The sequence below is a fragment of the Brassica napus genome, chromosome C9, assembly GCF_020379485.1.
Source record: "Brassica napus cultivar Da-Ae chromosome C9, Da-Ae, whole genome shotgun sequence".
NCBI lineage: Eukaryota > Viridiplantae > Streptophyta > Magnoliopsida > Brassicales > Brassicaceae > Brassica > Brassica napus.
Window position 1 is genome coordinate 55,979,708 of NC_063452.1, and position 67,575 is coordinate 56,047,282.

At 36.7% G+C, this 67,575-nt stretch overlaps 12 protein-coding genes and 1 pseudogene across 16 annotated transcripts in view; 9 read left to right on the forward strand and 4 right to left on the reverse strand.

The window, feature by feature from the left end:
• Positions 1-10,946: 10,946 nt before the first annotated feature.
• Positions 10,947-12,934, forward strand: LOC106392400 (NAC domain-containing protein 87). Its single transcript, XM_013833215.3, has 3 exons — positions 10,947-11,348; positions 11,593-11,873; positions 12,115-12,934. Exons 1-3 carry the CDS (start codon positions 11,147-11,149, stop codon positions 12,640-12,642), a joined length of 1,011 nt encoding a protein of 336 aa, XP_013688669.2. The 5' UTR covers positions 10,947-11,146; the 3' UTR covers positions 12,643-12,934.
• A 4,570-nt stretch (positions 12,935-17,504) lies between these two features.
• On the forward strand, positions 17,505-18,919 carry LOC106394009 (the record flags this gene model as incomplete). Its single annotated transcript, XM_013834634.3, has 2 exons — positions 17,505-17,912; positions 17,996-18,919. Coding segments are annotated over 2 exons (1,179 nt in total), but the record flags the coding sequence as incomplete, so codon positions are not given.
• A 635-nt stretch (positions 18,920-19,554) lies between these two features.
• On the reverse strand, positions 19,555-21,330 carry BNAC09G54200D. The gene is made up of 6 exons (XM_013835282.3): positions 21,084-21,330; positions 20,929-20,979; positions 20,665-20,716; positions 20,196-20,254; positions 19,984-20,029; positions 19,555-19,853 (listed from the first exon to the last, which is right to left on the reverse strand). The coding sequence occupies exons 1-6, from the start codon at positions 21,150-21,152 to the stop codon at positions 19,729-19,731; spliced, it is 402 nt and encodes a 133-aa protein (XP_013690736.2). The 5' UTR covers positions 21,153-21,330; the 3' UTR covers positions 19,555-19,728.
• A 3,788-nt stretch (positions 21,331-25,118) lies between these two features.
• LOC106391347 (myb-related protein 1-like) lies at positions 25,119-27,457 on the forward strand. 4 transcript variants are annotated; one of them, XM_013831970.3, is made up of 7 exons: positions 25,119-25,381; positions 25,463-25,678; positions 25,758-25,834; positions 25,970-26,027; positions 26,113-26,197; positions 26,278-26,347; positions 26,617-27,457. In XM_013831970.3, exons 2-7 carry the CDS (start codon positions 25,471-25,473, stop codon positions 27,298-27,300), a joined length of 1,182 nt encoding a protein of 393 aa, XP_013687424.2. In that variant the 5' UTR covers positions 25,119-25,381; positions 25,463-25,470; the 3' UTR covers positions 27,301-27,457. The 4 variants fall into 4 exon arrangements, with proteins under 4 accessions (XP_013687424.2, XP_013687426.2, XP_013687427.2 ...); XM_013831972.3 differs by having other exon boundaries at positions 26,623-27,457; XM_013831973.3 differs by having other exon boundaries at positions 26,635-27,457.
• On the forward strand, positions 27,404-33,100 carry LOC106453611. The gene is made up of 4 exons (XM_048768143.1): positions 27,404-27,418; positions 27,522-27,653; positions 27,920-29,488; positions 29,717-33,100. The coding sequence occupies exons 1-4, from the start codon at positions 27,404-27,406 to the stop codon at positions 33,098-33,100; spliced, it is 5,100 nt and encodes a 1,699-aa protein (XP_048624100.1).
• Positions 33,101-43,168: 10,068 nt separating this feature from the next.
• LOC106391346 (CCR4-NOT transcription complex subunit 3) lies at positions 43,169-48,556 on the forward strand. 2 transcript variants are annotated; one of them, XM_013831967.3, is made up of 17 exons: positions 43,177-43,390; positions 43,643-43,648; positions 43,722-43,853; positions 43,940-44,077; positions 44,486-44,536; positions 44,694-44,783; positions 44,872-45,018; positions 45,142-45,246; positions 45,402-45,461; positions 45,535-46,161; positions 46,432-46,587; positions 46,674-46,803; positions 47,074-47,195; positions 47,456-47,722; positions 47,816-47,950; positions 48,053-48,237; positions 48,328-48,556. In XM_013831967.3, the coding sequence occupies exons 1-17, from the start codon at positions 43,298-43,300 to the stop codon at positions 48,392-48,394; spliced, it is 2,511 nt and encodes an 836-aa protein (XP_013687421.2). In that variant the 5' UTR covers positions 43,177-43,297; the 3' UTR covers positions 48,395-48,556. The 2 variants fall into 2 exon arrangements, with proteins under 2 accessions (XP_013687422.2, XP_013687421.2); XM_013831968.3 differs by lacking the exon at positions 43,643-43,648 and having other exon boundaries at positions 43,169-43,390.
• A 177-nt stretch (positions 48,557-48,733) lies between these two features.
• LOC106394007 (glucan endo-1,3-beta-glucosidase 8-like) lies at positions 48,734-50,713 on the forward strand. The gene is made up of 2 exons (XM_013834631.3): positions 48,734-49,463; positions 49,594-50,713. The coding sequence occupies exons 1-2, from the start codon at positions 49,123-49,125 to the stop codon at positions 50,711-50,713; spliced, it is 1,461 nt and encodes a 486-aa protein (XP_013690085.2). The 5' UTR covers positions 48,734-49,122.
• Positions 50,714-50,771: 58 nt separating this feature from the next.
• Positions 50,772-51,812, reverse strand: LOC125593080 (NADPH-dependent aldehyde reductase-like protein, chloroplastic). Its single transcript, XM_048769058.1, has 2 exons — positions 51,351-51,812; positions 50,772-51,284 (listed from the first exon to the last, which is right to left on the reverse strand). The coding sequence occupies exons 1-2, from the start codon at positions 51,725-51,727 to the stop codon at positions 50,873-50,875; spliced, it is 789 nt and encodes a 262-aa protein (XP_048625015.1). The 5' UTR covers positions 51,728-51,812; the 3' UTR covers positions 50,772-50,872.
• A 947-nt stretch (positions 51,813-52,759) lies between these two features.
• LOC106391345 (ADP-glucose phosphorylase) lies at positions 52,760-54,404 on the reverse strand. The gene is made up of 3 exons (XM_013831966.3): positions 53,723-54,404; positions 53,301-53,591; positions 52,760-53,227 (listed from the first exon to the last, which is right to left on the reverse strand). Exons 1-3 carry the CDS (start codon positions 54,227-54,229, stop codon positions 52,970-52,972), a joined length of 1,056 nt encoding a protein of 351 aa, XP_013687420.2. The 5' UTR covers positions 54,230-54,404; the 3' UTR covers positions 52,760-52,969.
• A 411-nt stretch (positions 54,405-54,815) lies between these two features.
• On the forward strand, positions 54,816-59,117 carry LOC106391343 (casein kinase 1-like protein HD16). The gene is made up of 14 exons (XM_013831965.3): positions 54,816-55,127; positions 55,699-56,099; positions 56,192-56,317; positions 56,394-56,537; positions 56,627-56,682; positions 56,764-56,835; positions 56,926-57,020; positions 57,115-57,181; positions 57,265-57,394; positions 57,486-57,835; positions 57,911-58,085; positions 58,157-58,247; positions 58,348-58,694; positions 58,800-59,117. Exons 2-14 carry the CDS (start codon positions 55,740-55,742, stop codon positions 58,857-58,859), a joined length of 2,073 nt encoding a protein of 690 aa, XP_013687419.1. The 5' UTR covers positions 54,816-55,127; positions 55,699-55,739; the 3' UTR covers positions 58,860-59,117.
• Positions 59,118-59,370: 253 nt separating this feature from the next.
• LOC106391342 lies at positions 59,371-60,530 on the forward strand (annotated as a pseudogene).
• On the reverse strand, positions 60,363-62,845 carry LOC106391341 (glutamate dehydrogenase 1). Its single transcript, XM_013831963.3, has 9 exons — positions 62,493-62,845; positions 62,148-62,261; positions 61,832-62,053; positions 61,674-61,748; positions 61,484-61,600; positions 61,144-61,394; positions 60,979-61,054; positions 60,811-60,897; positions 60,363-60,740 (listed from the first exon to the last, which is right to left on the reverse strand). The coding sequence occupies exons 1-9, from the start codon at positions 62,598-62,600 to the stop codon at positions 60,555-60,557; spliced, it is 1,236 nt and encodes a 411-aa protein (XP_013687417.1). The 5' UTR covers positions 62,601-62,845; the 3' UTR covers positions 60,363-60,554.
• Positions 62,846-67,223: 4,378 nt separating this feature from the next.
• LOC106391340 overlaps positions 67,224-67,575 on the forward strand; it is a 733-nt gene continuing 381 nt past the window's right edge. The window contains exon 1 of the mRNA XM_013831962.3: positions 67,224-67,575. This exon is cut by the window's right edge and continues 25 nt beyond it. Coding sequence (XP_013687416.1) covers positions 67,448-67,575 — 128 coding nt within the window. The 5' untranslated portion in view covers positions 67,224-67,447.

Consider the following 67,575-nt stretch of genomic DNA (forward strand, 5'->3'; position numbering starts at 1 on the left):
TACACCGACTTTACGAAGAAACGGTTTCGTCGTTAATTTACGAGAAAATAAAGCTGATTTTACTTTTCCACGTAATTTCCTCGTAAACTCGACGTAATTTTACGAGGATTACTTTTCCTCGTTCATTTCCGTCGTTAAGCTTGTGTTTTCTTGTAGTATTGATTGTATATATCATCCTGTATCTGCATCCATATCTAGTTAAATATATATGTGCATATATCATGTATTGCAGACTATCTGACCTACTCACACTATCTAGATTTTTCGATTCATATCAAAACGGGTAATGAATCGAAAGTCTGGTTATACATATACTACTTTTAATATTTACGGATAGGCTGGAAAAAATATTCGTAAATTTTTTATTCGATTCGTTACCCGTTTTGATTCGAACCAAAAAATTCAGATATCCGTAACACTACGAAGCAAATCAAATACTAAAATGTAATATATGTAAAAGACGAAGTAAATCAAAAATACTAATACTTTTAGGAATGTATATTCGATTCGATCCGTTATATGCATATATATATATATATATACACATATATTTAAAGAGGTATATATAAGTTATATATATATTATAGTTTATATAACTTTTTCAATATTTTCATGTGTTAAATTTATTATATTAGGTATTATAATTTAAAAAGTTATATAATAATTTATTTTTATAATGAAATATTATTATTTTTATATTATTTTTAGATTTTTCATTTAATTTAAAATTTAAAATTTTATTTACGAATCAAATCGGAAATCCATGAAAATTCTAAAATTTTCCAGATATTTGAGACACCAAATATCCGGGTGGCTACGGATCAATCGACATTAATCTCTCTAAATACATGGATATTCGATCTGTGTTCACCCCTATTTACGGATACAATTTAATTTTATTTATATGAAAGAAAATTCACTAATGTCTAGGTTTAATTTATTTTTAATTAATAGTATTTTAAGAAATTTATCTTTCATGTGTTATTTTGAATATAAATGTCATTTAATATTGATTAAAAGTATCTTTATATATTTACCAACCACTTTTATATACTTTACATACACATATATGTGAATATTGACGTGAACACTTGTATAACTAAATATTCACCACAACTAGAGTATATAATTCTCTTAGAAGTTGAAATATATTTTTTAATGCTTCTTTCACTATCGACCAAATTGTAGTGAAATGATTTGTCTTCATAATTTTTTTTTTTTAACTATTATATGTTTAGAAACTAATAACTATAATATGAAATCATTGGTTCGACATCAGAACTATCTAAAATTTATATAGAATGAAACCAAACAAATAATAATAATTTTTGGTTATCACAGAAAAAACCAAGGACATCAACAATTTGAACCAAACAAACCAAAATAAATATTGATTGAAAATTATAGAAATATTTTAAGAGATTAAAAACCAAAAATAAACAACCAAAAACTGAACAGATATCGAGATTAAACAGATTTAATGTCTCCTTATTAAAAAAATAACAAAACTAATAATCACATTCCGCGCAAGATATCGAGATTAAACAGATTTAATGTTTCCTTATTAAAAAAATAACAAAACTAATAATCACATTCCGCGCAAGGCGCAGATTATTACCTAGTATATATATATACTAGGTGATTTTCCCGTGTTCATGCACAAGTATAAATATTTATAAAATAAACATACATGGTTTATTTTAAATAGCATTATGTTATTTTAATTAGACGTATAATTTTGGATATATAATATCTCGACTGTTTGGTTATTATTTGGATATATTAGATAGCATTTACTTTTTTTTATTCAACTAAAATATTTTTATTATACATATTAAAATTTTGATTACTTTTTTTTGTTTTCATGTAGTTTGATTTTTGTCTTAGATTTGTATAATTTAATATATGTTGTTTTGAGAATCAAACAGTAAAAGTAAACTAAAGTGTTGATTGATTCAAAGTTTCATAAATAAATATAACAATGATACTTAATTGTAATAGTTGGTTAATATATTTATAATATTATTTGAGAATTTCGTATTAATTTAGTAATATTTTGAGTCGTCTATAATTTATATGTATAAGAATATAACTACAAATAAAAATATATAATTTTTTTATTTAATGTTTGACTTTGTATAAAAAAAATTGGATTGGTCTAGTTACTCATTTGGGGGCAGCGGTGGGCACTTCGATTATTTTATCGGTTCAGTTCGGGTTCGGTTCGGTTTTGTTAGTTCGGTTCTAGTATTTTTCCAACTGAAATAAACCATAGTTAGTTTGATTTGGTTTGGTTCGGTTCGGTTTGTGTTCGGTTCGGTTTATTTTCGGTTCGATTTATTTCGGTTCGGTTGTGTTTGTGTTTTTGATCAGTTTAATTAGGTTCTTCTTATTTTAATTTTTCTAAGAAAAATTATGTTTTAAAACATAAATTATGTAAACATAAACTATGTGAAGTGAATTCAATATAAATCTGAAACAAAAACATTTAAAAAGTCACAAAAAGTATACAAAAATTAAAACAAATGAAAGTTAACTAAAAAAAAACAATATCATTAATAATGTCTCTTATATCATTATTAAAAAGCTTGTAATAAATCATCTTTCATGTGACGATGTGGAGAAAAACTTTTGTTTTTAAATAAATTTTGCTTTAGGTTTTAGGTTTAGATTTAACATCCACGTTTACATATATAAGATATAAAGATACAAACTTTTCTATTTTTTTAATTCAAATATTTTAATGATTACATATTCGGTTAGAAGAATATATGTTAATGAATGAAAAATGGAAAATACGTGGTTTGGTATTATTTTAGTATATTGGTGTTATTAATATTTTTAATTTAAATAATTACAAAACACATCGGTTTCTCGGTTTGGTTCGGTTTAAAACTGAACCATTCGGGTTGGAGAAATCTTCAACCGAATGGTTTGAAATAGAATTTGATTCGGTTCGAATCGGTTTCGGTTCGGTTGGTTCGGTTTGACTCGGTTCGGTTCGGTTTTTTTGCCCACCCCTATTTGGGGGTATATTGTGTTACATATATTCCGTCAAATTTAGTATAGCTATTTCTATCTAATTCAACCAAATCATATTTATTGTATTCATTGCATTAGTTTGGTTTTCATCTTAGATGTGTATATATATTTATGAATTGACTATTTGTAATTTGTAAAATATCCCCAAGACTATGTTAATTTTATAGGATTTATTAGTTTGGTATATGTTAATTTTCAAAAATAAAATTATAAAAATAAAGTGATGATAGGTAAAAAATTGCATTAAAACATAACTGATACATTCTAAAAAGGAAGATTAATTCTTTACTCTAATATCAATATTACTTTTCTAAACTTTCATTTTTATGAAATCACATTAAATATAAAAAATATTTTCGTTTTAAGTTTTATAAATATTTTCTTTATCATATATTCATAGCTACTTGCCAAGATCCAGCCCAAAACATGGAGAGCTCTCGAATTGATGGAAACCATTAATAGCAATCACCGTACCATCACTATCTCCACCATCTCTGAAGATACCATCATAGAGAACCATGGCAAGGTTGTATAATTTTACTTGTCATCACGTTCATGTATTTCAGGAGCACAGTGAGAACATTCTTCCAAGCAGTGAAGGTGATGTAGGATTGGCAGCATCATCGGACCCGTCTGTTTTGGGAGACAAGGTCGATTAGGAATGTGCTGCAGCAAATCCTCCAGAGATTTCAGACGCTCAGAACAACCGCAAGCGCTACCGTGAGTGATTGGAAATATCTATTATATTCCTATCAGCCCGTCAACGTTTTTTCTATGCATTTTTAAAAACTGCTATTGTCTTTGTTTTCCATCATAAACTTTGGATATTTTTTCCCTTGCATGTTTTCTCTGTTCGGAGATTTTATTTCTATTTTGGATTATTAATGAAACGTCGACGGGTTCTAACTCATAAAAAATTTGTCAGTGGTGTATTTTTTTGGTTTACCTATTTCTGACATTTTTTTTGTCCACCATAAACTATTTTTAACAAAGTCGAATAAAACTTTAAAAATAAATAATTTTGCAACCGTATAATTTTATAAATTTTTCTAGAGTTATTAATTTTTTTTTAAAAATAGTTTATTACAGTTCTATATTTTTGAAATTAATTTAGGTAAAATAAGAAAATAATTTAATTTATTCTTTGATAAATTGTTTAATTTTTTGAATTCAAATTTTATATTTTGTTCCTTACACTATTTGTTTTATATACTAACAACTACCTAAGTAAATACTAAACAACTTCATAAACTTTATCTTTTGAACATGAAAGCGCTAATAACGCTAATGGTCGATCAAATCATTACGAAAATAATGCATATGAATTTGCCGGTTATTCTTATATCAACTTAATCAAACTGTGTGACTTCCAAATGTTATGTTCATCACCATTATATACAACACGGAAAAACAAAAGTGGAAAAAAATAAACGACAAAATTCTGTACTCAAAACTACACAACGATCAATAACTTATTCGGTTCCGCGCTTGCGCGGAGGCTATATGTGACAACCCGCCCCGTGGGAATTACCTGTCCCGTGGGCTCCAGGCTCAAAACTACACAACGATCAATAACTTATTCGGTTCCGCGCTTGCGCGGTGCGCTGCAGCGCTGTGAGCCTGGGGCTCATGGGGCGGGTTGTCACACTATACCCCTAGTAACAATAACATCAATCCTAACTTCTTGTACGTGCAACATATATTTGTGGTCTGTCTCAAACTACGAAACAAACAATTTAGGTTTATATTTTATTTCAACTATCGAGCTAATATTTATAAGGCCATCAGTTTGATCCAAAAGTCCATATAATAATGCTCTTAGCTTCTAAGCTTTCCAATTTACCCATAAATTATATATATTTACACACACAGAAGAATTAGTGGTGGTGGCCACGACTTTGAGCATGTTGAATGACATCATATCCATCATCATATTGTCATTGTTATGTTACACACTTACATGTGCGAATATTCACATTAAACCAACTATATATATAGGAGCATATTCACAATATTAATATGTGTTCCAAAAATGATACCACTATTTTCACCGGTGAGATGTGCATACAGTAGCGTACTTTTAAAATTAAAAAATTAGAAAACCATTAACTATACTAGATCATTCTTTTTTGTTAAAGGCTTAAAGCTAGATCAATTAGTTTAGGGTTGACAAAAAAAATCAATTAATATTTGTATTGTTTTGTCGGAGTTCTCATTTTGATAAGGTAAATATGTTAAAAATCGTAATATCGAGTCCAATAACTACTTTATTTACGTTCTCCAATCCCCAGCACCAATACATGTGAGACTTTCTAAACCGAACAACAATACATTCATAATATATTTTAGGATCATAAGCATCGTAATAAATGTGTTCACGTTAAACTGGACACATATCCCGTATAAAAGCATTGTAATAAAAGTGTTCACACTAAAATGGACATATGTCACATGTAGAGAGCTTCTCAGCCAAACTTACATAAATATGTTCACACTATGTATTTTACGTTTTTTTAATATAAAACTCACATGCATGGTTTCTTTTTACGTTATTTTTACTGTTTACGAATAGAGCTGGACAAATTATTCATAAATTTTGATTCGATTTGTTATTCGTTTTGATTCGAACCGAAAAATCTGGATATATGTTACTATACGAAGCAAATCAAATACTAAAATGCAATATCCATATCAAAAAAACAAATCACAAATATCAATATTTATAGGAACGGATATCCAATTTGATTTGTTATATGCATATATATATACATATATTTAAAGAATTATATATAAGTTATATATTATAGTTTATATAAATTTTACAATATTTTTGTTTTAAAATAATTTCATTTTAAGAATTTTATTTTTCATGTATTATTTTGAAAAAATGTTATTTAATATTAATTAACAGTATCTTTATATATTTATCAACCATCTTTATATACTTTTACATACAGATACATGTGCACATTGACGTGAACACCTTTTAACTAAGTATTTACCAAAACTGAAATATCTAATATTTTTGGAAGTTAAAATATATTTTTTACTAATGTTTCTTTTATTATCGACCAAATTGTAATAAAATGATTTGTCTTAATAATTTTTTTATTTTTCTAACTATTATCCGTTTAGAAACTATAATATGAAATCATTCGTTCGACATCACGACTATCTAAGATTCATAATATGAAAACAAACAAATAATAGTATTTTTTCATTATCATAGGAAAAAAAAACAAAAAACATATTTTAACCGAACAAACCAAATAAATATTGATTTAAAACTATAGTTATATTTTAGGGGATTAAAAACCAAAAAACAACCTAAAACCGAACTGATATCTAGATTAAACAGATTAATGTTTTCTTATTAAAAAATAACGAAACTAGTAATCATATTTCGCGCAAATTGCGGATTATTACCTAGTTTGTATAAATAAATCATAAACATAGCGAAGGAAAATAAATAAATGGTAAAGTACAAAAGAAAATTGACGCTTACACAAGAAGGCGAGAGCGTTGTATGACATAATCACTGGCCGCACATCTCAACGGCTTATGGTGGGTCCACGTGGCCCATTAAAATCCGTTGAAAGCGAGAGTGATGACGTCAAAGAGCCCTCATCCAATGATGTGGCTCCTTCTTCGCTTTGCAGTCTCTTCTTCTGGAGAAAAATTCAACTCCTTCTACATCCGCAAACATTATAAAATTATTCCTCCGCAGTCCACAGGGTGGTCCACACGGCCGAAAATTTTAAAGTAAAACAACATGATCAAAACTAAATTTACAAGGAAACAGTATACATATTGCTATAATGTTTAGTCCCTGATTTTATTCCTTTTTTTTTGTCAACGATTTTGGAGACGATTGACCGAGACTGTAACTTTATTTTTGTTGCCGTAAAATTTAATATATATATTTATTTGCTGTATATTTTATTGTTGTAACTTTCTAAAATACTAACTTTTTGTTTTGAAAATAAAGCTTTCTACCACCATATTTTAATTTTGCATAGATTTTTTTTGATGTAAACTTTTTAAAGAAAGAAAAGTTCGATTGGTTGATATATATAACTCTGAACTAAATTTTAGCTGTCCAGAGCATTTACGGTCGCAACTAATCATCCCATTTATTCTATATCTTATGGTCCACATAATGTTATTTTAGACCATTTTAATCTGAATTGTTATTCTTATCCAATTTCCTTAATATAGCATCCTCCACGTATGATAAACGCGTTTAAGTGAGATAATTACGGGAAAAGGAATTAAGACAAAAACAAGTTAAGGTTAAGACAAATATCGATTCAGAGTATATACCGTAAATATTATGTTGGAATTTACGAACATTTTGGCACAAATCACTTTTGTAAATCAATTTTTAACTCCAGGTAATTAATCTGGATTAGAAATCTATCTTCAGGAAGAAAGCAAAAGAATCATAAACTCTTTTTATAATATGACAACTGTATAAAAGCACAATTTACAACAGCTTGTGATATGCCACATTAAATATGTACACTATATGCTACATTCAATCAATAAATGTCAATACTAATAAATACAGTGGTATATGTTTAAGTTCGTTGGTCAATAAAATGAACAGATCACTGAAATTAAACTAAGACTAACTATACTACTACTTCATACTACGGCGATTCAATAAATTTGTGTATATATTCTTTTTGAAATGCTGGAATCAAGTCGGTGGTATGTTAAAGCGTAACTGACTAAAACGACTTTCCAATTAAATCTGAGTCGGCAATGCGTAGATTATTACAAAATTCATAATGAAACTATTGGTCTTGTCTTAATAATTCCCAGAAGATGACAGGCTGGAAAAAAATCTATGGATTTTAATTATCATTATACGCGTACAAAAAATTATAAAACAATATTCAATTATTATTCTTAAGAAAAACAATAACTATTCCTTTTGTAGTCGTGACTAGGGCGGTCAAATAAACCGAATCCGAAAATCTGAACCGAATCCGATTCGATAAAAATGAATCCGAACCCGACATAAATACCGAATGGATCTTGTTTTTTGGTGTTTTGGGTTATGGGTATTATCCGAACCAAACCCGAACCTAAATAGATATCTGATAGAACCCGAAACATTCAAAATCACAAAAAGAACTTCTACCAAATATGATCTTAATTCTTTCTTAATATGTATCCAAAATACTTTAAGATATTATTGAACTTCAAAAATAATTATATGTTACATGAAGGTTGACGGTGGAATGTAGCGGTTGAAGCCTGAAATTTTTAGATTTTGGTTTTGTTTTCATTGAATAATGTTTCTCATTTTATGAGAACTTAGTTTTTGTTTTATGATTTCATATATGTAGTTTTCTTTCTATTACTAACTATGTTTATCTTTCGCTTGATTTTGAATGATCACGTTTGATGTTTTTTCTAATTTTTGAATCGATTTTACTTATGTTTTGGCCATTAAAATATGTACAAATCATGTATTTTAAATCCGAAGAACCGATTTCATTTATGTTTTAGTTACAAAATAGGTACAAATCAGGTATTTTTAAACCGAAGAACCGATTGGAATCCGAACCCGAAAGTACAATGAGTTATACCTGTTCTTTGAAGATTTACTAACTCCGATCCGAATCCGATAGAACCCGAACCGGTCCCGAACTGAATTTTTATATAACCCGAATGTAGCTGATTTTAATAAATCTGAAAAACCAAAACCCGAATAGATAAAACCGAAACCCGACTGGGACTCCGAATGTCCATGCCTAGTCGTGACTGAGTTCGGAGTTCATAAATTCACAGTAAATTGTATTTGGTTATATAAATAATTGTATCATATCGATGGAAGACAAAAATGTACAGTTAATCTGGTTGGAGATTTTGTGTCATATGTTTCAATTATATAGGAAAATTGGTCGAAGTACGAGTTTTCTCCAAGAGAACGACGTGTGAAATTTTTTTTCATTATCATACAAAAATTATTTTGTTTTCTTTTATCAAAAGAAACAACAGACTGTGACGTAGCCATATTTACTGAGTCAGCGTTCGATGGGCCAGATTCATCCAAACAGAGAACATAAGAATATATTGTAACATTAATAAATCAAATGTATGAGTTTATAATATTGAGCTCGTAAATTAAATCAACTATACTGATTGTACAGTTGAATTGGTCGGGAGCAGTTCACGCAACATTACAAAATGTCAGACGAAATATTTTTTTTTTGTTTTTTTGTCAACTTTATTAATGAGCCAGAACGGACCGGCCCAGTTGGTCCATCAGCCTTACCGTAAGAGGCGCGGATCGAACCCGAAATGCCTGAGAAATTGACGTGGTACGCAGACCACCTGTCCTAGAAGCTCCCAGCTCAGACGAAATATTTAAATACATAGAATACACAATCTTGCATTTTTTCAGTTTGATGATAAATATATATGACCTCATTTATGTTATGTTCTTGATGACGTCGATACATATGACATATGTAATTAGTATTACAAGAGTATAGTAGTCTTTATATTATTATTGATTAGTTTGAAATTAAATGTTATATTCTAACGGATTTGCAAAATATATTCAAATCTCAACTTCGTGGTTAGACATTCCTCATACGATCTTCAGTCAACAAACTAGGTGTCTTGACAAGTCCATATTTTTCACCGACGTAAGAAATTATTAGGTTAATCCCAATTTACAAAAGCCATATAATCTAACGTTTTATTGTTTGGTTATAATTGAACATTATTCTTTGGGCTGTGTACTATGCTTCTTTTTGATTTACACGCATTAAACTGAATTGAAAATCATAAAATCACACTACTACTAATTGATTAATTAATTACTTATACCAAACAATATATTTTGCTTTCTTCGGCTTCACTAGAAAGGCTAAAACAAACACCACAGAAAAAGGTCACAGCCTTTTGAAGTAGAAGCAAGTAAATACTATCCCATTAAACTATTATAAAGTTCTCTCATATACACGAAACATATATAAGCGTATTTCTCGACATTAAAACGATAAATTAAAGGATGCTTATATAAAACTTTACAATCAATATGAAACTCAGTAGATAGTTAAATACAAAAAGAGGAGATTGCATACTTTTATTTTTATGTAGGACGTTAATCAAATTAAATTAATGCGATCTTCAATCATGGGTCCTCATATAAAAGTTACAAATTATAACAAGTTTTACTAAATTTTCCACAGGTTTTTTTTTGTTTGATATCAATTTATTTTTATGGCGTTCTTTCCTACGGTTTTTGTTTTCCTAAGCCATTGACAACAATAAAGAAATAATTAATTATATATGGAATACATTTTAATCGAATTTAAAGTAAGGTATAAATATTTTTAATCTCTATTTTTTCAACGTACTGTCAATTTCGGATTTTGAGCTATGATATTATGATCGATATTAATACATTTAAAATTACATATTTAAGAAAATAATAATCTAATTATTGTCTATATGAAGCTTGTTCAACAATTCAAGAGGTCGCTTGGAGCCTACGTATCTCTCTAAATCACCAAAAAGAAGGAAAAAATGAAGAAAAAGCTATAATGGTTTTATTACTCCCTCCGGATTTGAATATATGATGTTTAAGGTTGTGCACACATATTAAGAGAAATTAAATACTTACTTATATCAAATACTTTTTGGTTTTACTTTTAGTTAGTTTAAAGATTTATTTGAATCCCAATAAAATTCAACCACTTATATTTTTTACATTTTATTTTAAAAGCAAAATGCATTAATGAAAAGTAGAACATCATACATTTGTATACAAGAAAAAAAAACTAAAACATCATATATTCAAATCCGGAGGGAGTATTATTTTATTTGCAAAGCTCCTCCAATTCCTCTATATAAGCCATTTCCACTCTTTCAATACTTTTAATTTCTCTACCTTTAACTGCCCAAAAGATTCTCCAGCTACCTTTCTCAAATCGTTTTCTTTCTTCATCTCCTTCTTGCTTCTATCTATATATCAAGAAAATTTTCTGGGCTCTTTTTTTTTTCTTATTTTCTTGTTCTTGAATCGTTAAACTATAAAAGTATACAAATACATATAATAGATACACTGTTACATAGTCATATGGCGATTGTGGTGGAAGAAGGCGTGGTGTTGAATCATGGAGGTGAAGAGCTTGTTGATATGCCACCTGGATTCAGGTTTCATCCAACAGATGAAGAGCTCATAACGTGCTATCTCAAAGAGAAGGTCTTAGACAGCCGTTTCACGGCTGTGGCTATGGGAGAGGCCGATCTCAACAAGTGCGAGCCCTGGGATTTGCAAAGTAAGTTTTGCATTCAAACAAAATTTTCCAAAAAAATTCAATTCGTCTTTGACCATTTGCAAAAGAGTATTCACACATAAACACACAAGGCTAGCTTCTTGGTTAAGATTATCAATTCTTGAATCAAAATTTTCACACGAGGCTAACTTTGTTTTTTCTTGAACTTTCACTTTATAACCAAACAAATTTCAATCTTCTTGACCAAGATTCTGATTTTTAATTCTTTTTTTTTGTGTGGGCATAGAGAGGGCAAAGATGGGGGAGAAAGAATTATACTTCTTCTGTCAAAGGGACAGGAAGTACCCGACCGGGCTAAGGACGAACCGTGCTACCGAGTCCGGGTATTGGAAAGCGACCGGGAAGGACAAGGCGATCTTCAAAGGCAAAGGTTGTCTCGTTGGGATGAAGAAAACACTTGTGTTTTATAGAGGAAGAGCTCCACGAGGTGAAAAGACTAATTGGGTCATGCATGAATATCGTCTTGAAGGCAAATATTCTTATCACAATCTCCCCAAATCCGCAAGGGTAAGTTGATATATATTACCAATCTGCACATTCTCAAATGTTTTTGAAATCTACAAATGAGAAAAGTCTAGTTTAATTATTAATATTCATTTTCTTAAACCAAAAGTGTTTAAATTTGGTGGAAATTTTGTACTTTTCAATAAGTTTGAGTTTATATCTAATCCAAGATTGAGTAACAAGCTAAATAAAAGATTGAATATCGTATCTAACATTTTCGGTTTGTTTGTGATCTTGATTACAGGACGAGTGGGTCGTGTGTAGGGTTTTTCACAAGAACAATCCTGCTACGACAACCCAACAAATGACGAGAATACCCCTTGAAGGTCTCACAAGAATGGATTCTCTAGATAACATTGACCATCTCCTAGACTTCTCATCTCTTCCTCCCCTCATGGATCCGAGTTTCACGGGCCAACCCGAACAACACAACTTCAAACCCATCAACTCTCCAACCTACGACATCTCATCACCAATCCAACCTCATCACTTCAACTCTAGTTACCAATCAATCTTTGACCACCAGGGTTTTGGTTCTGCTTCTGGTTCCGGTTCTTCATATAACAACAACAAGGAGATGATCAAGATGGAGCACTCGCTTGTTAGTGTATCTCAAGAAACCTGCCTGAGCTCAGATGTGAATGCAGCCACGACCACGGAGGTATCTTCGGTTCCGGCAATGAAGCAAGAGATGAGTATGATGGGAATGATGAATGGTAGCAAGTCTTATGACGATCTATGTGACTTAAGAGGGATCTTATGGGACTACTGATTAGATTTAGTCGGGGGGAATTATAGTTAATTAATGATTTAATTGTGATTAAAGAGTGTATTCGTTGGGTTTGAAATTAATTTATGTAGTTAATACATTACATATAGGATTTGCTAGGGGGTTAATCCTATATATTATTTTCGCTTCATTGATCTTATTTAGTTGGTTGTGTAATTAGTTTATAGTGTGGAGAAAAAAAGAAAAAAAAGATTGGAATCATTTGGGATTTTTAGTGCTTAGGTAATATATTCTCAATGTACACTGTAATATACATATAAGTATTTTTCCTATATACATACTTCTTATAGAGTATCAATTACCAAGATTTACAAACTACTCCATCTGTTTCATAATGTTACTTACTGATACACTAAGAATGAATCCTCCATCTATACTAAGAATTGAATGTTGAAAACGCCATATATCACTTACATATTTTACTGATTTACAAACTACTCCATCTGTACTAAGATTGTTGAAATTAACCACCATATATCACTTACATATTTTAGAAAAAAACAATTTCAAAAAGATACATTTTTTGTATTTTCAATGCATATTTTGTCAACTAATAATGATTAATTACAAATTTTAAAAAATTTAATTGCGTTTATTGGATTATTATTTTTTAGATTTATAGGAAAAGGATAAAAACAAAAAAATTATATATTTATTATATGTTTTATTAATATGTGTGAAAAATCTAAAACATGCATCATATTGAAACAGATGGAGTATATATATTCTTAGTTAATTTCGATATCCTTTTGACAATTTCAAACTCAAGTAGATATACAAATGAAAATGATAATAACTAAGTGAATGTTATGTATTTTTGTTTACAGTTGTTATCATTAGTGTAGAATATATATATATATGGTTTTAGGTTTACTATTTGCATCGCTTATAATCATAATCAACCTAATTTTTTGAGATTTTTTTTTGTCAACCTAATTTATCATTATGTATTTGTTTTTGAGGAATTAATATGCTAAAATAGACTCTCTTTTTGTTTGAGAATTTTTTTTTAAAAAAAATAGCATTTTCGATCGAATCTGAATAAAACACAGCTCATGAAGCATGTGAATGTTCCCTGAATCTGGGCAGCATATTAGCCTTTTCATATGCCAAATAATTTAGATTATTAGATTATGACACATTGTCACATTGACACACTAATATATGACAATATATATAGAAATACATTTCAACTAAGAACATTAATGATTAATGATGGGTTTCTTGTGAAAATACAATTCCAGATCCCTAAGTCTTAATTATGTCTTAAGGAACTTGTTATTACATCAATCACATTACGTTTTCCTACTAATTTTTTAATAGTTGCGAGTTTTTGAATGTTTCATATCATTCAATTTTCAGCACTTTGTGATTACATCTGTTAGTACCGTAAATACTTATATTTCGTTTTTTCAATATAGATATACTCTATCTCAAGGAATTTTCTTGGGTCCCGATCAAAGCACAAAGCTTTGGCTTTACATGGAATAAGATATGGCTGCAGATCTGTGTTTAAGATTTAGTAGCAGATCTCTTTTTGATTGAATGTGCTGTGATATTCTTAGAATTGAATTCTTTACATATTTATATATAACGACAAAGAATTCATTTTAATTTTAAAATTAAAAAGCATGAACATATATCTATTGTATAAACATAATGCCATGCAGCTAATACATTTTTCTTCTTCAAATTCCCTTGACTTATAGATTCGTCTTAGTTCTTATCCTTAATATTTTCTCTATGCTCTTATGTTACCATAATTTTCTAAAATGATGCAAACGTTCAAGTGTAGATAATTATATAAGCGACTTAAAAAGACAAAAAACTCTTAACCGTACATAAATAAATGATGTATCGGGTTCAATGTACTCTGCTTGTTTAGAAATAAGCGTGTGAGTCTCTTCCACCTCAAATTCAGGACATAAATCTCATTAATTATGTGTTGAATCTTGGACATGAATATAATGGTAATTTTTTTGGCTTACAACAATTGTAGAAAGCGATTTTACTAATTAAAAAAAATTGTAAAAAGAAAATGCAGGAATATGAGCATTATTTTAATGCGCATAATAACAGGACTTTCCATTTAAAGCGAAGCTTTTAGATCGATACTTGCAGCAAAGCTAACCGTTCTTTCCCGTTTTTTCGGTTTCTAGATGATGATCTCTATTGCCTCTTTTATACTGTCTCTTTCTTCTATCCTTTTCTTTCAGTTCATCATGTTATATACACCAAACCATATTCTATAAATATAATCATTTATCGCCCATAAGACATATACATTGAATGATTTTTTTTTAACACATATACATTGAATGATTATATTTTGTCATGGACAACTTAATTTTGATCAATGATTGTACTTTATCATTTTGTATTGAATTTTCTGTCATCACCTAATTGAAATGATACTGTAGAAAACAAGTGTGAATTTATAACAAATGTAAAGTTTTTTGTTACATAGTTTTCAAAACTTTCACATTGATGAGAAACTATGTGGCACATTATACAATTTAATTAAAACACTTTTTAGGTTAGAGTTATAGTAAATAAAGTAGCTTTATACTCCATCCGTTCCCGAAAGTAAGATTTTCTAAAGTATATACGCTTAATAAAAATTTAATAAATGTTTATAATTTAATTTATTTTTTACTTTTTAATACACTTTCCAATAGCTTTCTACCAATGAAATTTAATCAATTCAAATATTCTCAATTAATGTTTCTCAAAAGTATAAAAAAGTACCTTAACAATATAGAAAATCTATTTTTGTGGAACAAGAAATTTTTTAAAAAAATCTTACTTTCGGGAACGGAGAGAGTATATACGTGCAATGTAAAAGTTGACGTTCCAACTAATACCACTTTTCTTTTTAACTTAAAGATATCACGAATCTATGAAATGGTCTAAACTAATTTTTAAACGGAACTGCATTTCGCAGATAAATCCTTTTGGATATTCAGATGGATCGTAGATGGACACATTGAAGTGTAGTGGGATGATCCAACTAGCATTGTTATAACCAGTCTTCTTCTTCTTAAAAGAAAACAGTCCAATTATGTTGAATTTTGTATAAATTAAAAAATTATTTTAGTAGTTAAAATATGTTTAATAGTTGCGCTTATTATAAATCTATATTTGAGATATTGAAATATGAATTACCCGAAACCCTATTAGGGTTTACTGGAGAAAGAAATTTGACGGTCACATGCATTAGCCAATGACTCTGCACCGTACACCTTCGCCTGTCTTGCGTAACCCAAACAAAACATAGTACCATTTCGAAATGTTTTTGCTTAACTGGTTGCAGTTTCTCACAAAAATTGTTTCTTTTACAGCTGATTTGTTATCAGTAAGAAGATCCAATTCTCAATTTCAAAAGTTTGCATGATTTTGATGTAAAAAGCAATTAAGCGATTAAATTGAACATTTCATTATTGTTACAAAGAGCGGATCAGATTAGACAGTAGATAGCTATACCATGAGCCATGGGTTTGACAAAAGGAAATATAGCACTAAATATTGGGCTAATGTAAAGATCATGGGCTTAGTTCATTCATATTTTCAATTTGTTGGGGATGAGTATCGTGTGTTAATTAGGACATAAATCTCATGGGCTGGACATAAATTGCTAGTTATGGTCCTTAACGCCTTATCGACTGGACTTTAAAACAAAATCAAATGAAATATTTTGAAGACAGGACTGAGTTTGACAATACGATAACAACATTACAAAACACAATTAATTATTCCGTTAATTAAGATAGAAAGTTGATTTGTCTAAAATAAAAGATAGAAAGTTGATTATGATAGGTCGATATTTGAGTGAAACACCTTTATTCGACAACCACTAGTTGGTCTTGGTTAGTATAAGGATTAGCTGAGACTATGATTAACAGGTAAACAGGTTAACCCATCGTAAACAAGGATGGTGACAGAAAATAAGGAAAATAGCATGAAAATGGAAAATGATAGCTATATAAATCGAAATAACTTTTGATAAATATATCATGTCAATATAGTCATACATGCCATAACCATATTTGATAAACCAATAATGATTATTCCTATGTTAGGAAGAAAAAAACAAGAAAAAACAATGAGTGGGGGTTGAACAAATACTAATTAAATAACAAAAAGAAGATGAATGAGATAATAATTAACAAAACGACCAAGGGGTGATTAATTAATAATTACCCAATCTTCTCTCTCTCTCATTCAGTAACTCCTCATAGTAGTCGTTTCTCTCTCTATTTCAAAAGAGAAGGAGCGCTCTTGCTTTCTCTCTTCTCGCCGCTTCAACGCCATCGATCCTGCAAAAAAAATTCTTCATCTCTCTCTCCTCTTTGTCATCGAAGTCACCAAGATACAGTGATCATCAGTTTCCAGTTTGAAGGTATAAGGAACTATAAATCTCTGCGCAAGTCTAATCTTGGCTTTCACCGACACCTGATCTTGCTTTTTCTCTTAACACTGAAATGAATTTAACTTTACTATGCTTGATCTCGTTTGACTTGTGATGCTTAAACAATGTTTTTAGCTTCTGTTAGTTTAAATTCCTGCTGGTTCTCCAGTCATTGTATGAGCTCAGAAACAGCTGTTACGAGCAGTGTACCTGTCTTAATTTCGGTTCTTATCCTCTAAACCAAACGGTATAGTTTGTTGATTCCATTTTGCTACTGGTGTTTCGACAAGAGATTAGTTTTCATTCAAGAGTTATTTATTTTAACCACAAGCTATAGGGGATTTACCTACGTATAAAAGCAAATAATTTCATTTATAATATAAAGTAAGATTACAGTGTGTACAAGTTACTAAAGGCCTTCGGTTTTTATTCCTGATGTAGAAGTCTCACTGCAACGTTTGGAGCTGAAGGCGGTGAGAGTAAAGCAGAGTTCAAAACGGGAGCACTCTGTTGTATTGTGGCCTCGAGGCCACTGGTAACAACCAAATCACCACCCCGCAGCGGCAGAGATGTTCTTCCATCGCGTCAAGATGAAGCACTGCAATGGCGGACTAATCTCAGCTTCTTACCTGCTGTAAATACTGGAGATGGTTTGGATCAGGATACGAGCGACGATGAGAGTCACAGGTTTGGACTGTACTCGAGCACAAGTAGACGAAGTGAAACTCTGGAATCCTGTTTTCAGCAATCGCCAAGATGGGCTTCGACCTCGTCTGCTTCTGGTGGGATTGAACAGGACACTGTACCAATAACATATAACTCAAAGCCGCAATGCTTGGATGGGGTAAGTTGATCTTCTTACAATATTCAAGATGAGCTTTTCATGATAGATGAACCATGTACCTCGCTGATGTACTTGTATTACAGGAGAAAAGTATTGATAGAGAAAGTACAGCGAGTTTCAGCTCGTTGCTGAAACTATCACAACCAACAACTGCCTCACGGGTGACTCCAAGCAAGCAACCTTTAAGCCTTGCTCACTGTTCTTATCCTCGAGTCTTCTGCAACCCGGTTTCAGATTGTGAGAATCCTGAACTTCATCATCCCCAAGAAGACGCATTCACAGATCCTGTTTCCAGTTTCATGACGTCCACAATAAACCACCAAGGCTCACAAGTAGAGGAAGCATCATCAAACTCTAGTAACAGCACGAGTAGCAATGACAACAAGCTGCTAGATGTGGAAAGATCCAACGAAACACAGGCAGCAAACCAGAGACTTGAACCAGGTTCAACGACACAAGCCACACAACATAGATGCGGGGTTTGCAAAAAGCTCCTATCTCAGAAATCACCATGGTGCTCTCATAAGATACTGAGAAGTGGAGACATGCCAGCTGCTGGTGTTTTCCCCTGCCACCACGTCTACCATGTCGAATGTTTAGACAAAGTGACCCCAACTTCTCAAACCCGAGATCCGTCTTGTCCTGCTTGCTCAAATACCATCGGAGCATTCGAGCATGAACTGATAGAGCCAGAGACGCTGCAACAGGCTCTAAGATCTCTAAGAAGAAGAAGCCACACAGCTACGGGTTCAGAGCTGCTGAGTACCGACAATCAAACAAGACCGCTTAGAAGAAGACATAAATGGGAAAAACTAAGCTGCTGTTTGAATATAAGCTTCCTATCTTCTTCCTAAAATCCAACATGACCTTATTCTATTTACTCATACCTGGATCTAGCTCATAAGTGTAACCATATGTTTACTACCTACATTGATTTACTATGCCATTGTAACAACAAATAAGGATGAATATTTACTTGTAGAGCAAAAGAAACTCTATTCAAGACAGTTTGTAAGACAAAAAAACCCTTTCAGTCAAAATTTGTCGAGAATTGGAATCAAAAACAAAAACCTAAAAGAAGAATCAAAATAAAAAAATTTAAAACTTAAATATATTTGTTGGGGGAGTTAAAGCTCGCAAAAGCCATCCCTGCGCCGAGTAAATCGTACGCTCAGGCAGCAAGCAGTCTTCATCGCTGAAAACAAAGGAATTATATAAAAGGTAAGGTATTGAAGCCTTTCCCGTCACCAGAGCCGCCGGCCATAGCTTCCAAAAGAATGGACATGGGGTTGCTCGTGATGATCGGAGCAAGGTCAAAAAAACCTAATCCCTAAACCCTTTTTCTCAGCTCAGATAAGATCAAGTAGTTTTGAAGCTCAGAGTTGGTTACTTGCTCCTTATTTATACTAGTCTTTGGTCAAAGCCCTAACCCTAGTCTCTCCTTAATTTTTCCGCCTCCAATTGGGAATTTCCAAGAATACCCTCGTGTAAAGAGATATATTAACATAACAGATCCAAAATTATTATAATATTCTTAAGAAACCCCTTATCTCCTGAAAGAGCACAAATGATCCTAAGTTGAGCTTTCTTTATACGAGTGATAAGAATGATCCATGGATAGAGAGAATAGACTCTGAAACACTAAACAATAAAAAGCCCTTGGCACGACTTAAGCTTTCTTTAGAACTAGTGAGTTTTAAGTAGAAGTATTTACACCAAGAACCTCACTTCTTGACATACAAGATGGAGAAAGGCTGACAGAAAAAAAGATGGAGAGAAAAGAAAATGAACAAAAGGGAAAGCTGTGCTGTGTGTTTTACAGAGGAGATGTTGTAGACTTTTGCATTTTGTTCTTCTCTTGTGCCTTTGGTGGCTGAGCCGAATGAACTGCTGCTCTGTATGAAGATGAAGCAAGCTGTGCCAGTGCCGGTAGGGTGCCACCTGCAAACATTAAAGACCAGGTTCATCCTTCCCATAGTCCAAAAGTGACCAAGAGATCAAAAAAGGAACTTATGTTCCACAACAGTAAGAAAGTAGTGGAGGATGAGGAGGGGGGAAGAAGATCCCAAACCTGCTAGTCCAGCACAGGCCGATGAAACAACTATAACAGGCGGTGCCTGCATTGACACAGAAATGAAAATTCAATTGCTTCATCAGTATGGAAAAGGGTTAAGCAATTCACTGGTCTTTTCCCCAGAAAAATTATGAATTGAAATGGAACAAAATGAAACAAAGCATGATGAAAAGAAGAAGAGAACTCTGCATCTTTTGTAAATAACTTACCCCAACAAGAAAGTGTAACCACATGGGTCCTTTTATCCACTTGCGTACAATTGGCATAACTGCGTCAATCAAAAAAAAAAAGAGCATTTAAAACAAGCCAAACAGACTCAGACTCAGACTCTTACTCTTTTAAACAAAGCTTTAAATCTAACTGCTACCAGTGTAGTCTATCACCAACACATAACTAGATAACTAATACAGATGATAGTACGCTGATTCTTATAGCCCACAATTGGTAATTAAATACAGTCAAGCCTCTCCTTGGAATAAAGTATGACTAATCTTAGATGACTAAATCTCTGCTTCTAATTCCTTCTCCAAGTCAGAGAAGACTCCTAAAGTGAGCAATAAAGAAGTAGGTGCAACTCGATTAAAGACTTTTAGACACAATCAACGAGTAAAGAACAAGTTGAAAGACATAAGAAGATATTAGTTCAGACAAGATTCGATGTGAGATATGTCTACATACCATGGTTAAATCCAATGAATGCACTTGCAGTACCACCAACAGCTGATCCAATCTAAAGATCATATAACAAAACAAAGCTTGAAAAAATAGATCGCTAACACCTTTTTAATCCATTTGAAATAAAAACAGAAGGGAATGTCTTTTGCATCCTCAAAGTCAAAAAAACAATCTTTTGACAAGTGAAGCAGGCTTCAGTTACACTAAAAGAGTCGAACTTTGCCAAATCCAAACCAAAAGAAATCAAATTCTTATAACGAAACTTACCATAGAAAAGCTATCCCTGATGAAGGGAGACACAGTCCATTCACTGGTTTCCTGAAATCAATCAATTCCTAATTAAGAATATATCCTAAAAGAACGAATCTTCCTCTATAGTGACCATCTGGAACAGAGATCTGTATAATACAAATTGAAAATACCAAGTTTTTAGTGAGAGGGCCTGCGCAATGATGGCATCTGATCTCTGTCTCATGCGCTGAATCAGCCATTTTTATTAGTAGGAAGAAGACGAAGAAGAGCACGAGAAACCCACAACGATAGGGTTTAGACTCTGTTTTGCTTTCTTCCTCTGTTGTTGTTCGGCGAGAAAGAGTCCACCGCCTGCGTATTCTCTGCACGCCAGCTTAAACAAACCGAGTCGGTCCAACCGTGAACTATTAATTAGAATCTTTGGACCGGTCAGGACCGGTTTACTCAGCTCCATCTTCTTCTTTTTTACTTTTTAGGAGGTGATACATTTGTTAAAGGTAAGATGTTTTTTTTTTTGCTTATCCAAGTTATCTTTAGAATCTCACTTCTCCGTGTTCCAAAGGGTTAGAGACAACTTTTTGAAATACATGTATTAACGAATATAAAGAGAAAGTAGACGAACAAAGAATGTAAATAAATAAACTGAAAACAAGAAAAACAAGAATGGATACTATTATCTACTTGCAGCTAAACAATCAATCTTTATAAACGATCCACGATCCGATTTGTCTCCCAGCCTTCGGGGTTTGGAAACATTGTTGCCTAGTGGTCAAAGTTTAAAGGCTTTTACATCCAAGTTTGGGGTTCAAATCCCAGGCGACGCAATTTCTACACTAACAAGTCTGGATTTCAATTTCCGGAAAAGGTGAATTATGCAGAAAAATTGGAGAAAATACTTATAAGAGATCTTCAGCATGGCGTAAAGAGTACCGTCAGGAATTGATCTAATATGGCGGCTCAGGGTGTCCAGTCAGATGTGAATCATCGTAAGACAGGTAGAATTATCTGCTGTAATATCGTCTATGTAATGTTTCTCATAATTTGTAATAGCATAATAACCAGACAAAAAAATAAATATTTACCAAAATATGAATTTTCTGTTCTGGAAAAGAAAAAAAAATGACTCAACAATTCAATATCTTCCCATGGATCTATTGGTACATTTAGAAGGCGAGGAACAACAATTTTTAATGGGAAAGTCGTTTTCCGGATGGATACTCTCTAACATGCGTCACTTGAAACAAAATTTTAGAGGAAAACTAATGGAAAGGAAGAAGCAAACGAGGAACATGACGACCCTCCTACTATAAAGGTTACGGCAGTGCCCCCTTGGATACTTCGAATCTCTACATATCAAATCGATGTGTCATGGATCGACAATGGCAGTGTTAGTGACTTAGAGTGTAGTCTCAAGGATCAAATAGCTTCATAATCTTTTGGATTACGGGCATGCGGTAGGAGCCTCTCACCCTTACATGCTGAAATAAAAAGCTTACTTTAGGCAGTCTAATGTATGCGAGATAGGAGGATATCCTTGATACAGTTCAAGACAGACTGTTTGGACCTAGTAGACATGACAACAAATCTGACAGGCTGACCAACATTCGCGACGGAAATTGAGATCTTCCAGAAACTACAAAAGGACTTCGAGGATATGAGTCTGGTTCATATTACTCGGAGTATGAATGGTCGGACGGACGCGTCAGCGAAAGAAGCAAGATCCAGAGGCTATTTTTTCATATAGATCAGACACATACATACGGAAGTGCTCTTTGGAGAATCGGTTCGTCTGACCGACACTTGATATAGTTTAAATGGACAGTTCACAAAAAAAACGATCCGATTTGTCAAAACTAGCCAGAATTTGCGTTTGCAACCTCTCGCACCGTGCACACTATCTTCTATACTATTCAAACAAACAAATCACAATATGTTCTCTGTTGGACGCAGACAAGACTGTCTTGTGGTGAACACAAAACTATGCGTTATGCATATAAGAATCACAAGATCGCTACAAAAATCACTTAAAAACCAAACTAAGCAAAAGCAGAAAGTAGTAGACCCGAATACTATCTTCTTCTTTTTGTGTGTGTTGGCGTTAGATGAATAGAAAAAGATTCTTCTTGAGTTGAGAATGCGACTCACCAAAACTTTCTTTAGTTTTGGATTCTCATATTCTCATTCTGAAATCTCATGAACCAACTTTTCGTCTCCATTTTCTCTCAAAACGAATATAATTCCGCGGTCATTTCCCGCTTCCTCTTTTGATTCTTAATGTATCCAATACTCTCTCGTTCCATTAAGCAGTCACAATCCTAACGATGCCGCCCACGTGTTCAATTATTATACATATGGAGGAAGATTAAATTTAAAAAAAAAAGGTTAGTAAACAAGAACAAGAATCTGTAAAGGGGAAATGAACGTACAAGGAAGAACATTTATTCTGTATCACTCTTCCTTCTCTTTTACTTAAAGAGTGACATTTCCATTAGCAGAGTAAAAGGAAAGTCACATGGAGAAAGACTAAGCACAATTAAAATAAGGCTATAACATGTAAAATTACTAGTTAGGCACTACTTCCGCAATAACACACATCATTTTATATTAACTGATATCAGCAGCCAGAAGCCCTGGAGAAACATGTGTTACAGTAAAACCTTTTCTTCTCTAATTTTGTTACCGAGTTAAGAACAGACCATGCTGCAAGAAAGCATACTCAAATCTTGATGGTATCAGCAGCTACATTTGATATAAATCAGTGATTTTCTAGCAATATGTGGTTAAAAGTGAATTCAAACACATAATTTGCTTGGTTGGGTTTACTTTTTGATGGTATTCAAATATACTTTTAAAACTTGCAGCACACAATGATAGAAGCCTCTCTTTGTGGAAGCATATTCCCACTCACATGCCAATCAACTATTTCGGCAATATGCTGAAATACTTTTAACTGAAGGTTATGAAAAAGTTTCTTTATCAAACAGAATAAAGTGTTAATGAGAAATCAGAACCATGAAAGGTTGAAAAAATATATGCAAAGATATCATTCAAGGAACATAAGATTTGGTGTTTGACAATTTCCATTGAAACAACAGACCATATTTCTAGCCAAGTCTCTTTTTTTCCTCTATAAGGCATCTATCAAACTCAATAAGATATGTGAGACTCTATACTTTGATAGTGGATATATATTCTCAATTTCACATACGGAAGCTATCATTTCGGCATTTGGCAATCACGACTTCTTTGTACATATATTTATCTACGAACTTATTCTATATACCAATATCTATACTTAATCCAAACTACAATATGTTTGATGATGGACGATAGAGTCACAGCCATGGAGGAAGTAGATTCAGGGAAGTATAATGTAAGAAAGCAGCCAGACTTTAGATGCATAGTTATCACGAGCTTATACATAAATCTATTATGTACATATGCACACATAAACACACAAACAATACATACAAATATGGACGTAAGACATGTTATGTTGCCTTAAGAATAGACAGGAAAGACTACAGACGTACATACATGCATGCATGCATACATAGCACAAGCATGGATGGGCCAAATATTTGTGCCAATCAAAGAATGTAAGATATAGGTCCACCACTAGTTTTTATGCTGTTTAGAGAGAATATGTACTAAACTTGTTGAAGGAGACAGCATGAAGTATTCTTCATTCGCTTTCTCACGTCTTAATTATCTTTCATGACAAAACAATGTTGAAACCTAAGTTTCATCCCACTTGCGGCTATCATAAAAACCATTCAGATATTATCAGTACACACTCATGAAACATGAGCCATTTTGGTTGATATAGGTAAAATCTATCTTAAAGTTCAATAGAAAATGCTAAGGCTGAAGATGTATCTAGAGACTGAATAATGACTATCAAGTAGGAGCAAAAACAATACAGACAAGTGGAAAGCATTGAGATTATTCCTCAAGAGAGAGAAAGGTTAGAGCTGTGGACTTTGAAAAAATTGAGGAATAAGGAAAGAGAATGAATTCCCCTGCCCAAGTAGAAAATTTTCAATTTTTTGGGGAGAATAAGATACTTTCGTATGGCAGAATGGTGAAAGAATGTGCATAAGATGCATTAGTTGTGAATCAATTCTGGTATCTAATGCAAGGCTTGAATTGCATTGAAAAGCAGTAATCCAAAGGAATCAATACAAGAAATTAAAAATATAATCGAAGTAAACAACCTACAATTGAAACGATAAGAACACAAACAACAAAGCTATGATTAGACCAGTTATTCATATTCCTTACCTTAGTTATCATCCTCTATATAAAGAAATGTTGCAAAGACCTTTTACTCTTCAGACCAAGGCCTGAGCATAAATAAGGAAAGGGGGGAAAAGACATCTTCCCAAATTGGTGGAGTTGCAGACCATAGTGTACTATCTCTGAGCTGAGAGAAGCAGGCTGCATTTTAAAACTAAGATTGTGTCAGGTAAAAGAAAAACATTTGGTCATTGCACTCATTATTAATGCAATTTTCCTAGGTGAAATAGACTTACTTTTTTTTTTAAAGACAGACTTATGTATTACCACAATCAGCACCAAGGAAAGAGCATCCTCTCTTCATCTAGAATGTCCATTCCTTCTGAAAGGCACCCATTTCTCCGAGGAAATGGCCCCGGAGATTCTGGACTAATCCTCTCAACCGATGCGAAGCCACGACTAAAATGGACTCCAGATCTTCATGAGAGATTCGTCGACGCAGTTAACCAGCTTGGAGGAGGAGAAAGTAAGCTAGATTATTAACCATCCTTTACAATCAGTCTTCTAGAAATAATGTACTTATGTGTATACTTTTGTCTCTGCAGAGGCTACTCCTAAGACAATCATGAAAGTCATGGGTATTCCAGGTCTTACTTTATATCATCTCAAGAGTCATCTTCAAGTAAGCTATCAACACTTCATACAGACATGTGCTTAAACTCTATAAGCTTTTTGTTCATGACTTGTTCATCAATCCCTTGGTAGAAAACTGTTAATGGCCTATACAAAGATTACTAATTTCATGAATTTTAACCAGAAATATAGGCTGAGCAAGAATCTTAATGGACAAGCTAATAGCAGTTTAAACAAGACAAGTAAGCTTAGTTATTCATTATTCAGACAAAAGAATATTTTCATAAGGTTCATTTTTATTCAGAACTAATTAGTAACTTGGTTTAGGTGTGATGACCATGGTAGAAGAAAACACCCCTGAAGCAGATGAAAGTCACAGTGAGAGTTTAAGCATTGGACCACAGCCTAGCATGTAAGAATATATATGGCTATTTGCTTACATCTTCTAACCTATTAAAATTTCAAAAACATGACCTATATATGCCTATACAGGAACTTGCCCATAAGTGATGCTCTTCAAATGCAAATAGAGGTTCAGAGAAGGCTACACGAGCAACTTGAGGTATCACATATTATACACTGTGGATTCACTCTATTTAAAGCAGCATTCAGTGTTGGTAACAGCAGTGTTTGAAGTTTGTGTTCATATATTAAAATTAAAAGTTAAATTGAAAACTATCATAAAGTGTGTTGTTATTATACTCAAACGTGTAGAAACACACAAAGACACAAGTATAGAACATCAACAGAGGATTGAAACTCCATCTAGAAACAGAATCAAAAAAGCATTTAGATACGGTTTCATTACAATTTTATATTAAACTGAGCCAGGTACAGCGACATTTGCAGCTCAGGATCGAAGCTCAAGGGAAGTACCTGCAAGCGATTTTGGAGAAAGCACAAGAGACACTTGGGAGACAGAACCTAGGTCCAGCTGGTATCGAAGCAACTAAAGCTCAACTCTCAGAGCTAGTATCTAAAGTGTCATCTGAATATCCAGACGCTAGCTTCCTAGAACTGCAGAATCTACACCACCAACAGATGCAAACAGCCTATCCGCCACCAAACTCCTCCCTGGAAAGTTGCCTAACCTCAAGTGAAGGAAACCAGAAAGCACCCAAGATGCTTGAGAACGGATTGGGACTAAGGACGTATCTTGGAGATTCAAGTTCGGAGCAGAAAGAGATAATGGAAGAACCATTTTTCCACAGAATGGAGCTCACATGGGCAGCAGAAGAAGAAGAAGAAGGCCTCAGAGAGAATAATAATAGGCCGTATCTTTCAGCAATGGAACCGAGAAACTCGACTTCAAGAAGAAGTCCCGGGAGATTGTCAATAGGAGTGGGATTACAAGAACATCGAGGTGGGTACACAGAGGAAAGATACAGGGAGAATGGAGGAGATTGCAAGGTTGAAACACGCACCAGTACAGCTCTGGATCTTAACACACATGAAGAAACCTACGGTACAACACGTCCGAAACAGTTTGATTTGAACGGTTTCAGCTGGAGTTGAGAAGAAAGTCTAAAGCCTAAAAACTGCACCAACCATTTGATTTCCTTTATCATCCTGAGGTCGTCTGAAAGTTAGTTATCATTCGAAACAAAAGAGACATGTTATGATCCTCATGCATGTATGTTACATTTATATTACTAACTTCATGTTTCTGAAATTTTAGGTCAACTCCAAAACTATAAAAAAATTTGTCTTCATTAGCTCTGATGGCGAACCCCTAGTTCCCCGGGAACAGTGCTTCCGCCTTGTCTCCGCTGCTTCGTTCCACTGGTGACAACCACCTCCTTGTCCCTCCCATCCCTCCCGACCCCCTGATCCTGACCCCTCTAACCAGGGCCGGCTTAGGGCATGGGGTAAGGGAGCGTGGGCCCCGGGGTCCAAACAATTTTTAACAAAAATAATATTAAAGAGGACCCAAAATTTTAAAAGTAACTAAGGATAGGGGCCCAAAAATTTTAAGTTGTCCACATATGCATATAAAAAAAACTAAAATATTTTTTTGCCCAAGGGCCCAATAATACCTTGAGCCGGCCCTGCCTCTAACCCTCTCTCCCTCTCTCGTTTCCCCCCTCTCAACTCCCCTGGCTCAAAGACTCTTAAATCTTCTCGTGCTTCGCAGCATGCTCTTCTCTCGAGCTCTGCGGTTAAAGTATCAAGCTCTAAACTTTCTACTGAATCAAATGGTCCAGTTCTCTCTCAAACTTCAGCTGTCTCTGGTTCCAAAAGCTCTGGATCTAGATCTCAGAATACTGTTCACCTCGACCTTGGAAACTTTAAAGTTCTCCCTCCTAAATACTCCTCTCCAATCCAAACTAACAGAGCCTCCAAATCTTCGCTAAATCCCCCACCCCTAGCTCCGATTCCAACCCTCAATCATCAAAACCCACAAATTCCACCTCAAACCTCTGGAAGTTCTAATCAGCCCCAACCTCCTCTTGTTCCCCCTCCAATCACTCCTCCAAATACTACCCCTCCCTTAACTACTGATAAACAGTCCACTCAACACCAACCACCACCTCCACTAGTCGAAAGACTCCGCCGTTCTCAAAATAAAACCCTTAGTAGGCTTGCTCCTGTTACCATATCTGATACTGGAAGACCTCGGGTTTCCATTCCAGACAGTGTATTCCAAAAAGGTGCTGAGCTCCACAAGGATTTCATAATTTGTTATTTCAACGGCAGTCCTCCACCTTTCAATCATGTGCAGAGTATACTGAATCACATGTGGGGAAAAGGAAAACGTGTAGAAATACATACCAATCCTCTTTCGCGTTCAATGCTGGTTAGAATCCCATCTGATTACCTCCGGGAGAAAATTTTGGAAAAGCGAGTTTGGTACGTTGGTGACTCAATGTTTCAAGCTATACAATGGACCTCCTCTGCTTCTAGTTCCTCTCCCCCGTTGGACTCAATACAGATTTGGGCTCATCTGAATGGAGTGCCACTCGACCTTCGTCATCAGGAAGGTTTGAGTCTGGTTGCTGGTCTGGTTGGTGATCCAAAGGAAACAAATGATTTTACTCTGAATCTTGTGAGCTTGACTTTGTCTCATGTCAAGGTTGAAGTTGACCTGACAAAACCCTTACCAGATGTTGTTGAATTCACTCGTGATTCTGGTGAAGTTGTGGAAGTCTCGGTCACCTACCCCTGGGTTCCACCAACGTGCTCTCACTGTAAAGAACTAGGGCATATAATGAGGAATTGTCTCCATGTTCCTTTGCAGCCTAAGAAAGCAGCTTCAACAACTAAATCAAAGGGAAAGAAACCTAGTGTAGTAGAGAAAGAAGTTTCTCACACCTCAACTAGCAACGAGGCTGTGAACCAGGTGGCTTCTACTTCTCAGTCTGATCGCCCTTTGACCTCCTCTGAGACTAAGAATGGTCCCGCCTCTGTGCTTGCAACCTCGCCCTATCAACCCGCTTCACCCTCTTACCCCTCCGAACCTTCCTTCCTACCTCCTCCCAAAAAAAAGACCACACAAATCAACCCTCCTCTCATTGAGCCATCAAAACACTTCCTTATATCAAACAACTCTCCTCAAACCCAGCTTGTCCCTGTTACACTAAACTCCTCTCCCTCCAGTTCCCATGACTCTAAACCTCCCTTAAAACGCTCCAGAGCTGACAACTCAAACCACCAATTCCCTTCCTTCACTGACCAGCTAAAATCATTCACTGTTCCACCCACTGTCCTTCCCCCCTTTTTTGTCCCCCTCCTTCCACCTATTTTAAACTCCTCTAATCCCTTTTCTCTTTTGTCACCTCATGGTTCTCTCCTTCCGGAGGAGAACATAGACTAACCCCTATGGATACTAAAACCTTTTTTTGGAATGTCCGTGGTTTAAATGATCCGGTAAAACATTCACCTTTTTGTCAATGGTTATCTAGTCATCAACCCTCTTTTGGTACTTTATTAGAAACTCATATCAAAACCCATAACCTTAACCACCTTATGGAAAAACTCTGTAGAGGTTGGAACTTCGAATGAAAGTTCAGAGCACACTGACCTGTGGGTGGAACTGTTAAATACTTATCAGAATCTCTCTCTCCACTCTTCCCCATGGATGCTAGGTGGAGACTTTAACCAGATACTCCACCCTGCTGAGCACTCTGTATCTGCGGTAAATTCTTTGACGCCATATATGATCCAATTCAGGGACTGCCTAACTCAAATGGGGCTCTTCGATCTTCGCTATCAAGGCTCCTTCTTCTCTTGGACAAACCGTTGCCCTGTGAACCCAATAGCTAAAAAACTTGACCGCCTCCTTATCAATAACCATATCCTCAACCTTTTCCCAAACTGTTCAGCCTTCTTCCTCCCTTCCCAAACCTCAGATCATTCTCCCTGTCTCCTCAACCTAGCCTATAAAATGCCATCATGTGGTACCCGCCCCTTTAAGTTCTATAACTATCTATCCAAACATCCCGGTTTTCACCAAGTGGTACTCGATGCATGGACACAAGCCGGAAGCACTGCCTGGAACCTCACAGCTCTTGCTTGGAAACAGAAACAAATAAAGAGTGATCTTAAAACACTGAATAAATATAATTTCTCTCAAATTCAAATAAGAGTGAGTGAGGCTAACCGTGTTTTACAAGATGTGCAGGTACAGGTTATGCAGGCCCCCTCAACGCAGACATTCGAACTTGAAAAGCAAGCACTTGAGCGCTGGAATTTCCTAAGACTGATAGAGGAGTGTTACTTCAAACAAAGATCAAGGATCAATTGGCTTAAAGAAGGGGATCAGAATACTTCTTACTTTTTCCGAATTGTGCAGACACGCCTGAACTACAACACCATCCGATCGTTTGTACTTATCTCTGGCATTATCCTCACTGATCCATTGGACATGAGCTCTCACGCAGTTCGTCACTTCTCTAATATCCTCGGCCCCATGCCCCCCATGCGCGTCAACATGGTCTCTACAGTACAATGGTTTCAATCTCTATCTCTTTTTCGTTGTGATCAGAACCAGTGTGTCCAAATGACTACTATTCCTACGGTCGAGGAGATCACCAGGGTCATGCATAAGCTCAATTCTAACAAGGTGCCGGGTCCTGATGGCCTTACATCTGGTTTCTACAAGTCTGCATGGTCGATTGTGGGTGCTGAAGTTACAGGCTCCATTCAACACTTCTTCTTATCTTCCTTTATGCCTGCAACCACAAACAGCACCATCCTCTCGCTGGTCCCAAAGCACAATGGAGCTTCAAATATCACTGACTTTCTCCCTATATCTTGCCTTAATACAGTCTACAAAGTTGTCTCCCGTTTGCTGGTGAAACGTCTGAAGCCAATACTGACGCCACTCATTGTCCCTAACCAGACAGCATTTGTTAGAGGAAGATTGTTAGTGGAAAACACATCTCTTGCTGGGGAACTTGTGAATGGGTATCATAAGCGAAACGGTAGAAAAAGAATAACACTCAAAGTTGATATAGCAAAGGCTTTTGATACCTTATCTTGGGATTTTCTCTTCTCCTGTCTCAACGGCCTTCAGCTCCCAAGTGAATTTATCTCATGGCTTCGAGCATGCATATGTACAACTAGCTTCACTGTGGGATACAACGGTTCGGTAAATGGTTTCTTCAAGGGTACACGTGGTCTTCGCCAGGGCGATCCCTTGTCACCATATCTATTCGTCATTGCACTAAACAACCTCTCCCTCATGTTGAACAGGGCAGCTCAGGAAATGCATTTCAACTACCACCACAACTGCTCCAATTCACGTCTCACGCATCTCTGTTTTGCCGACGACCTCTTGATCTTCATGGATGGCTCCCTCGAGTCTGTTCAGGCAGTGCTTCAGGTCCTACGTGAGTTTGAGTCTCGGTCTGGCTTATCAGTGAGTGTACATAAAACTTCATTCTTCGCATCAGGCCATTCAGCTGCAGAAACTGACCTCATTCAATTTTCTACGGGAATGGCCATGGGATCGCTTCCGGTTCGCTACCTTGGAGTTCCTCTCTGCACAAAAAAACTGTCATTGTTAAATTGTGAAGGACTTTTACAACAGATCAAGAACAAGTTCTCCTCATGGAGTTCAAAGGCACTCTCGTTTGCTGGTCGACTGCTACTCATTAAAACTGTCATTTCCGGAATAACAACATTTTGGTGCTCTACATTCATTCTTCCTAAGGCTTGTGTAAAGCGGATTAACTCACTTTGTGGAGTGTTTCTGTGGAAAGGAAATATTGAAGAGTCTCACACTGCTAGAGTTTCTTGGAATGTTGTTACTAGACCAAAAAATGAGGGTGGGCTAGGGATAAATGATCTGTTACTGTGGAATAAGTCGTGCTGCTTAAGACTAATTTGGCTCCTGTTCTTTCAGTCTGGTTCTATTTGGGTTGCATGGTTCAAGGAGGAAGTTCTACATGGTGACCTTAGTAACCTATGGACAACTGTCCCTAACAGGCGGTTCTCATGGCAAGTCAACAAGCTACTAAAACTAAGTCCTCTTATCTATAATTGGATTTACCTTAGAGTCTCCAATGGTCTCTCCTGCCGCTTCTGGTCAGATAACTGGTCCCCGTTTGGCAACATGAGATCCTTCCTCCAACTCGGTGCAAACACTTCCATGGGGATTCCAGAGACGGCAACTCTAGCGTCCCTTTACCAGAACAACTCGTGGCGACTCCCTCCTGCAAGATCGGAAGAACAGGTTCAATTGCATACTTACTTAACTACTATTACCTTCACCGAAGGGCAAGACTCATACGAATGGGTAATAGATGGGAGGTTGAATCATAGTTACTCAATTGGGACAGTATATCATAACCTTCGAGAACAAGGGCCTATTGTTCCTTGGACACAAACTGTCTGGAATAAAGGTGGAATCCCTCGCCATAGCTTCTTGTCTTGGCTGTTCGTGCTAAACCGTTGCCCAACAAGAGACAGAATCATCGGATGGGGCCTTCAATCCTCTCTGCTCTGTCTTCTTTGTAATGCGGCGTCTGAAAGTAGGAATCACCTTTTCTTTGAATGTAACTTTTCATGGGGCTTGTGGGGATCTCTGGCACTTCGATGTGGTTTATCACCTAACCGTTCTTGGGATGGGGTAATGGCTCAGCTTCAGGGCCAGAGTAGGAGATCACCAAAAGGAATGCTCACTCTTCTGTGTTGGCAAGGATGCATCTATTGGTTATGGTCTGAACGAAATGCGAGACTGCACCGCAATATTTTTAGATCAGTCGATGCAATGGCTCGTCTTATTGACAGACAACTGAGAGATAAGATTCTAAGTTTCAGAGACACTAACCGTTCAGTTTCATCGGTGATGATGCAGCAGTGGTTGTCTTAGTGCTCGCTAATTTGGATTTGGACAAGAGAGAAATTGAGATCATTATACACCGTCGCCTTCGCCTTCTTCTCCGCAAACTGTCGATGAATTCAAAGTTGTCGATTCACCTGTCTTGGGCCATTTTTAATGGGTGTTATGTCATTGGGTTGGTTACCTAATGTGTTTTGATAAAGGGTTTCTACTGTAACTGGGTTGGGCTCTAGAACAACTTAAGCCATAGGCTTGTATTTTTTCGTTTCTCACGCATTTAAATACGAAGAATCAGTTCAAAAAAAAAAACTTCATGTTTCTGAATGAAGAACGTTACATGAAAATTCATGAATAAGTTAAGTGTACGACAACGTTTCAAAAGATTGATGAAAATTGTCATGTAGTCCCTGAAATATTTGTCTGAGGCTTAATTTTCCCACAATAAATTATATGTCCCACTTACTTAATCTATATTATTAAAAGAGAAGTACCCATTTAAAAATGTTTTTATTTCATTAATTAAACTTTCTTTTTTTTGCTTGTCTTTTTCATTTGCATTTATGAAATATCATAAAACGAATAAAACTGTCTAATTTATTACTTGTCTTTTCAGTTACATTAATGAAATATGCTTAAATGAATTTAAACTTCCTATTTTATTGTTTGTCTTTTTCAGTTACCTTAATGAAATATCCTTAAATAAATTTGGAAATAATGTCATTTAATCAACCAAAAAAACTCATGAGTTATTCTTACGTGCATAATTTTAAGGGAGAATTGCCAAGTGTGACTCAAAACTTGGAGTCAAACCCAAAACAATACCCCAACTTGGGTCAAAGGCAAAAGTAACCTAAAAGGCTATTGAAATTACAACTATCCCCTTGTGACCAAACAAAAAAACGGAATTTTTTTTACGTTTTTACCCCTCGCAAGTCGTCTGTTTAGACGACTTGAAAATAAGTCGTCCAGACGACTTAACTGAAAGTCGTCTGGACAGTTAGTCTTAAACATAATTTAAAAATTTTGTAAAAAATATTTTGATAAGTGAAAAATGGGAATTATGTAATTAACATATGTCTTAGGAGGTATAAATTAAGATATAACAAATTTCAATTGTTTTCAGCATAGATGAGTGAAAGTAGTGAGTCATGATATTCTTTAGTTTATGTTTCATCAACATATGTTGTAGTATTGTATGTGTTCTTAGGGTTAGATTTTGGAAAGCATTAAAACCGTTTTTGAAAATTTTTAAAATTACTTATGCGTGTTCATTTCTATGTATAGTAAACACTATTTAAGTATAATTTGATTTTATAACGTGGTTAGTTAGTTAATCTAGTCATTTTAGTTTAGGGGTTCATTTTAGGGTCTAGGACGACTTAATATTTTGTCGTCTGAAAACAGACGACTAAATATTAAGTCGTCTGTTGTACATTATCAGCCAGAATAAGTCGTCTAAACCGGACCAAACCTTAAAGTTTACCAATGTACTTTTAAAGCTAACCGGATTATTTACCCAATATATAAGGTGATTTTTATTTTTTTTGTTTCATTTTTCACGAAATTCAGAAACCCTAACAGTTCTCTCTCAAAGGCGATTTCGAATTCCCACGATTTCCGAACAAACCATCGTTCTCAACGTCAGCTATCTATCTCACTTCATTCTCACCGTTGTCGCCGCAGCTTCTTCTAACCCTAGCGCCGCCGATTCCTCTAAACCCTAGCGCCGCCGATTCCTCTAAACCCTAGCGCCGCCGCTTCCACTATTTCTGAACAAACCGTCGCCCTCGCCACCGTGGTCACCAACGTTCTCACCGCCGCTTCCTCTAAACACTAGCGCCGCCGCTTCTTCTAAACCCTAGCGCCGCCGCTTCTTCTCTGTAAACCTTAGCGCCGTTTCTCTGTAAACCCTAACGCCGCTAAGTCATCAATCTCGAGGAAAAGATGAACATAAAACGTTGTCTCTATCAATTTACTCATTCTCACCGTTTCACGTTTATTTTTTCAGATCAATAACCGCAATGACGAGTACTCCAACTCCTTCTGCGACTGGAAGACTTGTAAGTGATTTAAGTCGTCTGGAAAGTCTTCCACCTGGACGACTTAGTAGATGACTTAAATATAAGTCGTCCATTTGGAAGACTTTCCAGACGACTTAAATTTAAGTCGTCTACTAAGTCGTCTGGACTTATATTGTTGTCTTTGATTATTTTGCAGACAAAAAGGATGGATATTCCAGAACTCCCCCGTAGGTTATACACATCAGGGGAAGAGCCAGAAGCCCACAATAGCATTTCGTATCATACGGATAACAACAAGTTGCATACTGCTCTTAGGAAAGCTCTTACTGATGACGAATTTGAAGAGCTCAAGGAGTCGAGTTTGGGAGTTTTCATCAAGTTCAAGGAGCAGGGATTTGGTTGGGCTTCAAGGCTGGTTCACTACATGCTCAGTTTCAAGCTGGACATTAAGAAGAAGTATGAGATGTGGTCTCTCGTTGGTCCAGAACCTTTGAGGTTTTCACTGTTAGAGTTTGAAAACCTCACTGGTCTAAACTGCGAGTACATCGAGGACCTTGAGACACCAAAATGTGACGTTACCCCAGAGATGGTTTCTTTCTGGGGGATGCTGGGAGTTCATCTGGAAGCTGGGCCAACTACTGATCAGATAATAGCAGCACTGAAGAGATGCGGGGATTGGTCCAGGGAAGATCGCAAGCGGCTCGCGTACCTCTCCATCTTCACTGGATTCATTGAAGGGAGAAAGTTTTCAACCGCTACACGATCTACTCTGGCAAGGCTAGTGATGGATTTAGAACGGTTTGAGAATTATCCATGGGGGAGAGTCGCGTTTAAGGTGCTGATGGACTCTTTGTGGAACAAAGAAATTGCTGGCTGTTACACCGTGGATGGGTTTATACAAGTTCTTCAAGTCTGGACGTACACAGCTATGCCGGAATTGGGTGCTAGTATTGGTGGTCCCAGAGCAGACAGTCCGTCTCCACCGATACTGGCTTACGAGGGCAGCAGAGGCCGCAGATCAATGAAAGCTGCTATCTTGAGTCAGGTATTTACTTCAATCCAAAAGACTGCGTAGACGACTTATTATAAGTCGTCTGGAAGGTCGTCCAGCTTGACGACTTATCGGACGACTTATAATAAGTCGTCTGGAAAGTCTTCCCAGCTGGACGACTTATCAGACGACTTAATTAAGTCGTCTGGAAAGTCTTCCATCTGGACGACTTATTAGACGACTTATAATAAGGCGTCTGGAAAGTCTTCCCAGCTGGACGACTTATCGGACGACTTAATTAAGTCGTCTGGAAAGTCTTCCATCTGGACGACTTATTAGACGACTTATTATAAGTCGTCTGGAAGGTCTTCCATCTGGACGACTTATTAGACGACTTATAATAAGGCGTCTGGAAAGTCTTCCCAGCTGGACGACTTATCGGACGACTTAATTAAGTCGTCTGGAAAGTCTTCCATCTGGACGACTTATTAGACGACTTATTATAAGTCGTCTGGAAGGTCTTCCAGCTGGACGACTTAGTAGACGACTTATAACTAAGTCGTCTATTTAATATTTTTTTTCAAATATCTAACTCGATTCTTCTATTTACTGCAGACCCGCGTGATCAACTTTGTTGAGAAGGACATTAGTGAAATGTGGCCAAAATGGGACTCTGAGGTTGAGGACCTGCCCGCGGAGAACATCATTAAAGTCATGTATGAGCGGAGACCGTGGAAGTGGACCATGGATTGCTGGGAAGTCACTGGTACTAAGGTCAATACAAAACCTAAGGTTGTGACTCCATCGAAGAAGGCCAAAGAGATGGTTGTGTTGGAGGAGGAGGAGGAGGAGGAGGAAGACAATCCAAGACCTCGGAAGAAAGCTCGTAAAGAGGCTCCTGAAGAGGCTAGAGAAGAGGCTAGAGAAGAGGCTAGAGGGGTGACCAGAGAGGAGTTGGAAATTATGTTCAAGGGCGTAGCTGAGGCTATGAAAAAAGGGTTTAATAAGTGCATGAGGGAGTTTAGGAAGTTGTCTGATAGATTGGAAGCTGTGGAGAAGAAGGTTGGTGTCACCAATCAGGCTACCCCTCCACCTCTAACCAATCAGGCTACCCCTCAAGATAAACAGCCTACCCCTCTTGCCAAAGAAACCGGGGGTAGAAACAAACAGGCTACCCCTCATGCCAATGAAACCGTGGTTAGTAACCAGCCTCCTCCTCATCAAACCAAACAGCAGCCTCCTCCTCCTCAAAAGAAACAGCAGCAGCCTCCTCCTCTTCAAAAGAAACAGCCTCCTCCTCAAAAGAAACAGCCTCCTCAAATCAAATATGTTAGTATCAAATCCAGGGTTAACTAGTTGTCCAGACGACTGTAAAAGTTGTCTGGACGACTAGTTGACCCTGGACGACTTAAACGTAAGTTGTCTGGACGACTAGTTGACCACGGAAGACTTAATTTTAAGTCGTCCAGGGTCAACTAGTCGTCCAGACAACTTTTATTTAAGTCGTCCAGGGTCAACTAGTCGTCCAGACAACTTTTATTTAAGTCGTCCAGGGTTAACTTGTGTGCAACTTTTATTGCAGAGATGGTTGCCGGAGGATACAGCAACCGAGGCGAACTCGGTAAATAAAGCAGATGGTGTCACCTCCAAAGAGATTGTTGCTGTCACTTCCACCGATCACCAACCGAGCCTCGCTTCCACAGATCAACAACCGAGCCTCGCTTCCACCGAGCCAAGCGATCCAGTTTCACAACCGAGCCTGGTTGTATTGGACAAGCGTGCAAAGAGTAAACGAGCGAAGAAACCTGCTCCTACTGTGAGATCTCCTTATATGGCAGAGAAAAAAAAAGATAAAGTGGCAGCCTATAATCCATTTCCGCCAGTAAACAAAGAAAAGTTGAAGGAACTCGCTGATTGGTTGAAAACTGATCCGTAAGTGATTGCTTTACCCATAATAGCTTGATTTAGTCGTCCAAAACTGATTGCTTTTTTGTTTGCAGTCATTATTTAACTAAGATCAAGGACAAACCACGTACATCACCAACAAGGTGGTACCACTTCCTCCGGACAGCCAGAGGATGGCTGGAAGACTGCGTAAGTCTTCTGCACACGATTTAAGTCGTCTACAAAGTCGTCCAAGTAGACTACTTTCCAGACGACTTAAAGATAAATCGTCTGGAAAGTCGTCTACTTGGACGACCACGTAGACGACTTAAATATAAGTCGTCTTCGTCTGGTAACTTCTAACTTGTTATATTTAATATGCAGCATATAGATGCTTGGATTAATGTGCTAAGGCAGAGGTATCAGGAGAACCCACAAGCTTTCAGGAGCGAGCGAATGTGCTTCCTGGATCACAACTTTTCTCAGTCTTGGAGAGAGCAGTATCAGCTCTTCAAAACATCGGAACCTGATCACAAAGGTTTAGGAAGAGTTCTACCTGGTGGGGCGTCGTATTTTTATGACGGATCAATACCTTCATTTTACCAATCAAACAAGAAGTGGGGGGAGGACATTGATGATATCTATGCGCCAGTGAACTTGGACGACAAGCATTGGGTTGCTATTTGGATATCGATCCCTAAGAGGCACATAGTCGTCTGGGACAGCATACCTTCATCTAGTGTACCAGACGCATGGGATGCGATAATGGAGCCTTTTCTCCAGATGGTCCCTTATCTGCTTGTTGAGTGCGCAGCCACCGACGAAATGCGGGTCAAATACGGGTTGGAGCCATACACATATGAGAGACCGCTGAAAGGTGTACCCACGGCCAACAATGGTGATTGTGGCGTGTACACTGTAAAGTACATTGAATGTCATGCGCTCGGGGGCTCCTTTGACCCTAAAGACTTTGCTAGGTGCAACGCGAAGAAAATGAGGGATAATATGGCGGTGGATATATGGAAGGAGCTTGTTGATCAGCATCTGAAAGAAAATGTGGATGGTGATAAGTTCGTGGGCGTGTATGATTAGATTTGTATTTGAACATGATTTTTTAACATGATTTTTGTATTTGAACATGATTTTTTAACATGATTTTTGTATTTGAACATGATTTTTGAACATGATTTTTGTATTTGAACATGATTTTTTAACATGATTTTTGTATTTGAACATGATATAAGTTGTCTGGAAGAAATAAGTCGTCTGGAAGGTTTTCCAACTGGACGACTTCATCATCACCACCAACATCTTCTTCCCATTCACCAGCTTCATCATTATCACCAACATCTTTTTCCCATTCACCAGCTTCATCAATATCCCTTTTCTCTGAAACCGTTTCGACCTTGCTGCGGCTTGATACACAAAGACATACTCTATGGGTTTTGAGTATCTCCAGCAAGTTTCGAACTTGTCTATCACTTGTAACATGAATGGGAAGACTGCCTGGAGCCATCATCATTTCTGCTGGTAATGAGTAGCTAATCTCCACACTCACTGTTCTCATGTCCAGGTTATAATCTTCTTGAGCCATTGCAACAAGTTCAGCATGTGTTGAATCTTCATTCAATAAAAACAATCTTGCTCCTTTGAGATCATCAACCACAAAATCCCAACGGAAATCTCTCAACAACCATTCTCCATACACTGCATGTAACTGAAAAATCATCTGCAAATATTCAAAATAAAACACATTAGTAAACATAGAGAAAATGAAGAAGTTCAATAAACATTGCCGCAGACGACTTAGCATTAAGTCGTCCAGAAGACTTAAAGGTAAGTCGTCTAAAGAGGTCACTTTTGCAATTGAAAATTAAAAGGGACGACTTAATTCTAAGTCGTCCGGCTTTGTTTGTTAAAAAAAAAACTTCAGACGACTTATATATAAGTCGTCTACGAGAAACGGGCTAGTTTTGCATTTGACCGAATCGTGTCAGATCTTTGACTATTTCTGGACGACTTATAATTCAGTCGTCTCTGGGAAAGTTAAAATTTCAATATTTTATGAAAACTTGACGACTTACGTGTAAGTCGTCCTAAGGTTAGTTTTGTAATTGAAAAATAAAACTTGAAATTTAACTTTCTCCAGACGACTTAGATGAAAGTCGTCCAGCTAAACGACTTAATTTAAGGTCGTCCGGGATAAGCAAGGTTTGACCAGAAAATTGGGAAAAATTCTGGACGACTTTGCTTTCCCCGGACGACTTTAAATTAAGTCTTCTGGAGGGACGACTTTATATTAAGTCGTCTGGTTAAAGTTAAATTATGAAGTTTTATTTTTCAATTACAAAACTAACCTAGGACGACTTACACGTAAGTCGTCAAGTTTTCATAAAATATTAAAATTTTAACTTTCCCAGAGACGACTGAATTATAAGTCGTCCAGAAATAGTCAAAGATCTGACACGATTCGGTCAAATGCAAAACTAGCCCGTTTCTCGTAGACGACGTATATATAAGTCGTCTGGAGTGTTTTTTTTAACAAACAAAGCTGGACGACTTAATTTAAGTCGTCCGTTTGACCAGCAGACTCATCAGTAAGTCTTCTACATACAGATGACTTACTAGTAAGTCTTCTACGCGAACAGATCTTGAAAAAAAATTCAAATTCGTACCTTAAACTAGGTGAGATGACTTCGTTTGCACACAGGGTCTTCTCCAACCACCCAGAACCTCAAACGAAAGCAACCGTAAGTAAAAACGAAAGAAATATGGCTCTGTCAACCATAGCCCATATTTTTAATCAAAAGCTTGAGTTTTTTGGATGAATATAGAGAGAAAGTGAAAGAAATGTTGTTTTTAGTTCATAACAATTGAAACAGAGAGAGTGTAAAGAGATTTACGTGCATTAAAGGGCATTAAAAGCTCCAAACAGTTCGTACAAGGTTGTTGCCACTATTCATTGCAGTGGCAATATTGTAAATACTTGAAGAAGATGAGGTTGAGACAGTAAAGAAGCCATTTTCGAAAAAAAAAAAACAAAATGTTAATGGCATTTTCGTAGATAAAATGCAGGTGTGGGGTTAAAATCTCAAAAAAAAAAGAGTCAAAAGAAAAGGTTAGTTTTCTGTTTGACTTCAAGTTTTGAGTTACTTTTGCAAAAAGCCCTAATTTTAATAATGAAGATTTTTAAAAACGTGGATCATTAAAATGTTACCTAAAACATGCAGCACTAATATATAACATGCATCAATAAAACTAGAATTTGACTCACACAATTGTACGGATATTATTTTCAGTTGATTAAATTTAAAAATAATTATTTATTCAAAAAATATTTAAGAATGGCTATGTTTTTAAAAATTATATGGTATAATTTGCTCATAACTCATTTGTCATTTGATAAATTGTTAGAAAGAAAATTTTAGCATAATATAACTCACTTGTCATTTGCTAAATTTATGGTTTTTATTTATATTTTTTATTATTTAATTATAATATTTTCATTTTATATTTGAAAGATAAATGAATTTTCTTTCAAACAATATTTTTGTAAATGTATTTTTTTAAAAATAATCAATTAAAATTGTTATTATCATTGAATATCATTATTTTTGACATAATTTGAGTTTTCGTTTACATCAAAACTTATCATATTTTAGGATAATTTTAATTTAAAATGTAATTTTCATATTTTTCAAACAAATTCTAAAAATATTTTTTAAATATTTTGTTATAATTGTTAAAAAATATTGAATGGCATTTCAAATAAAAATGTAAAGATATTAAAAATATTCTAATTAAAATATGTAAAATTTAATATAGTTTTAAGGAAATGGTCAAAATAAAAAAAATTACACATAAAATAATCATGATTTTTGTTAACTGGGCGGATCATTATTTATACGATATCGCACACGAAAGAAAAATTTCTGTTTTTAAAATTATCTAATTAACTCTATACTCATTTTTTATATATTTTTTATATGATATCACACATTCGTAAAAAAATAAATAGTTTAAGATGCAAAAAAAATATATTTATTTAATGAATATAATATGAACGAATATTACAAATACATCATTTAATAAAATAAATAATTAAAAATTGAAAATTTATACCCGTGCTGGCGCGACGGATCAAGATCTAGTTAAGTTTATTTAAGATATTACAATGGACAATTCTCTTTGATAGTTTTTTTTAAAAAGTTTTTGAAAATTTTAATTACCAAAATATTTTTTTTTTAATTTTGAAAATTTTCATTTTTATTTTTTATTTTTTAAAATTCGAAACTCCACTATTTAACTCTAAACACTAAGTTTCTCAAATAATTTTTTTAAAGTTTTTGTCACAAAATAGCTCTCAGAAAAAAAAATGACCAAATTATGATTTTTTATTTTGAAATTTTAATATTCATTTTTAATTTTTCAAAATTTGAAACTCTATCCTCAAAACTTTACCCTTAACTATATATTAGTTAACTCTAATAAAACTTTGTTTGAATATTTTTCTCTTTGACTATTTTTGTGACAAAAACTTAAAAATAGTTATCCTATAAAATTTCTCATTAGTTAACCATAAGATATAAATAATAGAGAAATTCCCTAGGATAACACTTTTTAAGTTTTTGTCACAAAAATAATCATCAATGACAAAAATGACCAAAATAAATTTTATTAAAAAGTAAAAATATATTTATACCCTAATATTAACTAATATATACTTAGGGTTTAGAGCTAAGAGGTGGAGTTTTGAGAATGAAGTTTCAAATTTTAAAAATAACAAATTAAAATAAAAAAATCTAAAACAAAAAGAGACTATTTTGATCATTTTCCTTATTGAATGTTTTTTTTGTAGTAAAAATTTTAAAAATGCTATTTGAAAAAATTGCTCATATAAATATATATTTAGTTTTTTAATAAAAAAAATTTTGGTCATTTTTTTTTTAAAGCTATTTTGTGAAAATAAACTGAAAAAGAATATCTTAGAGAATTCCTTTACTATAATTTTGTAAATTCATATGAAAATAAAATTATCCAAAATTGTCATAAATGATAGGTTGATGTTTGACCTTTGTGGTCTAGTAAAAAATGAAAAGTTGGTTATCTAGTAAATAATTAAAAGTTAGGGGTTTCATCCAGAAATAATAAAAAGAAGGGGGGCAAAATCGGAAAATAAAAGCCCGCTATATTCTTTAATTATGGGCCGTCGATGGTCGAACTCGTATCCTTTAACTCGTTCTGATTATTGTCGGGATCATCCTCAACGATCTATAATCAATTCATCATCTTCTTGTCTGAAACTGAAAACCCTAATTACTGTCAGCTGTAATGGGTGCGAGTCGGAAATTACAAGGCGAGATAGATCGGGTGCTGAAGAAGGTTCAAGAAGGCGTTGATGTTTTCGACAGCATCTGGAACAAGGTACCCGTTATGATTCCAATCATATGATTCTGTGTTAGAGATGATATGAATAATGCATGAAGATCTAATAGTCTGTGTACCATTTCATCAACGTCAATTTATAGAATCGAGTTTTACTGAAACAGTGTGTGTGAGATGAGATGATATAATCTTTTATCCATTGGTCCTTATAACTTTGTTTTTTGTTTGTTTTGTGAGTGAAAATTTTATCCAGTGGAACTCAGTATCGAGCTCCGTTTGTTGTTTATGCAGTGGAATGTGAGCAGAATGTTTGTTTTTAATTTTTTTTAAACTGGACAGAAGACAAACGTGGATTTTTTTGGTGTTTCAGGTATATGATTCAGATAATGTAAACCAAAAGGAGAAGTTTGAGGCGGACTTGAAGAAGGAGATCAAGAAGTTGCAGCGGTACAGGGACCAGATCAAGACTTGGATTCAGTCTAGTGAGATCAAAGATAAAAAAGTTAGTGGTTTTCTTTCTTCTCTACGCCTTTCCTGATATGTATGCTCAAGACTCAACTGAGCAAGATTGTCTGTTATTTGATTTAGGTCAGTGCATCATATGAGCAGTCCCTGGTTGACGCTCGGAAGCTCATTGAGCGAGAAATGGAGAGGTTTAAGATCTGTGAGAAAGAGACCAAGACAAAAGCCTTTTCAAAGGAAGGACTGGGCCAGCAACCTAAAACTGTAAGCATTTCTCCAAGTTTCCTTCGATTTAATTCAAAACAAATGTGATATTTAGTGTTTGGACTGCCAATAATTCCAGGAAGCTGGTTAGTTGGTGCTTCTGTTGTTCATCTGAAATATATCACACGATGTTCAGATTGTCATTTATAATTATATAGCAAGATACTTAAGCTCAGCAACTATTTATACGTTTTTCACATGTTTAAAAGAAATGTTGGATCAATAAGTGTTTTTCGACCGGTCCGTTGTAGATATGAATACGTTTTCCTTCTAACAACGTCATTGAGTTATCAAACCATTTCTGGTTTTGTGAAATCTGTTGGAACCACCCTGGGTAGATTTACATATTACTTGAACCTATTTTTGATAGTCAGGCGACTGACTCTGTCTCTGCATCATGTTTAATAGGACCCAAAAGAGAAAGCGAAGTCAGAGACAAGAGATTGGTTGAACAATGTGGTAAGTTTCTTAACAAAGCGGAGTTATATTAAGTGTTTGTGAAACCATAGGGTAATTGTGGGTTGATGTGCCAGGAATCCTAGGTAGTGAGGTCTTTATGGATTATCTTAAATCATTGCTTTAGCTGATTAACCACTCAATTTCCTTGCTTTGATAGGTGAGCGAACTAGAGTCACAGATTGATAGCTTTGAAGCTGAGTTGGAAGGACTATCTGTCAAAAAAGGAAAGACAAGGCCACCCAGATTGGTAAGCTTAGAAAAATATGCATCTGTATGCAAATGCCTTGCTTCCTTGCTTTTGGTGAGTTATGTTGTTTGTTTTGTTTCCCTTTCAGACACATCTTGAAACATCTATTTCAAGGCACAAAGATCATATAATAAAGTTGGAATTGATTTTGAGGCTTCTGGACAATGATGAATTAAGTCCAGAACAAGTAAATGATGTCAAAGATTTTCTGGATGATTATGTTGAACGAAATCAGGTCTGCATCATCTATAACAAGGGATATCTTACTTATATGTTTTTAATACAAGTTACTCTGGGTTTCCAACATTATAAGTAGGCTGATATTCTCCTGGATTATGTTTAACTTTTCCCTATGTAGGATGATTTTGACGAATTCAGTGATGTTGACGAGCTGTATAGCACGCTGCCGCTTGATGAGGTGGAGGGTCTTGAAGATTTAGTTACTGCTGGCCCCCTTGTCAAGGTGAATTTTTCTTGCAATCTCTCTGTTTGCTTAATTCTCTATCTCTCTGTGGAAACAGGAAGTGCTGTGTCCGTCACAAAATTTCAGGAATCTTTTTGAAAGTAGCGTTAGATTAGTATTTAGTAGGAAGTAGTAACATGACTTAAAATTTTCAGGGTACTCCTCTGAGCATGAAGAGTTCTTTGGCAGCACCAGTACCAGCACCTCAAGTTCGGGTAAGTATATTCCTATATCCCTTTGTTTTGCAGAATTTCTTGTTTATGTCTCAGTATTTTGGTTTTGTTTCAGAGCATAAGTTTGCCAGATGATGCGACTATAACGGATGGCATCTCTGAGACACTTCCAAAAACCCCTCCCGCAAAGAATGGCGCAAGCCTTCACTCAGCACCATCAACACCCGTTGGGGGACGTTCAAGTTTGAATGTCCCCGTCAGTAGTGTTCCAAATGCACCAGTTGTCTTATCAACTTCTATTCCTGTTCAAACTTCCACGGAAAGCATGGGAAGTTTGTCTCCAGTGGCTGCAAAGGAAGAAGACGCAACAACCTTGTCTTCCCGTAAACCACCCTCATCTGTTGTTGATGCTCCATTGAGGGGCATTGGTAGGGTTAGTATCCCCAACCAGCCCCAACCAAGTCAGCCTCTGTCTCTAAGTCCTGCTACTGGAGCTCGCATTAGTGCTACTTCAGCAGCTGAAGTTGCAAAGAGGAATATAATGGCAGTTGAGAGCAACGTCCAACCTCTAAGTTCTCCGAGCAAAATGGTATTGCCACCAGCTGCGAAGGGTAATGATGGAACTGCCTCTGATAGCAACCCCGGTGATGTTGCAGCAAGTATCAGTAGAGCTTATTCACCGTCTATTGTATCTGGTTCGCAGTGGAGGCCTGGGAGTCCCTTTCAGAGTCAGAATGAAACGGTGCGTGTTTTGAATTCCAGGACCTTTGAACTATATTTAAGTTGGTATTCTGACCAATATGGTGGCTTTACTTGTTAGGTTTTCTCCTATTTTAGAACATACCTCAGAAAAAACATCACGGTCTTTTAATGTGTAACTTTGTGTAGAATTGGGTTGACACTCTAACATAATACCACTAGGCTCTCTGAGATATATTCCTAGGGCTATACATCCCGTGGTTTGTGGTTTGTTAGGTTCTAAGGTCTTGTTTTCTCTGATGCCTGCTATTAGGTCCGTGGAAGAACTGAAATAGCACCAGATCAAAGAGAGAAATTCTTACAGCGGTACCAGCAAGTACACCATGGGAACCTCTTAGGCATGCCTTCTCTATCTGGAGGAAACGAGATGCAGTTTTCTTCACAACAGCAAAATCCTCTTTTACAGCAGGTAGCGCATTTTATTTACATGATTAATAATACTCAAAACAATACCATCAAAATAAGATATTATTTTTTTCTAATTTTTTTTCTCAGAGTTCTGCCATGTCTCCTCATGGTAGCATGGGACTTCAGGCACCAGGTTTTAGTGTCATGAGTTCTGCCTCCTTACAGCAGCCGTCAAATGCCATGACTCAACAATTGGGTCAGCAGCCTTCTGTTGCAGGTAAAATTACTGTTTAGGATAATCTCGGTGGTTTATGGTATAGTTGTCGATAGACACTATTTCTGTGCATCTATGGTAAAATATAATCTAAGGGTCATATCATTCAATTATAACCATTCTTTGTGAAGTTCAACCACAATGTGAAGAAGTTCAACACGTTGTGGCTGTTACTTAAATCCTAGAGCTGTTGGATTAGACCTCAGTTTTTGGTTCCAAGTTTTGAAAGTGCAGACGAAAAAAGTAAGAGACCTGTTTTTGATGTTTGTGCAGATGTAGATCATGGGAGAAATGATGATCAGCTGCAACAAAACTTACCTGATGATTCATCTTCCTTAGCAGCTTCAAAAACTGTTCCGAATGAGGATGATTCTAAAGGTCTATTTGATACTCCGGTAAGCATGAGCTGTGCTAACAGTTATTATCCTAGTATCTCTTTAATATATGCTTTCCATGAGATGGATTTTACCAAAAAGTTTTAACTGAATAAAAAATTAAATGTCCTTGTTGGTGTTTGTGAATGTTTTGATTTGTCATTCCTTCGCTTAAACTTCACATATGGAATTCACTAGTGAATGTGGCTTATTGTTAAGACACAGAACTATCTAAGGCTTATCCTAAGTACCTACTTCGTGTCTTTTTGTTTTATCCGCAGTCGGGAATGCCCAGCTACATGTTGGATCCCGTACAGGTAACTAGGGACGGTCCTGATTTCTCTCCTGGGCAACCCATTCAACCCGGCCAATCTTCAAGTAGCCTCGGTGTCATTGGACGCAGAAGTAACTCCGAATTAGGAGCCATTGGTGATCCTTCGGCTTTAGGGCCAATGCATGATCAGATGCACAATCTCCAGATGCTTGAAGCTGCGTACTATAGACTTCCTCAACCCAAAGATTCAGAACGTCCTAGACCCTATACTCCGGTAACACCATTCTTCTGAATTTCTCTTTTTTTGGCCTCTCCACTTAAATAATATTCCCTTAAATTTGGTATTCATGTCTATGAGTTTAAACAGAGGAACCCAGCAATCACACCTCAAACGTTTCCCCAAACACAAGCGCCAATCGTAAACAACCCTTTGTTCTGGGAACGTTTAGGCAGCGATGCTTATGGAACGGAAACATTGTTCTTTGCATTTTATTATCAGCAGGTACAAAAAATCTCAACGCTCCACATTTTACTTATTGTCGTTTTTTTGCCTCAGCCTTATGGGTCATGTGTTGTTCTTTGATTCTTTATTCTTTTTATTCAGAACTCATATCAGCAGTATCTAGCGGCAAAAGAGCTGAAGAAACAGTCGTGGAGATACCACAGAAAGTTCAACACATGGTTTCAGAGACACAAGGAGCCAAAGATTGCAACTGATGAGTATGAACAAGGAGCCTATGTTTACTTTGATTTCCAAACCCCCAAAGATGAGAGCCAAGAAGGAGGATGGTATGATCTATCGATTTCTCGTCTCCTTGTTCTCTTTGTCGTTCGAGGTGATGATCCTAATCTTTTTTTCTTTATGAAAACTCTGTGTAGGGTTCAAAGGATCAAAAACGAGTTCACGTTTGAATACAGTTATCTTGAAGATGAACTCGCCGTATAGAAAAGAAAGTGAGAGATGTATGTTTAATAATGTATATACTCTTCCCCGCGCTCAATAAACTAATTGCTTTTTCGTTTCAAAGTCTCAGAATGATTTTGTTTTTGTTTTTGTTTTTTAATACTCTTTATTGAGATGCAATCCGAGTATATTATTTCTGGTCCAGGCTTAAATATTAACTACAGTATGTTCCTCGAAATCTATTCAAGAATGTGCATGAACCTAAAGATTATGCAGCGTCGGTTTTAAGATGACTTTATATTAGTATGGGCTTGTTTAGTGGATCACAAGAGCACGTGGAGAGTGCCGCGCTTCGGGGATGCGTCGCTCTTCGTGCCAATCAGGTAATCACGTAGACCCCAAGCAACTTCATTTTACGTTTTTCTTAAACAAACTCATCTCAAAGACCGACCAAATACGGAAAATATATATAAAAAGAACCTCAACAGATCTACATTTATTACGTCTAAAGTCATACAATCATTTAAATCACAATCCACTGGATCCACACTCCACAGTCATCTTAAGAATGTATCACGGCTTTAAATTCCAAAAATAGATGTAAGAAAATCATAAAATGAATTCTGATAATATTATTATATCAAATTTAACATCTTCTATTGAACGTCTTCTTCGATTCTACTCATTTTTCCGCAAAGCACAAAACTTTCCAGGCACATACATCAAAACCACAGATCTTCTTCCAAAGGCAACGAAAAAACAGAGGCAAAATGAGTAATCCACGTAGACAGAGCACCATCTTCCTCTGCATCACCATATCCTTCTTATATTTCTTCTCCAGCAACGTCTCCGCCTTGGGAGTAAACTGGGGAACAATGGCCACCCACCAGCTACCTCCAAAAACGGTTGTACAGATGTTAAAAGACAACAACGTACAAAAAGTAAAGCTTTTCGACGCCGACACAAACACCATGGTAGCTCTTGCCGGCTCCGGCATCGAAGTAATGGTTGCCATCCCTAACGACCAGCTCAAAGCCATGGGAAGCTACAACAGAGCTAAAGATTGGGTCCGAAGAAACATCACTCGTTTCAACGACGACATCAAAATCAAGTAAGTAACAAAGTTTTCATTCTAACATAGAGATCCTTAGCTCAGCTGAAAAGATCTTGCCCATTGTGTCAGAGGTCTCCGGTTCGATCACCGCTGGAACGAAACTTTCACTAAATTAATTACTTGGCAGGTACGTCGCCGTAGGGAACGAGCCCTTCTTAACATCTTACAATGGATCATTCATAAACCTAACGTATCCAGCACTCTTCAACATCCAAAAAGCACTAAACGAAGCCGGAGTCGGAGACTTCATCAAAGCCACCGTACCTTCGAACGCCGACGTCTACAGCTCTCCCCCGGATAATCCCGTCCCATCCGCCGGAACGTTCCGTCAAGACATCTACGAAGAGATGAGACTCATAGTCAACTTCTTAGCTCACAACAAAGCTCCCTTCACAGTCAACATCTACCCTTTCCTCAGCCTTTACCTAAGCAGCGACTTCCCTTTCGACTACGCCTTCTTCAACGGCCAGAACACCGTCAACGATAACGGCGTCGTCTACACTAACGTCTTCGACGCCAACTTCGACACGCTCTTGGCTTCACTTAAAGAACTAGGACACGGAGACATGACTGTTATAGTCGGAGAGGTTGGTTGGCCAACGGACGGCGACAAGAACGCTAACATCCCAAACGCGGAACGCTTCTACGCGGGCCTTCTTCCTAAGCTAGCAGCCAACAGAGGCACACCCATGCGTCCTGGCTACATCGAAGTGTACCTCTTCGGATTCATCGACGAAGATGCGAAGAGTATAGCTCCCGGGAACTTTGAGCGTCACTGGGGGATATTCAAGTACGATGGCCAGCCGAAGTTTCCAGCTGATCTGTCGGGGGAAGGACAGAAGAAGGCCTTGACAGGAGCTCAGAACGTTCAGTACTTGCAGAGCCAATGGTGTATGTTGAATCCTAACGCGATCAGTTTCAGCAATAGTACTAACCAGCTTGGGGATAACGTGAACTACGCGTGTACTTTCTCTGACTGTACTGCTTTGGGGTATGGTTCCTCTTGTGGTAATCTTGATGAGGTTGGGAACGCGTCGTATGCGTTTAATATGTATTTTCAGGTGCAGAATCAGAAAGCGGAGGCGTGTGACTTTGAAGGGCTTGCGATGATCACTACTAGGAATATTTCTAGAGATCAATGTAACTTCCCTATACAGATTGGTGATCCAACGTCAGGGCATTGTATGTATGGTTCTAGTGTCCGGTTCGGTCTAGTTAGTATGTTACTGCTCTTTATAGCACTATGAGGTTGTCCTGTTTTGTAGTATACTGCTGATTCTTGACTCACCATTATATACATATCAATTATCAAGGAGATTTTAATACCATATATGATACAGATATCTTTGCATTTTCGTAGCTTTAGCTACATCAATATAGCAATTTAAATCTATTAAGGTAATTAATTATTTGAGGAATGCACCGTTAGCAACAATGACTTGGCCATTGATCCACTGACCACCATCACTAGCCAAGAAACCAACAACAGGAGCAATGTCTCTGGTCTCACCAAGCCTACCAAAAGGGCTCCTTTCGATGATGCTCTTCACTGTTTCCTCGCTCTTCCCACTGAAGAACATCTCAGTGGCGACAGGACCTGGAGAAACACAGTTCGCAGTGATCCCTGTGCCTTTGAGTTCCTTGGCGAGAATCTTGACCATTGTTTCAACGGCTGCTTTGGATGCTGTGTAAGCTCCTTGTCCGGGGATTAACGCCTCGGTTAAGGAAGAAGTTAGGAGTATGATCCGACCACCGCCTCCACGTTTTAGCCTCTTCGCAGCTTCTTTGCAGCACAAGAATGATCCTCTCGTGTTCACCCTGAACAAAACAACAGTTCAAGATGGTCATTGATATTCAGACAATGTAAAAGAAACAAACTCTGACCTGAAGATGCGATCGAAATCCTCAATGGGAGTGTTGGCGATGGTCGGGTAGTTGGAATCGACGATCCCAGCTGAGTTAACGAGGATGTGAACCGGCGAGTTAAAGGCTTTCTCCGCCGCGTCGAAGAGGGACTCTACCTGGCTTGAGTCCGAGATATCGGCGCGGAACACGACGGCTACCGGACTAGTACCGGCGGATGAGTTGATTTCCCCCGCGACTTGATCGGCGTCGGTGGATCTGTTGGTGTAGTTGACGATTACCTTAGCGCCGAGCTCGGCAAGGTGTATAGCTATGGCACGGCCGATGCCACGAGATGAACCGGTGACTATCGCGACTCGGCCGGCGAGGGAGTACGGCGGAGTAGAAGCTGCAGCCATGAGGGCCAATTAAAATCAGTTAGACGACAACTGACTCAGTGTTTTTGGTTTTGACTGTGTTCTGTTTTGGGTCGAGAATGTCTGCCACGTGGTTTCTTTTAGACTTTGTATATCTCATGTGTTTTTTTTTGGGTGTAATTGTATATCTCATGTTGTTTTTGTTTTGTCTGAATGTTTGATCATATTTGTGTAGAACCACCTAGAGTTTCTTTCTACATCTCTTCTATTAGAATAAACTTTGTCATGCTGCCAGGGAACAAGCACATGCAGAGCAAAAGACAAGCCTGCGCTGGTGCCAGCGGCTGCAGCCGCATCTCTCCTTGGCCCACCGCTGGTTTAGCCAATATATTATGCCATATACAAACACCATAGTTAACCATATATCCCAGAGAATGTATCTATTCACTGTAAACATCATGGTTGATCTTTTTCCATTAACCTTGGTCTGCTGAAGTCCAGTTAAATTACAGAAAATCCTATTTTTTTCAAATTTAAATAGAGATTTCACGGTGGTTTCTTGGGCTTCCAACTTAAAACCAATTGACGATTAGTAGATTGGCCCAAATCCCTTATATATTACTCAAGCCCCTTTCATATTTATACTGTGAGATCTTCTCTCCGATAGTTTTTGGAGAGACTTTTGGAATTAAATGCATGTGTGCATCATAGCAATTTTACGAAATATGGTTGAAGAAAGAATCAGAACATGTCATGCCACAGAGATCAGATAAAAATATTAGAATCTCAAAATTTTGTAGCGTTCGCAGAAATGCAAAGCCATTTCGGCAACTGATCCCCCGCTACTTTGGATCCTGACTCAGCAACATCTTTTATAACCTTTAGCTTCCTCTATTTTTGCATAGTTCTCTAGACACAGGACATGACTTCTGAGACTCTGTAGACGCCAGCGTTTAACGGTTCAAGCATCGTCTAGTAAAGCTGGGACACTGGAGAATTTGGTTTGGTTCAAGGAACACAACATGAGAGTATTATTTGTCTTATAATGTTTTTTCAAGGGATGAAGTCAATGTGTGAGTCTAACACGTAATATAAAGGTAACTCAGCTTATTACAAAAGAACTAATACGTATTGTTTACATCAATGTTATTTGAATCAAAGCTGACACATCTTCTTCTTCTTCAACAGAGGAAACAAAGACGATGAGCCGCATACTTTAAAGAAGCAAAACTCCACACCAATGACTTCCCTCAGAACCTCAGGTTAGGAGAACCAAAACCGGATTCAAGTAAGGCTAACTTCCCGCAAAACCTTTGCTACATCCTCGGGGAAAACAGGGTTTATGTAACACCCTGTGCCCATCTCAAACCCACCAACCCCGGAAAGCTGAGGTACGATCTGCAAGAACCAGTGCGTGTAAGGTAATTGTGACTCCGTCACCTTGAGGGGAGAAGTGTGGATCATATAATTATAAGGAGGGTCGTTAAGTTGCTTTGCTATCTTCTGAAGCATGAGTTTCAGAAGCCCTCCGAGGTCAACAGCCTGTAAGTGACCAAAACTAAAAGTGAGTGTAATAATCCAAAAATGCAACTCAGTAGCAATAAAAAAAGGCTACCTTGACGTCATCGAGATGATGGAAGTGGGAAGAGTGATCCTTTGGAACAATCCAAACCTCAAAGGGATACGTAGACGCATAAGGAGCCACGGAAACAAAATGAGACGACTCGTCTATCACAAAGTGTTTTGATTTAGCTTCACAGAGACAACACTTCCCAGTCTCGTCGAAATAATCTTTCGTACCACCAAGCCGTGAAGAAACTGTAGGAGGAACAACAGGGAGAGCCATTATCTGACTGTGTGAGTGACTCATCGATGCTCCAGCCGAAGCACCATGGTTCTTGAACACCTTCACAATACAAAAAAACAAGTCCAAGTTCGATCAATCATTGTAGCCACGTAAGCAACCCAAAGATCCACACATACATAACACACGCATTGATGGCTAAAGTTAGCTTCTTTATGGAAGCTATTACTTACCTGAATGTAATTGATGGAATCATGTTGCGCGATTTGCTCGATCCTCTTCCTATACGCGATCAGAACATCGCCGATACCCACCGGATCGATATCGGAAAGCTGAATCGAGTGAAGAGGAGCTTCGATCACCACGTCGTGGAATCCGAACCCGACTATAGTCCGACTAGTAGCTGTAGCGGATTGATGATTCGATTGGGTCTCGAGATTCCTGCTTAGAGCCGGGTACAGATTCTCGATGACCCGGAGTTTCCAATTCGGGTCATCATCCGGCGGCACGCGGAATATCTCCGGAGCGCACTCGTGCTCGCGGCCGATGCAGAAGGGGCAAGAGGAAGGTTTGGGATTAGGGTTCTCTGGAGATTTCGATTTGAAATCAGTAGGTCTCTTGGCTCGAGCGGGGGAGAATATTACCCAGCGGTTAGTCACCGGATCCTTTCTGAGCTCCGGAGACCGAGTTTCGACCGAGTCGGCGCCGTGATCAGGAGGGGCATGACTCGGTGACGCCATCCTTCTCTCAGTAACAGCTACGACACTCGCTTTTGAAGGATTTTATCTAACCGAACGGTTTAGAAGAATTTTTAATCGGAGTTCTTGGTCTACCCAAACCGAACCGAACTTTATAAAAATCTGTTAAATATTCCTTCTCACAGAAAGCGACAGGGACTAACTCGTTTTATTACACGCGGCGAGAAAATTAATTTGGTAGAGAAAACTATATGTACTTTGAAATCAAAAAGAATGTTCTACAGTATATTCTACCGATAATTCTCGTAAGTTTGATCAGATCAGATCAGATCAGAAACTAATTATCATTATTCACGTTTACACTGGGTATTTTGCGTAAAGAGTATGTGGGGGGGGTACACGTGAATGTGGTATTGGAGACAAGTCCCGTTACATGCGTACGAACGTGTTAAAATATTATATAAACAAGTTTTAAAAGATTAAACTATACGACCAACCCAAAAGATAAACAGCAATAATCAGACCATTAACATTACAGGTAGTGGTACGGCCCGGGTAAGTACACGCATGACTAGAATTTTCTAATTTCAAAATTTATAGTTTTTTTTTTCCTCGAGGAAAAATAAATAAAATAAAAATCTCCACCAAATATATGCCAGAAAATTTTCCAAAAGATCAATACTTCCCCAAATCTGCACCTCCTCTCATCTGTATTTCCATCTTCGTCTTCGTTATTTATAACCCAAAATCTATCTACAGTTTTGTCTCTCTTTATATATATATATCCGTCTCTCCAAGTGTTGCTTCACACACAGCTACAAAGTTCCAACATTTAAATCGCCGTTGTTGGAGATCTGAAAGGCTTGTTTTTGTGGATCGATTCCATCATCATCATCATAGTCCGATCATCGTTCCGAAGGCTTATCTCTAATCGTTTCAGGTAGAAATGTTTTTGACATCTTGTTTTGATTCGGTTTTTGTTGTTGTGTTTTAATGTTTTCTTTCTTTCTTTCTCTGAAGTCTTTTACTTGTGTTTTTATAAAAGATCTTGTTTTTGGATGTTTTCAACCTGTTGATTCTTTTTTTAAATATTACTTTTTTATGCTGCTTCTGTGAAGATGAGAATCACCAGAAAGTTTTTTGTATTCATGGTGTTTGGTCAAAATATGTTTTGAGTATTAGGCTCTTGTTGATGGCGTTTCTTACAGATTAACGATGGTTTTGATTACTTTTGAGGCCAAAGCTGATGACTTTATGGTCTGAACTTGGTTTACATTTGCTTGTGATTTTTGTTTTTTTATGTGTTTGATTAGAAATGGCTACAGTATACAGATGACAATAAAGTGAGTGAATGGAAAAAAAAGATTGCTCAAAGTGCAAGCCACTGTTTCTCTTATTCTATTAGGTTCTCTAAAGACTTGCTATCACAATAGATTGGTCTCCTCTCTTGTATATTGTGTAGGTAATGCCAAAATGGTCAACTAAATTGTTACCCTCTCTTTATGCTGCAGGTTACGTAAAAGATTTTCTTAGTCTTTTCTATGGAGTAAGAATGCCAGAGTTAAGAAGTGGAGCACGTAGATTGAGACAACCTAACCCTCAGGCGATTGAACAGGCGGAAAATATTGAGCTTCCTCGTCAGACTACAACAAGGAGAAGAGGTGGTGGTGGTGGTAGAGGAAGAGGAACCGCTGCAGCTTTAGCCAAAGCCGCCGCACCTCCAAGACCGACTGGTGCTACCGGTAGGGGTCGAGGCATCAGGTTAATAGATTTAGAAGCAGAGCCTATAGGTGAACCTGCTTTTAATCAAGTCCAAGGGGTAGCTGATAAGGGTATCGCTATGGAAGGTGGTAGCCCGGAGAAGATAGTTGGTGTGGGAGAAGATCCAAGCACAGCTCCAGTCCCTGAAAGGGTAAAGTTTCATGCTGATCTTATGACATTCCATCAAAAAGATCTTTTCTTTTGAGAGAGATGTTTAATTTTTGATTTCTTCTTTGTGTATAGGTACAAGTTGGAAGCTCTCCTGTTTACAAGACTGAGAGGAAACTCGGTAAAGGAGGCTTTGGTCAAGTTTTTGTTGGTAGAAGGGTGAGTGGTGGCAGCGATAGGATTGGCCCTGATGCAGTTGAGGTATGTTGTAAAGAAGAATACTTAAGATTTAAAAGAAGTCAAATCTTGAGACGAACAATTGTTTTCTTTTTTTCAGGTGGCTCTGAAATTTGAGCACAAAAATAGCAAAGGATGCAATTTTGGTCCACCTTACGAGTGGCAAGTGTACAGTAATCTCAATGGTTGCTATGGAGTTCCTGCCGTACATTATAAGGGTCGCCAAGGAGATTTTTATATCCTTGTATGTATTTTAGCATGAACTTTATTAAATATACTTCGACATTGACCGTTGTTATTTGTATTGAGAAACGTTTTAATAAATCTTTTTAGGTCATGGACATGCTTGGTCCGAGTCTCTGGGACGTTTGGAACTCTTCAGGGCAATCGTAAGATTCTCTTTTCTTTTCACCACATTTTCTTCTCTTTGCAAGATTTTTAATGTGATCCATATTCATGACATGTGGCAGGATGTCACCAAACATGGTAGCGTGCATTGCAGTTGAGTCCATATCTATTCTTGAGAAACTTCATATGAAAGGGTTAGTGAAAAATATTCTCTTGCTAACTTCTTTTCTAATAGTTTCATTCTTTTCAAGGAAATAATTCGATTATTTTTTTTACCACAATAGATTTGTCCATGGAGATGTGAAGCCTGAAAACTTTTTACTCGGTCAACCCGGAACAGCAGATGAGAAGAAACTCTACCTTATCGATCTTGGTCTAGGTGAGTTTTATGTGCTAGTACCTTCTCTTCTGTTGCTACACTGTCTCACTTGATGTTTACATTAGTTTTCACATAATCTTTTCTTTTGTTTCAGCATCAAAATGGAAAGAAGCTCACTCAGGCCTGCACGTTGAATATGATCAAAGACCTGATGTGTTCAGGTATTTTCATTCGTGTATTTTTACCGTTTATATATAAAAATATAATATTTTTCCTTACATGTTTATAATGTTTGGCAATACAGGGGGACTGTAAGGTATGCAAGTGTTCATGCACATCTAGGACGTACTGGAAGTCGAAGAGATGATCTTGAGTCATTGGCTTATACTCTAATTTTTCTATTGAAAGGAAGATTGCCATGGCAAGGTTACCAGGTCTGTTTTTTACTTCCTTTCATGAACTTACAGCTATTTATCTTCTTCAGCGTAGTTAGTGACTTATATGCATCCATTGATGTTTTGGCAGGGTGATAACAAGAGCTTTCTTGTTTGCAAGAAAAAGATGTCAACTTCTCCTGAACTGATGTGCTGTTTCTGTCCACCACCGTTTAAGCTATTCCTTGAGGCAGTTACTAATCTGAAGTTTGACGAGGAGCCTAACTATGCAAAGCTTATTTCGATTTTCGATACTTTAATTGAGCCGTGCGCTCTATCTAGACCAGTTAGAATCGATGGGGCTCTCAAGGTTGGACAAAAGCGTGGAAGACTGGTTCTCAATTTGGAAGAGGATGAACAACCGAAGAAGAAGATCAGAATAGGCACTCCTGCCACTCAATGGATTTCAGTTTATAATGCTCGTCGTCCCATGAAACAGAGGTAACAATATTTTTTGGAAGTTTTTGAAAACCTTCATTAACCAAATCCCTCACTAAATGTTTATTTCTCTTGTAGATATCACTACAATGTTGCAGAGACAAGACTGAACCAGCATGTACAGAAGGGTAATGAAGATGGTCTTCTGATTAGCTGTGTAGCATCAGCAGCGAATCTCTGGGCCCTCATTATGGATGCTGGAACTGGATTTACTTCTCAAGTTTATGAATTGTCAAAGGTCTTCCTGCACAAGGTAATATTGAGTTGAAGTAGGAAACAATCTGTTCTGTAGTAACTGAGTAACTAAGCCATTTTTCTCTGTAGGATTGGATTATGGAACAGTGGGAAAAGAATTACTATATAAGCTCCATAGCTGGTGCAGATAACGGGAGCTCGTTAGTCGTTATGTCAAAAGGTTAGTGTTAATGGGTTAGTAAGTAATCTTCAAATCTTTATGTTACATGTGACAGTAACCTTATAATACAAAGTCTCCTCTACTTGTTGTGAACTGGTAGGAACTACTTATACACAGCAGTCATACAAAGTCAGCGATTCTTTTCCATTCAAGTGGATAAATAAGAAATGGAAAGAAGATTTTCATGTAACATCCATGACAACTGCTGGTAATCGTTGGGGTGTGGTAATGTCGAGGAACTCTGGCTTCTCTGATCAGGTGGTGGAGCTGGACTTTTTGTACCCAAGCGATGGAATACATAGGAGGTGGGAGAGTGGGTATAGAATCACATCAATGGCAGCAACTGCAGATCAAGCAGCCTTCATATTAAGCATACCAAAACGTAAAATGATGGATGAAACTCAGGAGACTCTTCGGACCACCGCCTTTCCAAGTACTCATGTCAAGGTGGGTTTCTCTAGTTTTGAACAAAGTTTTGATCTTTTTGCTCTTGTTCTGTTTCCATATACTGAAACTAAAACCTGTGCGGATGTTGGTTTTGATATCTTACAGGAGAAATGGGCGAAAAATCTGTACATTGCATCAGTATGCTATGGCAGGACAGTGTGCTGAACTGCTGATACTACACTTAACATCATATGTTCAGTTAGAAAGCCAAAGACAATTAGAGCTGCTTATGGATCGTCATAATACCTCAATCAAAAGAGGTAAAAACGAGACGCAGCCTGTTTGGCTGGTTGAATGTAATGAATAGATGTCTTGGTAATGTATGTAACAAGTTACAAAAGCGAAGATGGAATTAGTAATTAGAGAAAAGATTTGAGGGCTCTTGAAGCCTTAAGTGTGTGCTTATTTATTGTTATCGTTTTACTTGCTTTGCTTGAAATAATGTGAGAAACACAAAGTACAAACCCAAACTAAACTTAATCAACATAAGCGTATTATCCAAAGCGGTCTTTAATCAAACCGAACCGGTAACTGAGTGTCAACTTCTGTTTGGCTTGGTTTTAACTGTTTTTTTACTGGTTATTACAACAACTGAAAAGAATCTACTAAAATCTAGTTTCCAATTCTCCAGGCCTTGTATGTCATTCGTTTAAAGCTTTTGGTTAACCTGCTTGCTTCGATGCACCTTAAATTCCCGGTTTAGTCGTAACCGGTCGATGATTGCTGAAAACCCTGGTATTTTAAAATATTGTTAACAAGCGCTCTCAAAAACCTTTTAGAACCCTGCTGAGGAGGGACGAGAGCCGAGAGTGCAGTAAGAAGAAATAAAACCAAAAGATGAGACCACCACGTGGCGGCGGGAGCTTCAGGGGAAGAGGAGGAAGAGATAGCGGCGGACGCGGAGGAGGTGGACGTTTTGGTGGAGGCAATCGTGGTGGTGGCCGCTTTGGTGGTGGCTGGCGTGACGAAGGACCTCCCAGCCAAGTCGTTGGTTCGTTTCTCTTCTCTTAGACTCTTAGTCTATTGGCAAAGTATTGATATAGTACTCAGCTATGACGAGCATAAAAATGTATTGATGAATCTGTATGTGTTTAATCTCTCTAGCTGTGGCCTTCTACTTTCACTAGTCTGCTTATTTATTATACTAAAATCATTTGATTCCTTTTCAAGATGATGGAAGGTACTGTAGCTACCTCATACGCCGAAGGGGATAAATTCTACATCGACCCTGTTAAGCTCTTACCTCTTGCAAGATTCCTTCCTCAACCAAAGTAAGCCATTCTTCTTTAACCCATTGGAGAAAGATGGCTTCTTTCTTATATCTTACCCTTGTTGAGTCACCAATTCTCAAAGAGTAGAACCCACTTGTTTAAGTGAGTGCGAGTCTGTAACAAATTTTTATTCTGATGTTCTTGCAGGGGACAATCTGTGGGAGGTCGTGGTGGGAGAGGAGGCAGAGGCCCTCCAGGTCGTGGGAGAGGCAGAGGCGCTCCTCTTGGTCGTGGCAGAGGTAGAGGTCCTCCGAGGGGCCGTGGAGGATTCTCCAGAGGCCGAGGGAGAGCATTCTTCTAATCTATATAGCCTTAGCTTGTGATTCTGTCTTTAAGAATCATGATGATGATAAATGTATTCCAGATTCTAGTTTTTTGATACTTTGGTATTATCAAGTGAGTAAAATACTGATCAATTATCATAGTCCATGGTTTTATTACATACACACAAGCATCATCTGGTTATAAACTCAGGCATGTTAACTCAGGAGAGGATCTCTAATCCAAAAGTAGATGATAAAAAAAAAAAGACAAAAGGATTAGAGATTTGCTCGTTTTATTAAAAGGAGTTTTTAACAGAAAGAGAATCTTAAGCTCCCCAGCCTCTGAGAACGGTAGCACGAGCCACACGGTTAACACCGAGCGTGAAAGCTCCCATCCTAAGATCACATGAGTGAGTTTTGCACATCTCTTTCATATTTTTGAATCCACGATTCATGTATGTCTTCAGCTCATCGTTCACCTTCTCTTCTTCCCACATAAAACCTTGTATGTTCTGCACATTGCCATAAACAATTAATAACGGATTAATTCATGGTTTGTCCAAGGTTCCTTTAGACTCATACCTGAACCCATTCGAAGTAGCTGACAGTAACTCCTCCAGAATTTGCATATATGTCTGGGAGAATGACCACACCTTTCTTACTCAAGATCTATAATACAAAAAGTCACCATTACATTTTTTTTTTTGCAATGAGATTCTCTTAAGTAAAAAAAAAGAATGAGAATGAAACCTCATCAGCATCGGGATCAGTTGGATGGTTAGCAGCTTCAATGATGAACTTTGCTTTAATCTCATTCGCATTCTCCCTTCAACCCCACAACCAAATCAACAGTTACAGAACAAACTTTCCCAAAAAAACAATCATAAGTTTGTGTAAGCAAAACAAAGCTCGAACCTGTTGATGACACCACCAAGTGCAGCAGGGATGAGGATATCACAATCCTCGACCAGTATCGAGTTTGCATCGATCGGATGCGCACCATCAAACCCTTTAACACCTCTGTGTTCTTTGGTATAGTTGAGCAAGCTCTCGATATCGATACCGTCCTTGTTCTTGATGGCTCCGGTAATATCACTCACCGCAACTATCTTCCCACCTTGTTCACTTATCAGCTTCGCCGCCCATGAGCCCACATTCCCAAACCCCTGAAGAACAATATGTACACCAGATCAAGAACCTTCTTTAACTAGCAAGCAACTGTAATCAAGAAAAGGTTTAAAAAAAAAAACTTCACCTGGATGACAAAACGTTGGCCTGAAATGCTCTTGCCGTGCTCATTAAGCAAAGCTTCAGTTGCAAACATCACTCCTCTTCCAGTGGCAGCGTCTCTCCCGAGTGATCCACCAAGATCCTACCCAAAACATCATTACCACTCATATAAATACCAGTGAAAGCAAAACAAGACCGTGATTACAGCTACTTACAATAGGTTTTCCAGTGACAACTGCAGGCGAGTATCCATGGAACTTAGAGTACTCATCAAGAATCCAAGCCATTGTCTACAAAATTCACCAAGAAAAAAAGAAGTTAAAAGATGATTAAAAAATAACAACAACGTTTGAGAGAGAGAGTTTTAAAGAACCTGAGGACCAGTGCCCATATCAGGAGCTGGAACATCAGTATGTATCCCGATGAGATCATGAATCTTCTGAGTGAAAACTCTAGTCAATCTCTCAAGCTCAGAGATGCTGAGCTTGCTCGGATCACAGCCAATGCCTCCTTTGGCTCCTCCGTACGGAATGTTAGCCACTGCTGTTTTCCATGTCATGAGCTGAGCCAATGCGTTCACTTCATCCGGTTCAACCTGAAAGATGATAACCGATAACCGGTATCATCAAATCATATCAAACTGAATTGACCGGTTTGGAAGAGAAAGTTCAAAAAGGTAAAAACCAAACCTCGGGATGATATCTGATTCCACCTTTCATAGGACCTCTTGCATTGTCGTGCTGGACTCTGAACCCAACAAACGACGCTAGTGTCCCATCGTCTTTCGGTATGGTACACTCCACCTGCAAAATGTTTGATAACCGGTTTCATATCTGGTTCGTTCCGGTTATCTGATTCAATATCAAATAATTTTTCGTTCTCCTCCATGGAGGAGAGGAGATCTGCCGCGAAGAATCATCTCCGCCGAAGGGACTTAGTTTTCCGACAAGAACTTTAAGCTAGTTTTCAGACCCAACAAAAAAAAGAATCGAACTTTGGACATAAAAAAAAAGTCAAATTGATGGAAACCGAACCTTGATCTCTCTGAAGGGGATGAGAAGACTCTTCTCGAGCTTAGAATCCAAACCCAGAAGCCTAGAAGCAAGCTTGAAGTTTCTGTTTGTTGCTGCTAGAGCATTCATGTCTTTTCTCTCTGTTTGGTCTTTTTTTTTTGTTTGGGGCTTTGATCAGAACGCTGTATTAAAACGATGGATGTGTACAGATTACTATGCACACATATATATAGTAGAGAGTGTGTACACTGTATACACTGCACGTGATCTATGCTTAGGTAAGATTCAGTGGAGGGTGGAGCTGATTAATATGATTAAGATTCAGTGGAGGTCGAGCTGATTAAGTAAAGGAGTTTACAAAGGCCAAGATACTATTCACAGTATTAGTACTAATTATGAGATAATAAGGGTATTTTCTGCTTTTCATATTTGAAAAATAAACATTATTAAAACATGAAAGAGACAAGTAATCAAGACGAACGTGTTTTAAGATAGCTCAAGAGTCGTTGTCCCTTTTATTTTATAACAACTATTCAAGTAGGACTGGACATTATTTGTTTCGATTCGATCCGATCCAATAAATTCGGATGTCCGTAAAGTTCGGAAACAAAAACAAATAGAAAAAAATTAATATCCGTTGAAAACGAATCAAATCATAAATACTAACAAAATTATAACGGATATATGTTCTCTTCCGACAAATGTATAAGTACATTATAGATTAAATGTAGAGGTTTAAATGTATAAATTTATATAATTATTATTCTAACATATGATTTAATAAATTTTATTCACATTATTATTTATAAAAGTATTAAATAAAGAGAAGAAACAAATCTTTATGACAGCTATATAACTCTTTGTTAAATTTTTTTTTTAATTATTTTAAAATTCATGAAACATATAGTTTTACTAATTTTTTTATTTATTATATCATGTAAAATTAATTTTTTAAACAAATTTGTATCAATTTTTCTAACTTATTTGTATTAAGTAACACATATAAAATATCCGTCAGTATTCTTATAAATTCGGTTTGAAGCAAATCATAAATATTTGTATTAAGTAACAACTCTACCTACTAACTGCCCATCTGTTTAATTAGTCCCAAGAACACGAATATAGGCTTACCGAATGTTTTATTTGTAACTTACCTAAAATTCGGGGTTAAGTATAGACTAATAAAGATTCTTTGGACACTCATCATTTATCTTTCAGTTTATATATAATGTTGGATATGTAGACAGATATGGGCTAGAAATAAGTCTAATAACAAACGAATATTAGTACTTGAAACTAATTACTGTGTTATGTATTTATCAGAACATAATCTAAGCCAGCCGAATAAGAACATTCTATGCGCATTACATGTAAATGCAATGTTATGCTAAATATTCCAACAGGAAAATAAGTGGAGAATGTGACATAATCTATCAACGTAATATTTTGTTTAGGAGAGATATATGGATGCATCGTCATGTTCGCATCAAATCATGATTTCTTTGATTATTCTAAGTTGGTGTATGTTGACTTGTAGACAATCTTATCCACTCTATTTCTTTCGCTGTGTCCCAATTGATATGTCCAAAACAAATGTCCTGATTCAAAAATTTACAATATAATAATACATTTCACTACCATCGTCACGATTGCCAATTTTATTTATTTAAGTAATATCAATATTGGTTTGTAACTGCGTGTTGTCAGTGTTGGTGTCGAAGTCACTATATAGGAGACAAAGCTGTTTAAAGAGAAGAGAAAAATACAACGGCGTGAGCGTTGACTAGGCGATGCAGCCTAATAGTAGCTTCGGTTTCATCTCTGATACACGTATATCGAAGGAATCTTCAGTTTTGTTATGAATGCTATATCCATATATCGTCAACTAGGAATTAAATGATATTGTTTCTAGCTTCTAAGAGATTTAGTTGTGTACATGCAGCCAGTCGTCTGCAAAAGCAGCACCCACATTGTTTAATAGTGTAACACATGTCGTTGGAATCTATTCAAACTATGGAAGTATGTAACGATCAAATTATGACAACGTAACGCCCTTCCATGGGAACGGATTAAGATTTCAAGGAAAAAAGGTTAAAGGTATTTTTTTTATCAACCGGTTAAAGGTGTTATTCTAAGGAAAACCAAAGAAACATCGTGCAAATATCTAAACGTTATTACGATGACGAGCTAGCTTAACTGGAAAGGACCCGAGGCACTTATGCTAGACATCTCCGGTTCGAATACGCATAAAAATCTGGGTAAAGGGTTAAACAACCGGTCATTGTTCCCCGCCCAACGGGGGATTAGTCCGGGCCAGACCACTTCCTTGTCTTAAAAAAAAAATTAATTGTTATTTACCAAAATACAATACTTTAATATCAGCTGTGTTTATGGATAAAATCTCCAAATTCACTGCCACACCTAAAGTTAAGAAATTTTTTTTTGGTAAAATGTTATTTAAATTTATGACAGAGACTACAAAGATGTTAGTAGTGGAATGCAGAAATCGAAACTAAACAACAGAACCAGAAAGCGACAAAGAAACAAACAAAACCATAGCGAAGCAACAAGCCTGGCAACCATCTAAGCAGCGAAGCAGGCTGGGACCAAACAAGCCAAAAGGCCAGAGAAAAAAAGAGTCAATTGCCACGAGCTACCGAGAGATAGACGCCCTCAAACCTAAAAGCTACGCCTCCTGCAGCTTCCAACAAACTCTACCCGACACAAATGGACCCGAAGAATCGAAGCACGGACCTACCATGAAACCAGACAAACACAGCCTCCGACGGCACAAGAGAGAACCTCCACGCGACGATGCCATCGTTCGGAAGGCAGGACGGAAGATTGCCGTCTCCAGGACCCACCATGACTATTTACACCCATTGAACCGAAATCTCATACAGAAATAGCGGACCGCATTGTGACTACAAAATCTAAACACTTTCTCTATTTTGGTTCGGTTTCGGTTTTATTGGTTCAGTTTTACCGGTAAACAACTCTATTTTGACTGGATATCTTAATAATGATCATTCTACATATAAAAACAATTGCTGTGTGAAAAAAATATGAAACAACTATTACACAAATACATAAGACATATCATATATATTTTTTTCATGCCAAAAAAAAATGTTATAAAATAAAATGTTTAAAATGAGATAAGCGTTTTCGAAGCGCGGGTAAAAATCTAGTTTTATATTAAAAATGCATGTCACATGTACGCGCTAATACATTCATTATCGACTAGTGGAAGTTCATCACATGATGCTAAACTCATTGGGATAATTTTTTGTTAGACGGCATTTTGCCTGTGCTACTAAACACATTCATTATCAACCAGTGGAAGTTTTATGAACTTCAGATGATATTAAAATCCGTAACATAAATTTATTAAATATTAATATGTTACAGCCTGTACTTCTTTAACTGGCAAGAAGGCTATTTCGATTTCTGAAAGAAAGAAGAGTTACATGACAAATGCTAGAAACATAACAAAAGGAACGTAAGGTGCAATTTTAAACACATGTTACAGCCTGTCTTTACAGGTATCTTCTATAGTTTTTTTTGTGTGTTAAAAATTACTATTCTGAGTTTATAGCATCATAATGCAGCAGTCTATAGCATCCGCATGTTGAGATTAAGGAATTATCAAATCATGACAAAAGCACCCGATGGGGTTCAATCAATCATGTGCATTACAAGAAATTATGATGTTAAGAAAATTAAATAAGTAAAATGTTATTTTAAGAAGAAAAAAACTGATGAAAGCTCTTACAAGGAAGGCCTAAGACTCTCAATGTTATTTTGTATTAACACTTCATCGAGTCGCCTAAAGATCATCACATCCTCTAAACTGAACTTCTCTTCGGATCAAAGTACATGACAGAGAGCAATTCTAACAAACTGTTTTCTGTATGGTCATAAACTTACCTCTCGCGGATTGACAAGTACATGCTGGTGTGTACATATATACTAATAAACTCACCAGCATCAATAACACCCTTCAACTTCCATGTTTCGTAAGAAGTAAGGTGAAGGTGTTTACATATCCACTTGTGGGGAGCTTGGAGCAAAGCCCACTGAGTATATAAGTAGACTTTGTATAAAACTCACACATGACACATCATCTCCAAAAAGCCTCGACAGTTTCATCAAACATAAGAAAACTACACAGATAACATCAGACTGAGGATTCGTTTCCCGTGATAATCATAATACCAATACCAAATACGTCTATATTTCGCAATAAATATTGGAACTATAAGAATGTGATCCAAAAAAAATATATTGGAACTATAAGAAAATCAGTTCTTAGAAATCTAGCAAGTATTTGCATTATAAACACAATAATCCGAACGTCCGATATGTGAGATTACTTTGAAGATGAAGTCATCAATTCCTAGATTGTCACTCAACTTTGTACCAAAACGAGTTAGACTTTTGTAGAAGAGCCATATATTCAGTTCTATAACTGCGTCTGCGTTGACAAAACTTGCATCATAGATACATGAACATGATACAATAATACAACTATATGAGTGGTAGTTGAGGTCATCCCCTTCTAGACTTTCCATCTTATTTTATTTTCCATCTTATTTTATTTTAGTTTAGTTTAATACAAATTCTTTGAAATTGGTGAAAAAGATATAATTCGTAAAACACAGGGGCTTATTTGAAACGATAAAAGATATTGGGGCAGTTATATAAAACAGTGGAAATATTAAGTGTATATAATTCATTGACGTAATATTTCAAAAATACCAATTCGCATCCTCCCATTGCTGAAAAGATCAGAAACGCGTTTCCTTTTGATCGCAGAGAGAGAGAGAGAGAGGGAGACATGTCGTCGTAATCTCTCACCCTTTAAATCTCTCTCTCTCTTTCTCCCTTTCACGAACACCCTAGATTCTCCATTTCTTTCTTTTTCGTCACATTGATAATCAAAACCCAATCTCTTCTTCTTTCCCTGTTTCAATATGTGTCCTTTGAGATTCCTGTTAGTGTTCTTCTCTGCGGTCCTCGCTGGATACTTCGCGTGGAAGACGGTGAGTTCTTCTTCGCCGGAACTCATCGGAGACGACGACTCAGCGGTTGAATTGAATGA

Coding starts and splice junctions, on each gene's coding strand:
- LOC106391341 (XM_013831963.3), bottom strand. CDS start 62,600: ATGAATGCTCTAGCAGCAACAAACAGAAACTTCAAGCTTGCTTCTAGG. Junction 62,262..62,492: donor TCCCCTTCAGAGAGATCAAG/GTTCGGTTTCCA, acceptor AACATTTTGCAG/GTGGAGTGTACCATACCGAA. Junction 61,395..61,483: donor GCCAACGTTTTGTCATCCAG/GTGAAGTTTTTT, acceptor ATTGTTCTTCAG/GGGTTTGGGAATGTGGGCTC.
- LOC106391343 (XM_013831965.3), top strand. CDS start 55,740: ATGCCAGAGTTAAGAAGTGGAGCACGTAGATTGAGACAACCTAACCCT. Junction 57,021..57,114: donor CCTTATCGATCTTGGTCTAG/GTGAGTTTTATG, acceptor CTTTTGTTTCAG/CATCAAAATGGAAAGAAGCT. Junction 58,695..58,799: donor TTCCAAGTACTCATGTCAAG/GTGGGTTTCTCT, acceptor GATATCTTACAG/GAGAAATGGGCGAAAAATCT.
- LOC106391345 (XM_013831966.3), bottom strand. CDS start 54,229: ATGGCGTCACCGAGTCATGCCCCTCCTGATCACGGCGCCGACTCGGTC. Junction 53,592..53,722: donor ATTCCATCAATTACATTCAG/GTAAGTAATAGC, acceptor TGTATTGTGAAG/GTGTTCAAGAACCATGGTGC. Junction 53,228..53,300: donor ATCATCTCGATGACGTCAAG/GTAGCCTTTTTT, acceptor GGTCACTTACAG/GCTGTTGACCTCGGAGGGCT.
- LOC106391347 (XM_013831970.3), top strand. CDS start 25,471: ATGTATTACCACAATCAGCACCAAGGAAAGAGCATCCTCTCTTCATCT. Junction 25,679..25,757: donor CCAGCTTGGAGGAGGAGAAA/GTAAGCTAGATT, acceptor TTGTCTCTGCAG/AGGCTACTCCTAAGACAATC. Junction 25,835..25,969: donor ATCTCAAGAGTCATCTTCAA/GTAAGCTATCAA, acceptor AATTTTAACCAG/AAATATAGGCTGAGCAAGAA.
- LOC106394007 (XM_013834631.3), top strand. CDS start 49,123: ATGAGTAATCCACGTAGACAGAGCACCATCTTCCTCTGCATCACCATA. Junction 49,464..49,593: donor AACGACGACATCAAAATCAA/GTAAGTAACAAA, acceptor ATTACTTGGCAG/GTACGTCGCCGTAGGGAACG.
- LOC106392400 (XM_013833215.3), top strand. CDS start 11,147: ATGGCGATTGTGGTGGAAGAAGGCGTGGTGTTGAATCATGGAGGTGAA. Junction 11,349..11,592: donor CGAGCCCTGGGATTTGCAAA/GTAAGTTTTGCA, acceptor GTGTGGGCATAG/AGAGGGCAAAGATGGGGGAG. Junction 11,874..12,114: donor ATCTCCCCAAATCCGCAAGG/GTAAGTTGATAT, acceptor TCTTGATTACAG/GACGAGTGGGTCGTGTGTAG.
- LOC106453611 (XM_048768143.1), top strand. Junction 27,654..27,919: donor GGGCCGGCTTAGGGCATGGG/GTAAGGGAGCGT, acceptor CGTGCTTCGCAG/CATGCTCTTCTCTCGAGCTC. Junction 29,489..29,716: donor CATTCACTGTTCCACCCACT/GTCCTTCCCCCC, acceptor GTACTTTATTAG/AAACTCATATCAAAACCCAT.
- BNAC09G54200D (XM_013835282.3), bottom strand. CDS start 21,152: ATGGCTGATTCAGCGCATGAGACAGAGATCAGATGCCATCATTGCGCA. Junction 20,717..20,928: donor TCAGGGATAGCTTTTCTATG/GTAAGTTTCGTT, acceptor TATGATCTTTAG/ATTGGATCAGCTGTTGGTGG. Junction 20,255..20,664: donor ATTCATTGGATTTAACCATG/GTATGTAGACAT, acceptor TGATTGACGCAG/TTATGCCAATTGTACGCAAG.
- LOC125593080 (XM_048769058.1), bottom strand. CDS start 51,727: ATGGCTGCAGCTTCTACTCCGCCGTACTCCCTCGCCGGCCGAGTCGCG. Junction 51,285..51,350: donor GATTTCGATCGCATCTTCAG/GTCAGAGTTTGT, acceptor TGTTTTGTTCAG/GGTGAACACGAGAGGATCAT.
- LOC106391346 (XM_013831967.3), top strand. CDS start 43,298: ATGGGTGCGAGTCGGAAATTACAAGGCGAGATAGATCGGGTGCTGAAG. Junction 45,247..45,401: donor CTGCTGGCCCCCTTGTCAAG/GTGAATTTTTCT, acceptor TAAAATTTTCAG/GGTACTCCTCTGAGCATGAA. Junction 46,588..46,673: donor AAAATCCTCTTTTACAGCAG/GTAGCGCATTTT, acceptor TTTTTTTCTCAG/AGTTCTGCCATGTCTCCTCA.